The following is a 60,031-nucleotide window of genomic DNA, read 5'->3' as shown; positions in this document are numbered from 1 at the left end:
GAAAGCCAAATTGCATACCTTAATTTAAAAATACTTTATTGCTGACAAATGCTAACAGTCATCTGAGGCTTCCGCAGGTTGTAATCGTTTTGCTGGTGGAGAGTCTTGCCTCAATGTTGATGGCTCCTGACTCATCAGGGTGGTGGTTGCTGAAGGTTAGGGTGGCAATTTCTTAAAATAAGATGACTCTTCCTTCTACAAAAGATTTAGCTGTACGTGACATGCTGTTTGATAGCATTTTATCCAGTTCTTTCAAAACTGGTGTCAATCATTTTAAACCCTGCCAAGCTTTATCAACTAAGTTGATGTAATATTATAAATCCTTTTGTTGTCATTGCCACAATGTTCATAGCTTCTTCATCAGGAGTAGATTCCATCTTAAGGAACCACTGTTTTTGCTCATCCATAATAACCAACTCCTCATCCATTCAAATTCTCTAAGATTGCAGCATTTCAGTCACTTCTTCAGCCTCCACTTATAATTCTAGTTCTATTGCTATTTCCACCCCACATCTCTGGTTACTTCCACTTACGTCTTGAATCCCTCAAAGTCATCTATGGAGGCTGGAATCAACTTCTTCTAAGCTACAGTTAACATCGATATTTTCTTTCTCCCATGAGTCATGAATGTTCTTAACGGCATCTAGAATGGTAAATTTTTTTCAGCAGGTTTTCAATTTCATTTTCCCAGATCTGTCAGGGGAATCACTGTCTATCTCTATCAGCTATAGACTTACAAAATATATTTGTTAATTAATGAGAACTAAAAGTTGAAATTATTTCCAGATCCATGAGCTACAGGATGGATGTTGTGTTAATAGACATGAAAACATTAATCTACTTGTATGTCTCCATCAGAGATCTTGGGTGACCAAGTATATTGTCAATGTGCAGTAATATTTTGAAAAGTATTTTCTTTCTGAATAGTAGGTCTTAACAGTGAGTTTCAAATATTCATTAAACCATACTCTACACAGATGTGCTGTCATTTATAGTACTCCACTTACAGAGCACACATAGAGTATGTTTAACATAATTTTGAGGGGTCCTGGGATTTTCAAAATACTAAATGAACATTGGATCCAACCAAATTTACCAACTGCATTAACTCCTAACAAGAGAGGCAGCCTGTCCTTTGAAGCTTTGAAGCCAGGCATTGCCTTCTCCTCTCAAACCTATGAAAGTCCTAGATGGCATCTTTCTCCAACACAAGGCTGTTTCATCTACATTGAAAATATTTTGCATCAATGATCTTAGTTAGATCTTCTGGATAACTAGCTGCAGCTTCTATATCAGCACTTGCTGCTTCATCGTGCACTTATATCTTATGAAGACAGCTTCTTTCCTTAAACCTCATAAACCAAATTCTGCAGCTTCCTCACCTTTCTCAGCCTTCATAGAATAGAAGAAAGCTATGGGCTTGCTCTGGATTACAGTTGGGCTTCAGGGAATGTTGTGGCTGCTTTGATCTATCACTAAACTTTCCACTGTTACTAAAGCTGTCTCCACTGAAATGTTAGTAATAAAAGACTGCTAAAACTTTCTTTTTTTATTGCATTTTAGGTTTTGGGGTACATGTGAAAAACATGCAAGATAGTTGCATAGGTACACACTTGGCAGTGTGTTCTGCTGCCTTCCTCCCCTTCACCCATATTTGGCATTTCTCCCCAGGCTATCCTTCCCCAGCTTCCCCCCCGCTGTCCCTCCCCTATTCCCCTCAATAGACCCCAATGTGTAGTACTCCCCTCCCTGTGTCCATGTGTTCTCAATTTTCATCACCTGCCTATGAGTGAGAATATGCGATATTTCATTTTCTGCTCTTGTGTCAGTTTGCTGAGAATGATGTTCTCCAGATTCATCCATGTCCCTACAAAGGACATGAACTCATCGTTTTTGATTGCTGCATAATATTCCATGATGTATATGTGCCACATTTTCTAAGATCAGTCTATCATCGATGGGCATTTGGGTTGGTTCCAGGTCTTTGCTAGTAAACAGTGCTGCAATGAACATTCGTGTGCATGTGTCCTTATAGTAGAATGATTTATAGTCCTTTGGATATATGTCCAGTAATGAGATTGCTGGGTCAAATGGAATTTCTATTTCTAAGGCCTTGAGGAATCGCCACACTGTGTTCCACAATGGTTGAACTAATTTACACTCTCACCAGCAGTGTAAAAGTGTTCCTATTTCTCCACATCCTCCCCAGCATCGGTTGTCTCCAGATTTTTTAATGATCACCATTCTAACTGGCGTGAGATGGTATTTCAGTGTGGTTTTGATTTGCATCTCTCTGATGACCAGTGATGATGAGCATTTTTTCATGTTTGTTGGACTCATGTATGTCTTCTTTTGAAAAGTGTCTGTTCATATCCTTTGCCCATTTTTGAATGGGCTTGTTTGTCTTTTTCCTGTAAATCTGTTTGAGTTCTTTGTAAATTCTGGATATCAGCCCTTTGTCAGATGGGTAAACTGCAAAAATTTTTTCCCATTCTGTTGGTTGCTGATTCACTCTAGTGACTGTTTCTTTTGCTGTGCAGAAGCTGTGGAGTTTGATTAGGTCCCATTTGTCTATTTTGGCTTTTGTTGCCAATGCTTTTGGTGTTTTGTTCATGAAGTCCTTGCCTACTCCTATGTCCTGAATGGTTTTGCCTAGATTTTCCTCTAGGGTTTTTATGGTGCCAGGTCTTATATTTAAGTTTTTAATCCATCTGGAGTTAATTTTAGTGTATGTTGTCAGGAAGGGGTCCAGTTTCTGCTTTCTGCATATGGTTAGCCAGTTATCCCAACACCATTTATTAAACAGGAAGTCCTTTCCCCATTGCTTGTTTTTGTCAGGTTTATCAAATATTGTATGGTTGTAGATATGCTGTGTTGCCTCCGATGCCTCTGTTCTGTTCCATTGGTCTATATCTCTGTTTTGGTACCAGTACCATGCTGTTTTGATTACTGTAGCCTTGTAGTATAGTTTAAAGTCTGGTACTGTGATGCCTCCCGCTGTGTTCTTTTTGCTTAGAATTGACTTGGCTATGCGGGCTCTCTTTTGGTTCCATATGAAGTTCATGGTGGATTTTTCCAGTTCTGTGAAGAAAGTCAATGGTAGCTTGATGGGGATAGCGTTGAATCTGTAAATTACTTTGGGCAGTATAGCCATTTTCATGATATTGATTCTTCCTAACCATGAACATGGAATGTTTCTCCATCTGTTTGTGTCCTCTCTTATTTCGTTGAGCAGTGGTTTGTAGTTTTCCTTGAAGAGGTCTCTTACGTTCCTTGTAAGTTGTATTCCTAGGTATTTTATTCTTTTTGTAGGAATTGTGAATGGCAGTTCATTCTTGATTTGGATCTCTGTCAGTCTGTTATTGGTGTATAGGAATGCTTGTGATTTTTGCACATTGATTTTGTATCCTGAGACTTTGCTGAAGTTGCTTATCAGTTTCAGGAGTTTTGGGACTGAGATGATGGGGTCTTCTAGGTATACTATCATGTCGTTTGCAAATAGAGACAATTTGGCTTCCACCTTTCTTAATTAAATACTCTTTATTTCTTTTTCTTGCCTGATTGCTCTGGCTAGAACTTCCAGCACTATATTGAATAGGAGTGGTGAAAGAGGGCATCTTGTCTAGTGCCAGATTTCAAAGGGAATGCTTCCACTTTTTGCCCATTCAGTATGATATTGGCTGTTGGTTTGTCATAAATAGCTTTTATTACTTTGAGATATGTTCCATCAATACCGAGGTTATTGAGGGTTTTTAGCATAAAGGGCTGTTGAATTTTCTCAAATGCCTTCTCTGCGTCAATTGAGATAATTATGTGGTTTTTGTTTTTGGTTCTGTTTATGTGGGGAATTATGTTTATAGACTTGCGTGTGTTGAACCAGCCTTGCATCCCTGGGATGAATCCTACTTGATCATGATGGATAAGTTTTTTGATGTGCTGTTGCAATCGGTTTGTCAGTATTTTATTGAAGATTTTTGCATCTATGTTCATCATGGATATTGGCCTGAAGTTTTCTTTTCTTGTTGAGTCTCTGCTGGGCTTTGGTATCAGGATGATGTTGGTCTCATAAAATGATTTGGGAAGGATTCCCTCTTTTTGGATTATTTGGAATAGTTTCAGAAGCAATGGTACCAGCTCCTCTTTGTGTGTCTGGTAGAATTCGGCTGTGAACCCATCTGGCTTTTTGTGTGTGGTAGGCTCTTAATTGCTGCCTCGACTTCAGACCTTGTTATTGGTCTATTCATAGTTTCAGCTTCCTCCTGGTTTAGGCTTGGGAGGACACAAGTGTCCAGGAATTTATCCATTTCTTCCAGTTTTACTAGTTTATGTGCATAGAGTTGTTTGTAATATTCTCTGATGATGGTTTGAATTTCTGTGGTATCTGTGGTGATTTCCCTTTTATCATTTTTTATTGCATCGATTTGGTTGTTCTCTCTTTTCTTTGTTATCCGTCTGGCTAGTGGTCTATTTTGTTGATCTTTTCAAAAAACCAGCTCTTGGATTTATTGATTTTTTTGAAGGGTTTTTCATCTCTGTCTCCTTCAGTTCTGCTCTGATCTTAGTTATTGATTGTCTTCTGCTAGGTTTTGAGTTTTTTTGATCTTGCTCCTCTAGCTCTTTCAATTTTGATTATAGGGTGTCAATTTTGGATATCTCCATTCTTCTCATATGGGCACTTATTGCTATATATTTTCCTCTGGAGACTGTTTTAAATGAGTCCCAGAGATTCTGGTATGTTGTGTCTTCATTCTCGTTGGTTTTGAAGAACTTCTTTATTTCTGCCTTCATTTCATTGTTTATCCAGTCAACATTCAAGAGCCAGTTGTTCAGTTTCCATGAAGCTGTGCGGTTCTGAATTAGTTTCTCAATTCTTAGTTCTAACTTGATTGCACTATGGTCTGAGAGACTGTTATTATGTCAGTTGCTTTGCATTTGCTAAGGAGTGCTTTTCTTCCAATTATGTGGTCAATTTTAAAGTAGGTGTGATGTGGTGCTGAGAAGAATGTATATTCTGTGGATTTGGGGTGGAGAGTTCTGTAAATGTCTATCAGGTTTGCTTGTTCCAGGTCTGAGTTCAAGTCCTGGATTTCCTTGTTAATTTTCTGTCTGGTTGATCTGTCTAATATTGACAGTGGAGTGTTAAAGTCTCCCATTATTATTGTATGGGAGTCTAAGTCTCTTTGTAGATCATTAAGAACTTGCCTTATATATCTGGGTGCTCCTGTATTGGGTCCATATATATTTAGGATCGTTAGCTCTTATTGTTGTATCGATCCTTGGACCATTATGTAATGACCTTATTTGTCTCTTTTGATTTTTGTTGCTTTAAAGTCTATTTTATCAGAGACGAGAATTGCAACTCCTGCTTTTTTTTGCTGTTCATTTGCTTGGTAAATCTTCCTCCATCCCTTTATTTTGAGCCTTTGTGTATCGTTGCATGTGAGATGGGTTTCCTGGATACAGCACACTGATGGGTTTTGGCTTTTTATCCAATTTGCCAGTCTGTGTCTTTTGATTGGTGCATTTAGCCCATTTACATTTAGGGTTAATATTGTTATGTGTTATTTTGATACTGCCATTTTGATGCTAGCTGGCTGTTTTGCCTGTTAGTTGGTGCTGATTATTCTTTTTTTTTTTTTTTTGATGCTCTTTAGCATTTGGTATGTTTTTGGAATGGCTGGTACTGGGTGTTCCTTTCTATGTGTAGTGCCTCTTTCAGGAGCTCTTGTAAAGCAGGCCTGGTGGTGACAAAATCTCTGAGTACTTGCTTGTTTGCAAAGGATTTTATTTTCCCTTCACTTATGAAGCTCAGTTTGGCTGAATATAAAATGATGGGTTGAAAGTTCTTTTCTTTAAGGATGTTGAATATTGGCCCCCACTCTATCCTGGCTTGTAGAGTTTCTGCCGAGAGATCTGCTGTGAGTCTGATGGGCTCCCCTTTGTGGGTGACCCAACCCTTTTCTCTGGCTGCCCTTAGTAGTTTCTCCTTCATTTCAACCCTGTTGAATCTGATGATTATGTGCCTTGGGGTTGCTCTTCTTGCGGAATATCTTTGTGGTGTTCTCTGTATTTCCTGGACTTGAGTATTGGCCTGGATTGCTAGGTTGGGGAAATTTTCCTGGATAATATCCTAAAGAGTATTTTCCAGCTTGAATTCATTCTCTTCATCACATTCTGGTACACCTATCAAACGTAGGTTAGATCTCTTCACATAATTCCACATTTCTTGGAGACTTTGTTCAATCCTTTTTGTGCTTTTTTCTCTAATCTTGGTTTCTTGTTTTATTTCATTGAGTTGATCTTCGACTTCTGATGTTCTTTCTTCTGCTTGGTAAATTTGGCTGTTGAAGCTTGTGCATGCTTCGCGAAGTTCTCGTGTTGTGGTTTTCAGCTCCTTCAATTCGTTTATCCTCCTCTCTAAGTTGTCCAATCTTGTTATCATTTCCTCGAAACTTTTTTCAAGGTTCTTAATTTCTTTGCATCGATTTAGAACATGTTCTTTTAGCTCATGGAAGTTTCTCATTATCCACCTTCTGAAGTCTGATTCTGTCATTTCATCACCCTCATTCTCTGTCCAGCTTTGTTCCCTTGCTGGTGAGGAGTTTTGTTCCTTTGTAGGAGGTGAGGTGTTTTGGTTTCGGGTGTTTTCCTCCTTTTTGCGCTGGTTTCTTCCCATCTTTGTGGGTTTATCCTCCTGTGGTCTGAGTAGCTGCTGACTTTTTGGTTGGTTCTCTGAGTGGACACCCAGATTGTTGATGGTGAAGTATTTCTGTTGCTTAGTTTTCCTTCTAACAGTCTAACCCATCTGCTGTAGGACTGCTGAGGTCCACTCCAGGCCCTGCTTGTTTGGGGTACACCTGTAGCAGCTGCGGAACAGTGAGGGATGCCACCAGTTTCTTCTTCTGCTATGTTTGTCCCAGAATGATGCCCACCAAATGTCAGTCTGATCAGTCCTTTTTGAGGTGACTCTTTGAATATACGGGGGTCAGGGAGCTGCTTGAGGAGATGGTCTGTACTTTATAGGAGCTTGAGTGCTGAGCTGTGAGCTCTGTTCATTGAGGACTGTTTGGCAGATACTTTTAAGTCTGCTGCAGCAGAACTCATAAAACCCTTTTTTTTCCTCAGATGCTCTGTCTTGGGGTGTTAGGGCTTTCTTTATCAGTATCCGTTGCTCTTTTCTTCCCAGCTAGGGGGCAGTCTTGTCACTATTTGCCTGCCGAGGCTCCTCCCTGTTGGCATTGGCTCCGCCCTACTGTGGCGGGCTCTGCTCTGTTTCCTTGGGCTTCGCCCTGTTGCCGAGGGCTCCGCCCTGCTGCCGTGTGCTCCACTCTGTTGCCTCTGTATTGGTGGAGTCTCTCTGTTATGGTGGGTTGCCTCGGCAATGTCAGGCTGCTACAGCAATGGGAGTATACTTCCAAAGGGGCGGATTGCCTCGGCAATGGGGGATGCCCCTCCCCCACCGAGCTGTGCCGTCCCGGGCTCAGTTGCGTCCACAGTGAAACTCTCAACCCCGGGTGTATGGAATCGCTGCCCTGCTTGTCCCTGTGGTGTGGGACCTGCCGAGCCTGGTCACCTGGCTCGCCGCCTCAGAGCCCCTCTTTTTTTCTTTCCTATGTTGAAAGGTTGACTCTCTCCCAGGTATTTCAGTCACCCGCTGATTGGGGACTGGGATACGTGCGATTTCCCGTGCAGCGACCCACTGCGCAGGCTCAAATGTTGCCTCCCGGGAATCTCCTGGTCTGGATCACTGTCCAAGTCCTGTTCAATCAGATGGATATGCTAATCTGCCCTCCCAAATCTCAGATTGCTGGTTTAACAGGGCATCCAGACCAGTGAGCCTTGTGCGGAGTGCCGCTGCGCTGCTACCTCGGCCAGAGGATGCCGGCCAAAAGAGCCGAAGTGGCGATCCGTGTCTCTCCTCCACCTGGGAATCCCTCCGTTCTGTGGGCAACAAAGATCCCTCTGAAAATGCAGCTTGAACTCACCCTCTGAGCCTTCACTGAGAGCTGCAACCCCGAGCTGCTCCTACCCCGCCATCTTGAAGATTCCCACATCAATACATTTCTATAAATTCTACATTGTTATCCACAAATCACTTTGCACAGGGAAAATTCAGTCACATATTACCAAATAAATTACCAAATCTTACCACCAGATGGCAATGCCTGTAAGCTCTTATCTTTTCGGTATACACGTGTGATAAACGCATGGTATTTGTGCTGTTCCCTAATCTATGCTGGAGAAGAACAGGCCAAGTCTAGAAAATGCAAGCAGAAATATCCCTGCAAAGTCTGCATTTATAGCCTTCATCATTGCCCACCCACTAGCTTTAGTCATCATGACATACATTTATATGTTAGGCTTCCTTGTTCACTCAAAGTGGCCGGCAGCTATGGGCAGGTGTCCTACTAGCCAAACCAGGTTCTTCTTCATTACCACTGATTATGTTACATCACCACCACCTTTTTCTCTCTGGCTTGTCTAGGAGGAGCTATGGGTAGTGCTATGTTTTGGGAGATAGACAATTAGTTGAGCAGACATGTCAATGCATTGCCCAGGAACCCAGATAGAAATTGACTTCTTGACTACAGCTTGACATACTTCTTGAATTCTGGTTTTGTTCTTGTGCCAGCTTGCTGAGACTGATGGTTTCCAGCTTCATCCATGTCCCTGCAAAGGACATGAACTCATCCTTTTTTATGGCTGCATAGATACACCTGATAATTCTTGAGTTCTGAGGGACATATACAAGGTGATTAACATTGTTTTCATATATGCTAACACAGCATCCATTCTGTAGCCCATAGATGAAGGAATAATTTCAACTTACAATTATTATTATTTAAGAAATACATTTTGTAAATCTATAATTGCCATAGATAATGATTCATCTGACAGATCTGGGCAAAGTTAATTGAAAATCTTCTGAAAAAAACATTACTATTCTAAATGTCATTAAGAACATTCATGATTCATGGGAGGATGTCAAAAATACCAACATTAACTGGAATTGGGAAAAAGTTGATTCCAGCCCCCATAGATGACTTTAAGGGACTCAAGACATCAACAGAGGAAGTAACTAGAGATGTGGTGGCAATAGCAAGATAACTAGCATTGGAAGCGGAGCCTGAAGATGGGATTGAATTGCTGTTATCTCGTAAAACAACTTGAATGGATGAGGAATTGCTTCATAGGGATGAGCAAAGAAATGGTTCCTTGAGATGGAATCTACTCCTGGTGAAGATGTTGTGAACATTGTTGAAATGACAACAAAAGATTTAGAATATTTATCAACTTAATTGATAAAGCAGTGACAGGATTTGAGAGGACTAACTCCAATTTTGAAAGAACTGGGTAAAATGAGATCAAATAGCATCTCATGGTACAGATGAATCTTTTGTGAAAGGAAGAGTCAATCAATGCATCAAACTTCACTGTCATCTTATGCTACGAAATTGCCAACAGACACCCTAACCTTCAGTGACTATCAACCTGATCAGTCAGCAGCCATTGACGTTGAGGCAAAACTCTACACCAGCACAAAGATTACAACTTGCCGAAGGCTCAGATGATCATTAGTATTATTCAGCAATAAAATATTTTAAAATTAAGGCATGTAATTTTACTTTTAGACATAATGCTCTTGCACACTTACTAGACTTAGACTACAGAATGGTGTAAGCGTAAGTTCTACATGTACTGGGAAACCAAAACTTTGTGTGACTTACTTTATTGCAACATTTACTTTATTGCAGTGGTCTGCAACCAAATCTGCAATATCTTTGAAGTATACCTGTATGTGTTTGTGTGTGAAGTTATTTAAAATATCAAAAGCTATTCATTAACAAAAGAACCTAAGAATCCCCACTAAGAGAAAAGTGCTTAAAATATTCTTGGTTCCTAAAGCTTTGCTTACGTTTCTAATGTGGGTTTTCTACTTTTCTGGTGTGCCAAGGAAACGAGAGCTAACTGGGAGAGGTATCAAGAAAGCCCATGGAGCCTTCCAGGATGAGGAGGACAAAAGAAAGCTGGCAGGACGGTGGTTGCAAAGGTGTGAGTGTGCAGCCTCTGTGGCTTTTTCTGACCGCTTCTCACCCCTGCCCCCAACATTCATTCTTCAAATTCTGGTCAGATGATTCAGACAGGCCTCTGCTAATTCCTACCAGCTGCATGAATTGCTTTCACTTTCAATTTCGGTTTTACTGCCCCATTCCATTTATGGAAATGACTAACTTCTTCAGCTCTTTTTTCCCTTTATAAAGGAAGGACACAAAAGAAAGTAGAAGGAAGAAAGAGAGCAAGGAGATTGTGAGAGGCAACTGAAAACTGAAAACTTGGACCTGTGGTGCTGTAGAGCAGGTATGTTTGCTTTCGTTTACATGCAACTTAGTCCAACTCAAGCATCCAGGCACGCTGCATTTCCCTGGATGTACTGCTCCCTGAACATCAACTCAGGACAGCAGTGAATGGCCTGGAAAGAGCCCTGGTGGGCGTCTGTCTGGCTATATCTATCAGGCCCTGTGGCCGCCCCGAAATGCAGAAAACAAGGAGCTTCCAGGCAATTATAATCTGAAGGGAGAGTTTCTTTTCTACTTAATGGTCACACTTAGGAAAGGTTCAGAGTAAGCTCTATAACTCTCTATGTAGAAATAAAATTTAGTCCCTACATAGCTGGTCTTTATTACTTAAAAATAATTACATAGTCCAAACTCGTGTGTGTGTGTGTGTGTGTGTGTGTGCGCGCGCGCGCGCGCACGCGTACTGTTTGCTCAACATTGGAAAATCAGAGTCACTGGTAGCTCTTGCTAAACAGATAGATACTTAGGCCTGGGAATCTGGGTTCGAACAATCCCCTCAGGTGATTCTTAACGTACATCAGAGTTTGAAAAACAGTCTTGAATAGAATTGAACAGCTGTATTTCATTTAGTAGAATTTAAAAGTTACTCTGGTTTCCTCACAGCTAAGAAATCATAGAGCTGGTTTATATAAAGTCGTTTATAGCCACATCTTCCTATAGCTTCCTGTATTGTTCACTTTAAAGAAGGGACTGTACAGTTGCAATCACTACAACGTGATGAACACATCACACATCACATTACAATGCATTTCCTTGTAGAAGTCAGGGCCTCGGGCTTGATCTCTGTTTTCTTTACTCCCCTCCGTGAAGAATCAGACAAGAGCGGGTTGTACAGCAACAGCGTGCTTGAACTTTACAGTTTTGCTCTGGTGAAAAATTTATTTGTAGTTTTTGTTTCTTGGTAATTTACAGTTTGCATATTTTGTTGAGCTGTATAATCTAATAAACCAATTGTTATTGTTATTATGTAGCTTAACCTCCATTTAATTCAACTTTTCCTGAAATCCTATATTGTGCTGCATACCATGTTAAGACATAAGCTTGTAATGTCTCATTTTATTATCAAAACACCCTCTGGGTTGGATGTATAATTTAACTCACAGACCCCTTTAATTAGCAAGCTCAGCTAGATGATACTCCTTGGTCAAGGCCACATACATAGTGAATGATAGAACTGGCATTAGATGGCATTAGATGGCATCTTGAATATTTGACATGTAAATACAAAAGTGTATGACATATAAATACAAAAATGATAGAACTGGTATTTTTGATGGCCTTAGATGCATCTTGAATATTTGACATATAAATACAAAAGTGAGTATTTGAGACATTTGAAGACAATATTATGTTTACATATTCTGATTACAAAAAAAAAATCATAGAAAACAATTTTATTTAATGGCAATAAAAAGTGTGCCAGGAGATCTACAGAACAATCATACTTTCAATACTAGATTTATGGAATTAAACTTCACCTTAAAAAAAATTACAATAAAATCCCATATGCCTTTCACCTTGATTCACCCAACAGTGACAGTGACATTATCTTTTAAAAGGAAATCTCTCTAACTTATCTGTATATAGTCTAGAGAGATAAATCTCTCTCTTGATATATCTCTAATTCATCTCTCTATATAATATGCAGTGTTATATGTATTGTTATTCTAATTCTATTTTTATTCTCATTGGTGGGAGTAACTCTCACTGAGAACCTGACCCTTCTAGGCTAAGTCCTTCAGCCTGTACTTTAATTCTTTAGATTCTAGACATTCTTTTACTTCCCTTTTGAAAAAGATAGCCTGTGTTCTCTAAAAGTTTCTCATCCCACGTGGCTTCTTCCCTGTCTCGCTCCAATTTCCATCACTTTTCTAAACCTGTAGATAAAAAAACGAGCACATAAAGTCCCATTGATAAATAAGAGCATGTTATAGTGTATGATAATCATTAAAAAGTTACTACTGCAGGTTACTGATCAAAAAACTTACAGGAAAACCACTGTCTTTGATTGTCAGTTTATCAAGGCTTTCCTATTTACATTTTTGTTTTGTGGTGAAATATGCATAATGAAATTTATTATTTTAACAATTTTAAGAGTATACTTCAGTGATATTAGTATGTTTGCATTGGTGTGCAACCATCTCCATAATCTACTCAATATTGTAAACCGAATCTCTCTACCTTTAAACAATGATTCTTTCTTCCCTCTTCCCTCAGCCCATGGTAAGTAATTACACTTCTACTTTCCATCTCAATGTATTTGACTATTCTAGTATGTCATACAAGTGGAACCATTTAACATTTGTTCTTTTGTGTCTGGCTTATTTCACTTGGCATAATGTCTTCAAGATTGGTCTATGTTGTAGCATGTGTCATAATTTCAGACATTTTTATGATTGAATAATATTCCATTGTAGGTGTTTACTACATTTTGTTGATACTATCTCTTGATGGACATAAGGGTTGTTTTCATCTTTTGGCTATTATAATGCTTCCATAAACATTGGTGTTCAGATATCTGTTTGAGTCCCTGCCTTCAGCTTATTTTTTTTGGTGTATATACACAAAAATGAAATATTTTGATGTTAATTCTGTGTTTCATTTTTTTTTAGGAACCACCATACTTTTATTCACAGTGGCAATACCATTCATATTTCTACTAGCGATACACAAAGGTTCCAATGTTTCCACATCCCAGCTAATACTTGTTTTCTGCCTTATTTATTTTTTGAAAATAATAGTTATCTTAATGAGTGGGTGTGGAGTAGTACATCACTGTAGTTTTGATTTGCATTTCCCCAGTGATAACTGATGTTGCACATGTTTTCAGGTGCATATTAAGGCCATTTATAGGTCCTCTTCGGAAAAACGTTCATCCCAGTGCATTTTCAATTGAAATTTTGTCACTGTGAGTTGTAGGAATTCTTTATGTAGTCTATCAGATATGTGATTTGCAAATATTTTCTCCCATTCTGTGGATTGCCTTTTTACTATGTTGACTATGCTCTTTGATGCAAAAAAGTTTTTAATTTTGATTAAGTGTGGTGTACCTATTTTTTTCAGTCTTCTGTGGTTTCGGTATCATACACGAGAAATTATTGATACTAGAAATCCAAGTTAGGCAGAACATATATCAGAAAAGATAGCCCCTGGTCAGAATATCAGGTTATAAATAAAGTCTGTTCTACTCCCTCCAATTCAGGGAAGGGAAGTGGAAAGTAGACTGCCAACCTCCTCCAGATCAAGACCATGTTTTTGAGGCAAATGAGTAGGGAAAGGGCAAGCACAACACTATGGAATCTCCTACCATTTGAATGTGCCTTTTTTTTTTCTACTGGATATTTTCTTGGTTGCTATAGACCTTTGACTATTTTCTAGAGCTTCTATAAGATAATTTTAGCCAGTTTTTCCATTTTTTAATGTCTCCTAAGAGAAAAGAAGGACTTAGAACTTCATAGTTGCCTTGCTCAATTGTCTAGATTTGTAATCCTGGTTCTATGACTTATGCACTCAGCCTTTGTGAGACTCATTTATCTCATTTATATACATATGGGTACTATAATCTCTAACTTGCAGGTTCGTGTAAGTGTCAATGAGATCAGATATTTAAGGCAGGCATCACAGGTCTTAGAATATTGTAGGCCCCCTATTATGATAACAATTTCTTGAATTTTATTTTTACTATTGGAGAAAAATTATGGAGATGATAAGATACTATGCTTCATCACTAACATGATTACAGATTTGGGGGAATGATGGAGGAAGCCTTTTCTAGTTCGCTATTGCTAGGTTACATGTTGTCTCATAGAAACGCCAAAGTCTCGTCAGTCCTAAATTTATGGGTGCTTGGATAACTGAAGCAGGGAATGTAATCTTGTTTCTCCTAGGAGGCTCTTCTAGGTTGGCAGTTGCCATGGAATCTGGACCCAACATGTTGACTCCCATTTGCCTGGTGGAAAACATCAATGAACAGCTGTCAGTGAACCAGCAAGCTATACAGATTCTTGACCAGATTTCTCAGCCAGTGGTGGTGGTGGCCATTGTTGGACTGTACCGTACAGGCAAATCCTACTTGATGAACCGTTTGGCAGGAAAGAATAATGGTGAGTGGTATCCTGGGGCACAGGCCAGTTGCTTGATTCCAGCATTTTAATGCTCTAACCTAGGCATGTAAGGGGAAACCCAATTCCTTTCAATAAACGAAACTTCTCATTCTAATTCTCACCACCAGGTCACTACCTTACTGTATGTAGCCTGTCCCCATATTCTTTCCTTTAAGGAAAATATTCTCCACTAGTAATCAGAATCCTACCATGTCTTGTGTAATCAAGTCCTGGGATCCTGTAATTTTGTCTCCTTTTTCTTATAACATATTTTGCTTTCTTTATGTAATATTCCCATCAACACACAAAGATGTTTGAACCTGTATCATCTTAAAAACCCTTCCTGAATTTCATATCCCATTGTGGCCAGCAAGTCCTGTTTTTTTTTTTTGTTTTTGTTTGAGTGTGTGTGTGTGTGTGTGTGTGTGTGTAATTTTTGTCTTTAATCACTTTTCAGTGCAAAAAGCATTCTCTCAATCTCCTTTTTTGAGTTTTTCCTTTCTTATGTCTTTCTTCAGCCCACTCCTCTCTGACTTTGAACCCCATTACTTTTTTTTATTGCACTTTAGGTTCTGAGGTACATGTGCAAAACATGCAGGATTGTTGCATGGGTACACAGATGGCAATGTGGTTTGCTGCCTCCATCCCCCCCTCACCTATATCTGGCATTTCTCCCCCTGTTATCCCTGCCCAACCTTATTACTCCCCGCTGTCCATTCCCTATTCCTCCTCAAACAGACCCCCAGAGTGTGATGCTCCCCTCCCTGTGTCTATGAGTTCTTGTTGTTCAACGCCTGCCTATGAGTGAGAATATGTAGTGTTTGTTTTTCTGTTCTTGTGTCAGTTTGCTGAGAATGATGGTTTCCAGATTCATCTATGTCTCTACAAAGGACATAAACTCATTGTTATTTATGGCTGCATAGTATTCCATGGTGTATATGTGCCACATTTTTCTTGTCCAGTCTATCATCAATGGGGATTTGGGTTGGTTCCAGGTCTTTGCTATTGTAAACAGTGCTGGGGTGAACATATGTGTGCATGTGTCTTTATAATAGAATGATTTATTATCCTTTGGATATATACCCAGTAATGGGATTGCTGGGTCAAATGGAATTTCTATTTCTAGGTCCTTGACGAATTGCCACACTGTCTTCCACAATGGTTGAACTAATTTACAATCCCACCAACAGTGTAAAAGTGTTCCTATTTCTCCATATCCTCTCCAGCATCTGTTGTCTCCAGATTTTTTAATCATCATTCTAACTGGCATGAGATGGTATCTCAGTGTGGTTTTTATTTGCATTTCTCTATTGACCAGTGATGATAAGCATTTTTTCATATGTTTGTTGGCCTCATAAATGTCTTTTTTTGAAAAGTGTCTGTTCATGTCATTCTCCCACTTTTGAATGGGTTTGTTCACTTTTTTTTTCTTGTAAATCTGTTTTAGTTCTTTGTAGATTCTTGATATTAGCCCTTTGTCTGATGAATAGATTGCAAATTTTTTTCTCATTCTGTTGGCTGCCAGTTCACTCTAATGATTGTTTCTTTTGCTGTACAGAATCTCTGGAGTTTAATGAGATCCCACTTGTCTATTTTGCCTTTTGTTGCCATTGCTTTTGATATTTTAGTCATGAAGTCCTTGCCTATGCCTATGTCCTGAATGGTTTTGCCTAGGTTTTCTTCTAGCGTTTTTATGGTGTTAGGCCTTATGTTTAAGTCTTTAATCTATCTGGAGTTAGTTTTAGTGTAAGGTATGAGGAAAGGGTCCAGCTTCAGCTTTCTGCACATGGTTAACCAGTTATCCCAACACCATTTGTTAAACAGGCAGTCCATTCCCCATTGCTTGTTTTTGTCAGGTTTGTCAAAGATCAGATGCTGTAGATGTGTGGCATTGCTTCTGAGGCCTCTGTTCTGTTCCCTTGGTGTATATCTCTGTTTTGGTAGCAGTACCATGCTGTTTTGATTACTGTTACCTTGCAGTATAGTTTGAAGTCAGGTAATGTGATGTCTCCAGCTTTGTTCCTTTGGCTTAGAATTATCTTGGCTATGCATGCTCTCTTTTGGTCCCATGAAGTTTAAGGTGGTTTTTTCCAGATCTGTGAAGAGGGTCATAGGTAGCTTGATGGGGATAGCATTGAATCTATAAATTACTTTATGCAGTATGGCCATTTTCACAATATTGATTCTTCCTTACCACGAGCATGGAATGTTTTTCCATCTGTTTGTGTCCTCTCTTACTTCCTTGAGCAGCGGTTTGTAGTTCTCCTTGAAGAGGTTCTTCACATCCTTTGTTGGTTGTATTCCTAGTATTTTATTCTCTTTGTAGTAATTGTGAATGACAGTTCATTCTTGATTTGGCTCTCTGTTTGTCTTTTATTGGTGTATAGGAATGCTTGTGATTTTTGTACATTGATTTTTGTATCCTGAGACTTTGCTGAAGTTGCTTATCCATTTCAGGAGATTTTGGGCTGAGATGATGGGATCTTCTAAATATACAATCATGTCATCTGCAAATAAAGACAATTTGATTTCCTCCTTTCTTAATTGAATACCCTTTATTGCTTTTTCTTGCCTGATTGCTCTGGCTAGAACTTCCAATACTATATTGGATAGGAGTGGTGAGAGAGGACGTCCTTGTCTAGTGCCATTTTTCAAAGGGAATGCTTCCAGTTTTGCCCATTCAGTATGACGTTGGCTGTGGGTTTGTCATAAATAGCTTTTATTAATTTGAGATACATTCTGTTGATACCTAGTTTATTGAGAGTTTTTAGCATAAAGGGCTGTTGAATTTTGTTGAAGGCCTTATCTGCATCTATTGAGATAATGATGTAGTTTTTGTCTTTGATTCTGTTTATGTGGTGGAATATGTTTATAGACTTGCGTATGTTGAACTAGCCTTGCATCTCCTGGTGAAGCCTACTTGATCATGATGGATAAGCTTTTTGATATGCTGTTGCAATCAGTTTGCCAGTATTTTATTAAAGATTTTTGCATCTATGTTTATCCTGAATATTGGCCTGAAGTTTTCTTTTTTGTTGAGTCTCTGCCAGATTTTGGTATCAGGATGATGTTGGTCTCATAAAATGATTTGGGGAGGATTCCATCTTTTTGGATTATTTGGAATAGTTTCAGAAGGAGTGGTACCAGTTCCTCTTTGTATGTCTGGTAGAATTCGGCTGTGAACCCATCTGGACCTGGGCTTTTTTTAGTTGGTTGGCTATTAATTGGTGCCTCAACTTCAGCCCTTGTTATTGGTTATTCAGTGTTTCAACTTCTTCCTGGTTTAGGCATGGGAGGGTGTGAGTTTCCAGGAATTTATCCATTTCTTCCAGTGGTTCATGTGCATAGAGTTATTTGTAGTAATCTCTGATGGCAGTTTGCATTTCTGTGGAATCAGTGGTGATCCCCTTTATCATTTTTTATTGCATCTATTTTGTTATTCTCTCTTTTCTTTTTTATTAATCAGGCTAGTGATCTGTCTATTTTGTTTATCTTTTCAAAAAACCAGCTCCTGGATTTACTGATTTTTTGAAGGTTTTTTTTGTGTGTCTGTATCTCCTTCAGTTCTGCTTTGATGTTTGTTATTTCTTGTCTTCTGCTAGCTCTTGAGTTTTTTTTTGATCTTGCTCCTCCAGCTCTTTCAATTTTGACAATAGGGGGTTGATTCTAGATCTTTCTTTGCTTCTCATATGGGCATTTATCACTATAAATTTCCCTCTAGAGACTGCTTTAAATGTGTCCCAGAGATTCTGGTACATTGTGCCTTTGTTCTCATTGGTTTTGAAGAACATCTTTATTTCTGCCTTCATTTCATTGTTTATCCAGTCAACATTCAAGAGCCAGTTGTTCAGTTTCCATGAAGTTGTGTGGTTCTGAGTTTGTTTCTCAATCCCGAGTTCTAATTTGATTGCACTGTGGTCTAAGAGACTGTTTGTTATGATTTCCATTCTATTGCATTTGCTGAGGAGTGATTTACTTCCAATTATGTGGTCAATTTTAGAGTAGGTGTGATGTGGTGCTGAGAAGAATGTATATTCTGTGAATTTGGGGTGGATGGTCCTGTACATGTGTATTAGGTTGCTTGGTCCAGGTCTGAGTTCAACTCCTGGATATCCTTGCTAATTTTCTGTCTCATTGTTCATACTGACAATGGAGTGTTAAAGTCTCCCACTATTATTGTGTGGGAGTCTAAGTCTCTTTGTAGGTCATTAAGAACTTGCTTTATCTATCTGGGTGCTCCAGTATTGGGTGCATATATGTTTTGGATCGTTAGCTCTTCTTGTTGCATTGATCCTTTTACCATTACGTAGTGCCTTTCTTCATCTCTTTTGATCTTTGTTGGTTTAAAGTCTATTTTATCAGAGACTAGGATTGCCACTCCTGCTTTTTTTTGCTCTCCATTTGTTTGGTAAATCTTCCTCCATCCCTTTATTTTGAGTCTATGTATATCCTTGCAGATGAGATGGGTTTCCTGGATACAGCACACTGATGGGTTTTTTACTTTTTATCCAATTTGCCAGTCTGTGTTGATTGGGACATTTAGCCCATTTACATTTAAGGTTATTATTTTTATGTGTGAATTTGATTCTGCCATTTTGATTCTAGCTGGTTGTTTTGCCAATTTGTTGACACAGTTTCTCCATTGTGTTGATGCTTTTTATCATTTGGTACATTTTTGGAGTGGCTGGTACTGGTTGTTCCTTTCCATGTTTAGTGCTTCTTTCAGGAGCTCTTGTACGATAGGTCTGGTGGTGACAAAATCTCTCAGCAATTGCTTGTTTGTACAGGATTTTATTTCTTCATTGCTTATGAAGGTCAGTTTTGCTGGATATGAAATTCTATGTTGAAAGTTCTTTTCTTTAAGGATGTTGACTATTGACCCTCACTCTCTTCTGGCTTGTAGGATTTCTGCTGAGAGATCCGCTGTGAGTATGATGGGCTTCCCTTTGTTGGTAACCCGACCTTTCTCTCTGGCTGCCCTTAGCACTTTTTCCTTCATTTGAACCGTGGTGAATCTGATTATTTTGGTCTTGTGGTTGCTCTTCTTGAGGAATATCTTTGGGGGTTGTCTGTATTTCCTGGAGTAGAATGTTGGCCTGCCTTGCTAGTTTGGGGAATTTCTCCTGGATAATGTCCTGAAGAGTGTTTTTCAGCTTGGATTCATTCTCTCCATCACATGGCATTCCCTGTATTTCCTGGACTTGAATATTGGCCTGCCTTGCTAGGTTGGGGAAATTCTCCTTGATATCCTGAAGAGTGTTTTCCAGCCTGGATTCATTCTCTCCATCATATTCAGGTACACCTATCAAATATAGATTAGGTCTTTTCACATAATCCCATATTTCTTGGGGGCTTTGTTCATTTCTTTTCACTCTTTTTTCTCTAATCTTGACTTCTCATTTTATTTCATTGAGTTCATCTTCAATCTCTGATCTCCTTTCTTCTGCTTGGTCAATTCAGCTATTGAAACTTGTGTGTGCTTTGCAAAGTTCTCATGTTGTGTTTTTCAGCTACATCAATTCATTTATATTCCTTTCTATGCTGTTTATTCTCATTAGCATTTCATCAAACACCTTTTCAAGGGTCTTAGTTTCTTAGCCTTGGGGTAGAACATGTTTTTTTAGCTCAGAGAAGTTTGTTATTGCCCACCTTCTGAAGCCTGTTTCTGTCAATTCATCAGACTCATTCTCCATCCAGCTATTTTCTATTGCTGGTGATGAGTTGTGATCCCTTGGAGGAGGAGAGGCATTCGGCTTTTGAGTGTTTTCATCCCTTTTGCACTGGTTTCTTCCCATCTTTGTGGATTTATCTACCTGTGGTTTTTGTAGTTCTTGACTTTCAGATGGGGTCCCTGAGTGGACATCCTTGTTGTTGATGATGAAGTTCTTTCTTTCTTTTTTTTAGTTTTCCTTCTAGCTGTCAGGCCTCTCTGCTGTAGGACTGTTGGAGGTCCACTCCAGACCCTGCTTGCCTGGGGGTCACCTGCTGCAGCTGCAGAACAATAGGGGTTGCTACCAGTTTCTTTTTCTGTTATGTTCGTCCCAGAAGGATACCTACCAGATGTCAGCCTGAGCTCTCCTTTATGAGTTGACTCTTTGGATATACAGTGGTTGGGGAGCTGCTTGAGGAGTCAGTCTGTCCCTTATGAGAGCTCAAGTGCTGAGCTGTGAGCTCCATTGTTCTGTTCAGAGCTGCTGGGCAGGTACATTTAAGTCTGCTGCAGCAGAACTCATAACCGCCTTTTCCCCCAGGTGCTTTGTTCTGGGAAGGTGGGGTTTTATTTATAAGTACCTGACGTGCTGCTGCCTTTTTTCAGAGCCACCCTGACTAACAAGGAAGTAGCCTAGTCAAAGAGTGCCCACCGAGGTGTTACTGAGCTGTCGTGGGCTCTGCCTAGCTGCTATGTGAACTTCCTTGTAGTTTTGTTTATAGAGGTATAGTTAGAACTGCCTCAGTAATGGTGGACTGCCTTGGTAGTGGCCGACTGTCTCAGTAATGGCAGATGCCCTTCCCCCAACAGAGCTGGAACATTCCAGGTCCAGCTGCACTTGCTGCAAAACTCTCAATCCAGAGTGATTCAGATTACTGGTCTTTGTGGGGGTGGGACCTACCAAGCCAGATCACCTGTCTCCCTATTTAGCCCCCTTTTTTTTCAGTTGAATGGGCAGCTCTGTCTCTCAGGTGTTCTAGGTGCCAGTTGAAACGGCCACCCAGATTTGTGTGAGTTTTTGTGTGAAGACCTGCTGCAATGGCTGAAACAGCCGTGCTGAAAACTCATGTCACTTTTCAGCCCAGGAATCTCCTGGTCTGTTGGCAGTAATAACTCATTTGGAAATGCAGTGTTCACTCACCCTTTGTGTTGTTCTTGCTAAGAACTGCACTCCAGAGCTGTTCCTATTCGGCCATCTCAGATCCGCTTCCAAACTATATCCAAACCTCACCACTTTTTAAGATGTTCTTTTTATCAGTGACCTCTATTTTGTCTGATTCATGGATTCTTCTTCATCTCCATTTTGAGTCCTTGCTTGGCATCATTATCCCATTTAATGTCTCTTGCTTTTTGAAATATATGACTCACAGAAAGAGCCATTCTTGAGGAAATACAGAAAGTACCATTTTGTATACTGGGATAGTTACAATCCACCAGTCTGATGCTGCGACCTCAGGGCTGCTCAGCTGCTCTGCTGTCTCTGTGCTTAGCTTCCTCCTCTTCCCTGCAGGCTTTCCTCTGGGCTCCACGGTGCAGTCTGAAACCAAGGGCATCTGGATGTGGTGTGTGCCCCACCCCTTCAAGCCAAACCACACCCTGGTCCTTCTGGATACCGAGGGTCTGGGTGATGTGGAAAAGGTAAGAAAAATAGTCACAGACACATTCTTTTCTTTCTGGATTTTCTCCTAAACTTTTCTTGAACCTTGTAGTTTAACTGCTGTGATCTATTTGTGAAACCTAGAAATCCAACTATAGTGAGTGAGGCAAACTTTGGCCTGTTTGAATCAGACTTTTCTATAAGATTAGATGTCATGGTATTGTTGCAGGAAATCAGGAAACTGGATGAGGTTACAGGAAGATTTATTTAAGGTATACACCAGCTCAGTGGATTCACATCCAAAGGACTCAGCCCTGGACAAACAAAGTGAGGGCTTTTTATGCGTCTTAGGGTGCAAAAAGAAGCCAGTTTACAGAAGCAAGAAAAAAAACAGTTAATCAATACAGCAACAGGCTTACTCGTGACTCTTGGTATGTGGGCTCGGTGGCTTTATCTCGAATCCAGGCTGGTATAGACCAGTCCTGCAGGGCTCTGCATTAACCTCCTTCTTTGATGTTTGCAGCTCTATCCTTTTTGGACATTTCTCATGGCCGTCACTGTGTTATTTAGATACAAAACAGGCAAGCAATACAAGGGAAACCAATTTCTATAAATTCTTAGGTTTACTCATACTACAAGGGCAAGGATTAGGAAGAAAATTTATGTTTTCCTCCAGACAGTGATGAAGGTGTTGGGATAGTTCTCAGGGCACATTCTCTTGAGCTCTGGCTTCTGAGATACTTTATCAAGGTTCCTCCCAGAGCCTGAGCCAGTTGACTGTCTCTAATCCAACACAGAGAGCCTATCTCTCTCCTTTGTATGATTTTATTTTTTTTCTTTAATTTCTGCCTCAGTATATTAGCTAAAACATTCTTTTATTTCTTGGCACCATGGTGAATGATTTGATTCAATTTTATAAAAACTTGTTAAGCAGCTCAGTTCCAGGCTGCTGGACTGAGTAGCATAGATATTGGGGAAGAAAGTAAAGGCTCTCAGTATCATAGAGGAGACCAGATATATGCACTCAGATTTAATGTTGTGTGACTGGGAAAGAAGCAAGTTGTCGAGATGGAGGAGTTTGAACTGCAATGCAATCCCTGTCCTCTGTCAATTCCACAAGGAGCTCTGTAGCTGGAATGGCTTCTTTGAGTTTTCCTGTTTTGGAACAAGGGTGTCAGGCCTTCATCCCTTATGCTGATTATTCATTGGAAGTCTCCCCTGTGTGGCTTTCCCATTAAGAGCTGACACCTGTGATTCTGGCGGCACATCACAGCTTTCACCATGTGCAGTTGCTTATAAGAGTGCCTTGATAGGAAAGAGGAGAAGTATTGACCCAATCCCAGGTGATAAGAAGGGGCATCTCATCTACTTTCTGAGCTACCACGTGAAGGATGCATTTGAGATGCAAACATTTTAAGATGAATATTTGGTATTTAGCTTCCTATTAATATATAAAATGAACAATGTATATATTTTTTGTCTTAGTTTGAAACTTATTTGAAACTAGTTTCTAAATTACTCTAGTCTTTGTTTGTGTCCAAACAGGAGTTAGAAATTCTGTTTATTTTTCAGGTTTATGAGGTAAAATTGACAAATAAAATTGTATATACTTAATGTATGCAGCTTGATATATGCAGTTTTAATATGTGTATACATTGTGAAATGATCACCACAATTAAGCCAATAATATAGCCATTACCTCACATTGGTGTGGTTTTTGTTTTTTCCATTCTCTTTTTTTTAGAGGTGGGGGTGAGAACACTGAAGATATATCCTCTTAGCAAAATTCAAGGTCACAATTAATATAATATTGCTAACTATAGTCACCCTGCTGTACAGTAGATCTCCAGAGCTTACCTTGCATAACTCAATTTTTGTACTCTTTAACCAACATCTCTGCATTTCCTCCACCTCCAGGCACTGGTAATCACACTATTCTACTCTCTGATTCATGATTTGTGCATCTTTTTATATACCTGCTTCTCATTTGTAGGTTTTTTGCTAAGAAATATATATTCAGGTCTTTGCTCATTTTCAATGAGGTTTTTTTTTTTTTTGTTATTGAGTTGGCATGAGTTCTTTATATATTATTGCTATTAACCTTTATGAAATTTATTGTTTACAAATATTTTCCTCCCATTCTGTAGGTAGCATTTTCACTATATTGATTATTTCCTTTGCTCTGCTAAAACTTTTTAGTTTGATGAAATCCTGCTTGCCTAATTTTGCTTTTCATCCCTGTGCTTTTGGTGTCGTATCAAAAACATCACTTCCCAAACCAATGCCAAGAAGCTTTTTCTCTATATTTTCTTGGTAGTTTTATATCTTTTCCCCAACTACTATCTAACTAAAATTTTGTATATTTGACCAGCATCTCCCAGCCTTCTCTTTCCTCTCCCCACTATTCCCTCGCAACCACCATTCAACTTTCTACTACTATGAGCTCAATTTTTCAGATTCCACATATAAGTGAGGTCATGTAGTATTTGTCTTTCAGGGTCTGGCTTATTTCACTTAGCTTAATGGCCTCCAAGTTCATCCAAGTTATTGCAAATGATAGGCTTTCCTTCTTTTTAAAGACTAAATAATTTTGTTATGTTTACATACCACATTTTAAAAAATTTATTCATGTGTAGATGGAAACTTAAGTTAACTCCATGCCTTGGCTATTGTGAGTAACACTGCAATAAATATGGAAGTGTAGATGTCTCAACATCCTCATTTCATTTTCCTTGGATAGGTACACAGTATTGGGATTTCTGGATCCAGTTTCTGGTTTTACATTTAAGTTGCTAATCCATTTTCAGTTGTTTTTATATATGATGTGCAATAGGATCAAATTTCACTCTTTTGCATGCATGTAGATATGCAGTGTTCCCAGTACCATTTGTTGAAGAGACACTCTTTTCCCATTGTGTGTCCTTGGTACCCTTATCAAAGATCAATTGACTATTAATACAGAAGTTTATTTCTAGATTCTCCATTGGTCTGTACACCTGTTTTTATCCAAGTACCATACTATGTTGGTTACTGTAGCTTTGCAATATGTTTTGAAATCAGGAAGTGTGATACCTTTTTCAAGACTGCTTTGATTGTTCAGGATATTTTGTGGTTCCATGTTAATTTTAGGATTGTTTTTTATATTTCTTAAAGAATGTCACTGAGGCCTGGACATGGTGGTTTATGCCTGTAATCCTAGTGCTTTGGGAGTTTGAGGCAGGGAGATCACTTGAGGCCAGAAGTTCAAGACCAACTTGGGCAACATAGTGAAACTCCATTTCTATAAATAAATAAATAAAATATCATTGCAATTTTTATAATTACTGTAAAGCCATATATCAGTGATATACTTCTGTCTAAATAGTTTATTGTTTGTCACGAGTTCCACATCCAAGAAGAATGCTGATTACTTTTTAAAAATTAGAGTTTGGAAGAAATAAGGAAATGAATAGTGTTTTCTACCTCTAGACTCCCATAGAATCTTCTGGAACCATGTAAAAATTTCTACATCTCAGTTTTTACATTTGCTCTAGGAACCAGCTGTATACACTGTTCGGAGTAGAAATAACTTCTGGATTATTCTATAATTTAGAACACTATAAAATTTATATAAACAAATTAACCTTGCCGTGCCCTTCATCAACTATGTACCTGAGCTCACTGTCCAATCTTCAGTACTTATCCTTTGCTCAGTCAAACTCTATTCTTATTGCAAAGACCCCTGCAGTCTATAATTTCTAGTTTTGTTTCTCTGAGTCGTTCTACATGCAGATCACTTTCATTTCTTCAAATCCACATTCTACCAATTCATACTCAGCTCGTGACTTCCAGGAAACTTTCATGTCACACACACTTTTTCCAACTTTAATTGCACTAATCTTCCTTGATAGCATAAATTCCACTCATGTACATTACTAAGATGTAATCTTTTTATAAATATTGTTATTTTTATTGAATTTATTGTTTTGAATGTTTTTCATTGCTTTGAAACAGCCATCTTGAGAGTAACAAGTGTGATTATTAAATTTGTTTTTCTAAACATAGGAACAGTGGGAAACATTTGCAGTGCCTATAAATATTTGTTGAATTTAGTTAGATATAATTAGAATCCCAGCTATGTCTACTATGGTATATTTTGTATGGCTCATGGCCCACAAATATGTGCAGACTGAAGAAGTGCTGATACCCATCGTGAATAGCCAAGTTAGAAACAGATGCAATACTAGTTTTTCTGTACGTACAATTTCATGCCATTGAGGAAAAAGAAAACCCTATAATGATTAGAACCCTTTTACATATAAAGAAATTGTGATTAGAATACATATTATAATTATCAAAGCTATTATTTGCATTTATGTCTGTCTTATTTGTACAGCATGAACATTAGCTGAAATCATAAAAGAAAGACTAATAAACTAAATGTCTCCGTGAATTTCTAAAGACTGCACTCCTAAGTCTTTACTCTAATGTGCTTTTAGGGTGACCCTAAGAATGACTCCTGGATTTTTGCCCTGGCTGTTCTCCTGTGTAGCACTTTTGTGTATAATAGCATGAGCACCATCAATCACCAGGCCCTGGAGCAGCTGCAGTATCCTTCCAGGAAATGAACCACTATGTTTTGTTTGACTTTATGGGAATAAAGATCAAGTCATTTCCTCCTTTCCTTTCATTTAGTTACCATTGGTGCAGTATAGGAGGTACAGAAGAAAAGAAAGTGTTTATAACATTTTTATAAAGGAAATGTGGCAATTGTGGACAGGGGGTTTCTTTTCCTTAACCAAGTCCTAGTTATGTGACAGAACTCACAGAACTAATTAAGTCGAAGTCATCCCCAAGTTCAGATGAAGCAGATGATTCCACAGAGTTTGTGAGTTTCTTTCCAGACTTTATTTGGACTGTACGGGATTTCACCCTGGAGCTAAAGTTGAACGGTTGCACTATCACAGCAGATCAGTACCTGGAGAATGCCTTAAAGCTGATTCAAGGTATCAGTGCATGATCTGGGTTGTGGGTAGTCCAGTTGGGTATGGGGTCTGCTAAACTTTGTCAATCATCTCTAGGGTTGCCTTTGTGTTTTAGATTGAGGTCTGTAAAAATTGGCAGTGAGGGGTATGTTGAAAAGCTCTTGGGACTAGAGCTGAGTTTAGTTAAGAAAAGTAGAGCCTCAAGTAGAGAGAGATTATTCAAGACAAATGTGTTCTTTATATAATTTGTTCTTTAGCATTCAAATTATAAATGGTCCACAGTGGGTGCTAAGACTTTCTAAAGAGCAGATACTTGTGATCCTTATTTTGCCCTCTGCTTTTATGTGTTTAGGAAAACAATTGACTAGATGATTGTTAGCCATGAAATTACAATGAAATGCCTGCAGATAAAAATGTATGTATGTGTATGTTAGTTCGTTTTACAATGCTGTAAAGGAATACCTGAGACTGGGTGTTTTTAAAGCAAAGATGTTCATTTGGCTTACAGTTCTGCAGGCTGTACAATCATGGCACTAGCATCTGCTTCTGGTCAGGACCTCAGGAAGCTTTTACAAATGGTGGAAGGAGAAAGGGTTCCAGGAATGTCACATGGCAAGAGAGGGAGTCAGAGAGAGAGAGAGAGAGAGAGAGAGAGAGAGAGACAGACAGAGAGAGAGAGAGAGACAGAGAGACAGAGAGAGAGAGAGAGATTAGGTCTCAGACTCTTCTCTCTCTCTCTTTTTTCTTACCAATTGTATTTTATATTCAGAGACTATATGTACAAGTTATTACCTGAGTAAATTGCATGTTGTGGAGTATGGTGTATAGATTATTTCATCATACAAGTAATGAGCAGAGAACCTGATGAACCTGATAGGTAGTTTTTCAATCCTTACCCTTCTTCTACCCTCCACCCTCACATTGTCCCCAATGTCTATCTTTCCTCTCTTTGTGACCATGTACACTCAATGTTTAGCTCACACTTTATAAGTGAGAACATGCTGTGTTTGGTTTTCTGTTTCTGTATTAATTCTCTGAGAAGAATTGCCTCCAGCTTCACCTATGTTGAAGAGAAGGACATGATTTCATTCATTTTTTATGGCTATGTAGTATTACATGGTGTATATGTACCAAATTTCCTTCATCCAGTCCACCGTTGATGGACATTTAGGTTGATTTCATGTGTTTCCTATTGTGAATAGTGCTGCTGTGAACCTACATGTGCATGTGTCTTTACAGTAGAATGATTTCTGTTCTTTAGTGTATACACCCAATAATGGGATTGCTTGGTTGAATGTTAGTTCTGTTTTAAGTTCTTTGAAAAATTGCCAACTTGCTTTCCACAGTGGCTTAAATAATTTACATTCTCACCAGCGATGTATAAGTATTCCCTTTTCACTGCAATCTTGCCAGCAACTGTTATTTTTTTAACTTCTTAGGAATAGCTATTCAGACTGGTGTGAGATGGCATCTCATTGTGGTTTTGATCTGCATTTTTCTAATCATTAGTGATGTTCAGCATTTTTTTTGTACGCTTGTGGGGTGCATGTATGTCTACTTTGGTAAAGTGTCTGTTTATGTCCTTTGTCCACTTTTTAATGAGCTTGTTCATTTTTTGCTTGTTAATTCATTTAAGATCCTTATAAATTCTGGATATTAGATCTTTGACAGATGCATGCTTTACAAATATTATCTTCCATTCTGTGGCTTGTCTGTTTACTTTGTGGTAGTTCTGTTGCTGGGCAGATGCTCTTTAGTTTAATTACATTCCATTTGTCAATTTTTGTTTTTGTTGCAATTCCTCTTGGTCATTTTCCTTGTAAAACCTTTGTAGGGCCTATGTCCAGAATTTCTGAAATGGTATTTAGGATTTCTATGGTTTTAGGTTGTACATTTAAGCCTTTAATATATCTTGACTTAACTTTGGATATGGTATAAGATAGGGATCCAGTTTCACTTTTCTGCATATGGCTAGCCATTTATCCCAGAACCATTTGCTTAACAGGGGATTCCTTTCCTCATTGCTTGCTTGTGGTAGACTTTGTCAAAGATCAGATAGTTGTAATTATGTGGCTTTATTTTTGGGTTCTCTCACCTGTTCGGTTGGTCACTGTGTCTATTTTTTGTACTAGTACCATGGTGTTTTGCTTACTGTAGCCTTGTAACCAAAGCAGTATAATTTGAAGTCTTCCGAATTGTCTTACCAAAGTTATAGCAATGTTACGAGTTTGATGTGCAAAGAAGTATTGAACATTTATGTTAAAGGAGTTCTATAAATGTAGATGACTATAGAGATACAACAAACTCTGTCAAAAACATCTTTAGGTCTCTTCTACCAAGACTGTTTTCACTATATTCTCTGTTTTTCTTATCCCTAAGGTAGGAATCCCAGAGTCCAAATGTCCAATTTGCCCAGGGAATGCATCAGGCATTTCTTTCCAAGACGGAAGTGTTTTGTCTTTGACCGGCCAACAAATGACAAAGACCTTCTAGCCAATATCGAGAAGGTGTCAGAAAAGCAACTGGATCCTAAATTCCAGGAGCAAACAAACATTTTCTGTTCTTATGTCTTCACACATGCAAGGACCAAGACCCTCAAAGAGGGAATCATAATCACTGGGAATCGTGAGTCTCCTTTTTACATTTTAGTGGGGCCTAATGTGTTGAATATGTTGCATAATGTGTCTTTCAGCATTTTTGTTAGATTCTATCTAGTACTATGTGTATACAGGTATTCATACTTCATGAAGAAACGTGTATATTTTATCTGACTCATTGCAATTTCCAAACCCCTCTCTGACATTGCAAATTTTGTTACTGATATCTGTGGATTCCACATATCTAAAATATTCCTCCACTGATAATAAAATAACTAACTGGGTATAAAACAGATATATACTTTTTTTCTTTGGGGAAGTCCTAGGTGTTTAGTATTCTTTGCAAAGAGAATATGAAAGATATTTTGGAAGTTTAAAAAAGTCTGGGAATAAATATTAGCCCATATGTCCATGAAGATCCATTGGTAGCTTCAGATTTAGGAATAAATATAATAAGATTTACCCTGCCTTATCATTTACCTGTGTAAAAATCTTCCTTGTAATTTCTAAATGAGAAATTATATTTCCAATGTCCTCTAGTATGTTAGATGAAAGTAGATATTTAAATTTTTTAGCAATGTGGTCTGAAGAACTATAATAATGAAAAACCAATAAGAAACTGAAAGTGATAATAGCAGAAGCAGGTAGGAGTGTGTGTGTATGTGTGTGGGGTAAGAGATGGGACATGTGCACGTGTGTGTGTGTGTGTGTGTGTGTGTGCTTAGAAATGTTGTCTCAGAGTCCTGGACCCCATTGAGCTTCAACTCCATAAGTATCCTCTGAATTTCCTGGTTTATTCAGGGCTAGGGACTTTGGTGGTGACCTATGTAGACACCATCAACAGTGGAGCAGTGCCCTGTTTGGAGAACGCAGTGACAACTCTGGCCCAGCGGGAGAACTCAGCTGCTGTGCAGAAGGCAGCTGACTACTACAAGCAGCAGATGACCCAGCAAGTGAAGTTCCCCACAGACACACTCCAGGAGCTGCTGGATGTGCACGCTGCCTGTGAGAGGGAAGCCATTGCAATCTTCATGGAGCACTCCTTCAAGGATGAAAACCAGGAATTCCAGAAGATGCTTGTGGTAATCTGTCTTAGTCATTGCTGTTCATGATCTTTCCCTTTGAAGAATGTCGCTTATAGTTGACTTTATTGATCTCAAGCCTCATTTCTTACTGAGAAATAACTTACTTTGGATTCTTATGAAGAATAGAGTTTCAAAAGACTATGTATCCCTCTTTTATCTCCTCAAGACTTGGGCACTTATCCCAAAAACTTTCTGATAACTGAGGTAAAATCAGTACAAACTCCTAAGTTCCTCCTTGAGTGAACACTTCTAAGGATTCTAAAGCTGCCCTAAACACCCACAAGTCACCCCTGAGTGGTGCACTTTTTCTGAACACAGTCTACCTTTCCCAGGAACCAACACTTATCTTACCAGACCCTCATTCTAGGGCATTGTTCAAATTATAGTTCTCCTTATTATATCATTGTACTACTAATGACAAGGAGCACAAGATGCTACAGCTGTAAAAAACCAGAGATTATAGAATTCAGTCCCATCATGTCACAGATAAGAAACCTGAGAAGAAACCCATAAACTTCCAGAGAGTTTTCATGGTGGTAAATATTTCAAGTTTTGTGTTTCTGATTCAGTCCACATCTACTCCACTAGAATGTTTTTCTCCTGTAGACCTCAGTTAGATTGCCATCTCTATAAGATTTTGTAGAATTTTGTTTCCTCTTTTTATTTTTCCTGGTGACATCTCTCTACATTTCCCTTGCAGAAAAGCATAGCGAGTAAGAAGGAGGATTTCTTGCTGCAGAATGAAGAGTCATCTGTTCAATACTGCCAGGCTAAACTCAATGAGCTCTCAAAGGCCCTAATGGAAAGTATTTCAGCAGGAAGTTTCTCTGTTCCTGGAGGTCACAAGCTCTATACGGACGAAAAGGAAAAGATTGAACAGAACTATTGGCAAGTGCCCAGGAAAGGAGTAAAGGTGAGGAATAAGGAGAGCATGGGGAAGCTTATAGGATGGAGTAAATGGAGTCTTCAGCACCAGCCATAATAAGAGAGCAGTGGGATAGCATAACATCTTAGTTTTTGATGTCCACTCCTTATTATTTATTGGAATAGAAATATTTATTCCCACAAAAATATTTTTTTTAAAAAAGAAATGTTTATTCCCAAAGAAAGAATAACATTCCTAGAAATCCAGGAGAGCTAGAAATAAAATTATTTGTGTGGAAAGGGCTGGCTATTTACAAGGTTAAATCAGAGTCTTTGTGCTCCAATCTGATCAAAATAAGAGGTGAAATAGACAATTGCATACACAGTAATAACACTTATAGACCTATGAAAATGCGATACACAGGTGGTTGTAACAAACATAATAGGAGTAATAATACCATTAACTTATATTCATCTGTTGAAAGAAATAGACAATTGCATAGAGAGCAATAATGCTTATGAACCTGTGAAAATGGGATGCATAGGTGGTGATAAGAAGCGTAGTATTAGTAATAATACAATTAACTTATTTTCAATTGTTGTAACCTCAGGCATACTGTTAAACGATTTTCTTAGACCTTTTAATGTAATCTTCCAAATGACTTTAAGAAGCATCCTTAATTTGGAAATTTTATAGGCTGGAACTTAGTGCCCAAAGACAATTAAATAACTTGCCTAAAGTTCCAGTTAGCAAGTAACAGGAAAAAGCAACAGCACATATCAGCAGCATTTCACACTGGAAGGCAAGCATATAAAAGCATTAGAGATTGTGGGATTGTAGAACTGTGCCTAGTTATGAGTGGCTGTAACCAAGAACAGCTACAGGGAGGTAGCACTGGAAGAGGAACTGGAGGGAGAAGGAAGCAGGAGATGAGGAGGGCCTCCGGTCACACTAAGGAGCTTGCATACTTTATAGGGAGCCAATGTAGAATTTGAAACATAAAGAAAAAATTATATGGACATACTTGTTTATGTAACACTAATCTTCAGAACCTAGATTTTCAAGAACATAGACTTTTAAAGAAATCTAAGTTTTCGACTTTTTCTTTGTTCCACAGGCAAGAGAGGTCTTCCAGATATTTTTGCAGTCTCAGGCGGCAATAGAGACATCCATCCTGCAGGCAGATAAAGCCCTTACTGATCGGGAAAAGGCAGTAGCAGGTATGGGGCAGGTCTCAGCTTATAGCAAGATGGATAGATTCCTGCAATGCTTTCCGACAGATCCAGCAAGAAGATTTTCCCAAAATAAGGAGTTTCTTCTTCTGTGGAACACACACTCTGCTTAATCTTCCAGGGTAGCTGTGGTTATGGTTGTACATCAGCCAGCCAGGCAGGGCCTTTCCCATCACATTCTGAAATGTGTTCTTAATAATGTGAACCTGAGTGAATTCTGTGATTTCCTGTCCCCCCAATTTTCAAAGTTTGTTTGATCTCTAAGCTCAGAAGGGTAGAGATGAGTCTTCATCTATTATTTTCTTCTCTTTCTAAAACCTTCATGGGGTAGCGGAGCAGGCCAAGAAGGAGGTAGCTGAGAAGGAACAGGAGCTTTTAAAACAGCAATTACAGGAGCAGAAGCAACAGATGGAGGCTCAAGAGAAGACTCTTAAGGAAAATATAGCCCAGCTGAAAGAGAAGCTGGAGAAAGAAAGAGAAGAAATACTGAAAGAGCAGAATATGATGTTGGAGCACAAGTTGCAGGTAAGTCTGCCCATGGCCTCAGCAGGCCAGGCGGTCCTTGCCCAGATACCTCAGGAAGGGCTGGTGAAGGTTACAGCAACATTGTGGAAAGAAGCACAACACCATTTGTTGCTTGGGAGTTATTAAAAGCCCTGAATCCTTTTAAATTTTTTTTAAGATGGCTTTGATTTCTGCCCTATACTTAGATCCTGAAGAATGCAGGTTGACTGTGGCCCCTACAAGTCCTTGGAGAATATAAATAGAGTTCAAGTTACCATTTTGGGAGATATTTAAAATAATCTCGGGAGGCCTTGTTAAACAGATAGTCCACTCGTGTATTCGATATGAGCAGAAACTGGTTTACTTTATCAGTAACACATATTATCAGCTCTACTACCCCCAAACACCCTGAGGTAGATCCATTTTAATATACAACTCTCTGAAATTTCCAGACTTAAATAGACATGGAAGGAACAATTTCTAAACATGCTACAGTTGTTTCCCTGTATAGGTAACTTGCTCATGTTAGCACACAGTGTAGGGGAAATTCTTGCATTTTCCATCTGAAAGTTCTCTCATAAGAGATTTTAGATCGGCTTATAAATTCCTGTTATTTTTGATATGGGTGACCATGCCACCCAAGTAAGACTGTGAATTTATGCGATCAGACCAATGATTACCTCTCAAATGGCATTTTTGGGGCAGGAATATATAGCATTTGCCCTCATACTTGGGTTAGGACCATAACAAAATCATAATAGTAGATGAGTATTAATAAAGTTGTAAACTATGCTTCCTCAGAGTGTCTAGATCCAAATTCTCCTCTGATAGTTGAGAAATAGTTTTTAGGAGTAAAATTAAGACTGTTCAACAAAATTTTTAAATACAAAATGCAATTCCTAAAAAAATAGGGATTTTAAAAATTTTACTTTCCTCCTTACGTGTTTTTAGACCCAAAAGAATTTGCTTGAAGAAGGATTTAAGAAGAAATCTGAGGAGATGAATGCAGAGATAAATCAATTAAAAAACAAGATTGATACAGCAAAAACTGATAATAGATCCTGGATTGCACGAACCTTGGACAGCCTTGGCAGTGCGATAATTTCTGCAGTAGTCCCTGCTGATGGTAAAATATTTGATCTGGTTGTCAAAGGCGTAGTTTCACTATTTAAAAATAAATCTAAATAAAATATTGTAGATTGTGGATACATACTTTGACATACTTTTGGTCTATATGTTTTCCATTTTCATTCAGCAATATTTTAAATATAAAAAGTACTTACTGAAGGATATTAGTGCCTGGCCCACATGAGATAGAATGGATGCATGCACACTTTGAATAACCATGTTCACTTTTAGGAAATATAAATTTGCAAAACCATTTACAAATAGTGGGTACACTAAGGCATTGCTTTTAATGGCAAAATATTGGAAAGTATGTGAATGTCCTTCATGTAAGATTGGAAATATAAATTTGTTTGTACATATGCTGGGATATTATATAACCAGTATAAAAATTGTCAGTGGAGTTCTATTTTGACTACTACAGAATAGTCTTGAAGTTACATTATAAAGTGAAAAAGGAAACAAGATGCAAAGCAGTGTGGATTATCTTATCACTAAGGTAAAATGCAATTATTATATGCAAACATGCAAATATACACATAAAATATCTCTAGAAGGATTACTGAAAATCTGCTATTATTGGCACCTTTTGGGACAAATCAGATGGAATTAGGGATTGAAGGGACACATACTTATCATTGTATTCCAGCTTTTGAATTTTGTAAGGCAAGCTTATTTTTCAATAATATTTTACCTGTACAACATTATCTTGTAAAATAAGAAAATTAAAAAAATAAATACATGTATCATTTTATTTTATTTTTCCATAAGTTATTGGGGTTCAGATGGTATTTGGTTGCATGAGTAAGTTCTTTAGTGGAGATTTGTGAGATATTGGTACACCCATTATCTGAGCAGCATACACTGCACCGTATTTGTAGTCTTTTATCCATTGCCCTCCTCTCACTCTTTCCCCCAAGTCCCCAAAGTCCATTATATCATTCTTATGCCTTTGCATCTTCATAGCTTAGCTCCCACATATCAGTGAGAACATGCAATGTTTGGTTTTCTATTCCTGAGTTACTTCACTTAAAATAACAATCCTATCAAAAATTGGGCTAAGGATATGAATAGACAGTTCTCAAAAGAAGATATACAAATAACCAACAATCATATGAAATGATGCTCAACATCACTAAAGATCAGGGAAATGCAAATTGAAACCTTACTCCTGCAAGAATGGCCATAATCAAAAAATCGAAAACAGTAGATGGTGTGGATACCATGATCAGGGAACACTTCTACACTGCTGGTGGAAATGGAAACTATTACAGCCACTATGGAAAACTGTTTGGAGATTCCTTAAAGAACCAAAAGCAGAACTACCATTTAATCCAACAATCCCACTACTGGATATCTATTCCAGAGGAAAAGAAGTCATTATTTGAAAAACATACTTGCACACGGATGTTTAAAGCAGCACCATTCACAATTGCAAAATCATGGAGCCAACCCAAATGCCCATCAATCAATCAATGAGTAGATAAAGAAACTGTGGTGTATATATATACAATGGAATATTACTCAGTCACAAAAAGGAGTGAACTACCAGCATTTGCAGTGACCTGGATGAGATTAGAGACTATTATTCTAAGTGAAGAAAGCTTATTTTATCTATTCAGAAATAAAAAAGAAAATGTAAGGTAAAATATCAATAGTGATAATAATTAAAGGAATATGAATTTGGCTATCAGATAATGAAATTGCTCATTGATTCTAGGAATTACATCATCCAGCTCAATGAGGAGTCTAAGATCTGAGTACTAGAGTGCATAAAATTTACATCCTATGCTTTCTTTCATTTTGGCATTATTTTTCGGTCCCTTAAATTTGTTTTGAGACAAATGCATGCACTTTTCTGTGATCTTTAAACTCTCAACAAGAGTAGCTTCTACTACCTATCTCTGAATTACAGTTATAAGGTGTTAGAAGCACAAATTAACAAACATTAAGATTAAGCACTGATGAGAGGGATTGTGCCATCCTTGTACATTCAATGGTGGTATCTTTGTGGTAGGCTCAGATAAAAAGGACAATGTGCCTTTCCAGAACTCAACACTCTGATAGGGGTTGATAGACCCAGACACATAGAGGCCTGATGTTGGCCCTTAATCATTAGAATCTAAGTAGATTCAGTTATAGTAAACAGTGGTAGACAGCTAGGCCTGACCAGAGAGAATTCTGAAGATGATTGCTAGGATGGGGCATCCATAGGGTAAAACGAAATTGAGAGAAAACAAGTGAAATCAGTGCTGTTTAACAAGAGGTTAAGAGGTAGCCCTCATAACAAATCACATCCATAGCCTTGATCTGAGCTAATTTCAGACCCTGAACTTATCAGCTGGAGTGGAGGGCAGGACCACAGGAAAAGAATACTGCAATTCCAGGACATGAATAAATGATAATTATTTCCCCAGTTCTACTCCTAGGAAATATCTGTGGCCATTTACTAGCTACCTGTGTACTAGGGAAATAAGAATGCTTAAAATGTTTAAGGACTCTTAGAATCCAAATTACTCATGGTACTGAAGTTTATCATAAAGTACATGTTAAAATAGAGAGAAAAGGCATACCAGTAATAAACAGAGTTGTGGCCCAGGTGCAACCGACTGGAATATTGTATTTGTTTTAAAGGGTAAAGTTAATTTACAAACAGTGTATTAGTCTGTTCTCATGCTGCTATAAAGAACTGCAAGGGACTGGGTAATTTATGTAGGGAAGAGATTTAATTAACTCGCAGTTCTGTGTGACTCAGAAAGCATCCAGAAACTTACAATCATGGCAGAAGGGGAAGCAAGTATGTTCTTCCTCACATGGCAGCAGGAGAAAGAAGTGCCGAGCAAAGGGAGAAAAGTCCCTTATAAAACCATCAGATCTTATGAGAACTCACTACTACAAGAACAGCCTCATAGGGGTAACTGCCCCCATGATTCAATTACCTCCTACTGGGTCCCTCCCATGACACATGGAGATGATAGTAACTACAATTCAAAGTGAGATTTGGGTGGGGACACAGACAAAATATGTCATTCCACCCCTGATTTCTCCCAAATATAATGTCCTCACATTTCAGAACACAGTCATGCCTTTCTAACAGTCCCCCAAAGTCTTAACTCATTCCAGCATTAACCCAAAAGTCCAAGTCTAAGGTATCTGAGACAATGTAAGTCCTTTCCATCTATGAGCCTGCAAAATCAAAAGCAAGTTAGTTACCTCACAGGTACAATGGGGATACAAGCATTGAGAAAACACACCCATTCTAAAAGGGAGAAATTGGCCAAAATGAAGGGGCTATAGGACCTACACAAGTGTGAAATTCAACAGGGCAGTTACCAAATCTTAAAGTTTCAAAATGATGTCCTTTGACACCATGTATTACATTCAGGTCATGCTGATGCAAGAGGTGGGCACCCACAGCCTTTGGCAGCTCTGCCTCTGTGGCTTTGCAGGATGCAGCCACCCTCCTGGCTGCTTTTACAACCTGGCATTGAGTGTCTGCAGCCTTTCCAGGTGCATGGTGCAAGCTGTTGGTAGATCTACATTCTGGGGTCTGAAGGTCAGTGGCCATCCTTTCACAGCTCCACTAGGCAGTGCCCCAGCAGGGACTCTGTGTGGGGACTCCAATCCTGTATCTACCTTCCTCACTGCCCTAGCAGAGGTTCTTCATGAGGACTCAACACCTACAGCAAACTTCAGCCTGGACATCCAGCTGTTTCCATATATTCTTTGAAATTTAGGCAGAGGTTCCCAAACTTCAATTCTTGACTTTTTTGCACCCCCAGGCTCAACACTTCATGTAAGCCCCACCAAGGCTTGGGGTTTGTACCTTGTGAAATAATAGCCTGAGCTGTACCTTGGCCCCTTTTAATTATGACTGAAGCTGAAGCAGCTGAGACTCAGGGCACCATGTCCCATGGTTGCACAGACCAGGGGGGCCCTGGGCCCAGCACATGAAACCATATTTCCCTCCTAGGCCTCTGAACCTGTGATGAGAGGGCTGCTGTGAAGGTCTCTGACATGTACTGAAGACATTTTCCCCATTGTCTTGGTGATTAACATTTGGCTTCTCATTACTTATACATACTTCTATAGCCAGTTTGAATTTCTCCCCAGAAAATAGGTTTTTCTTTTCTATCACATCACCAGGCTGCAAACTTTCTAAACTCTTATGCTCTGATTACTCTTGAATGTTTTGCCACTTAGAAATTTATTCCACCAGATATCTTAAATTATCTCTCTCAAGTTCGAAAGTTCCACAAATTTCTAGGGCAGAGGCAAAATGTCATCAGTCTGTTTGCTAAACCAAAGCAAAAATCACCATTATTCCAGTTCCCAAGTTTTTCATCTCTATCTATATTAGTCCATTTTCATGCTGCTGATAAATACATACCTGAGACCGGGTAATTTATAAATAAAAAGAAGTTTAATGAATTCACAGTTCCATGTGGCTGGGGAGGACTCACAATCATGGTGGAAGGCAAAAGGCACATCTTATATGGTGGCAGACAAGAAAGAAGTGAGAGCCAAGTGAAAGGAGCTTTTCCTTATAAAACCATCAGATCTCATGAGACTTATTTACTATTATGAGAACAGTATGGGGGAAACCAGCCCCATGATTCAATTATCTTTGACTTGGTCCCTCCCACAACACATAGGAATTATGGGAGTCATAATTCAAGATAAGATTTGGGCAGGGACAGAGCCAACCCATATCACCATCTGAGACCATTCATCCTGGACTTCATTACTGATATCACTATCAACATTTTGGTCAAAGCCGCTCAGTGAATCTCTAGGAAGTCCCAACCTTTCCCTTATCTTCTTTTCTTCTGAGTCCTGCAAGTCTCTAGAAAGTTACAAACTTTCCCACATCTTCCTTTCTTCTCCTGAGCCCTCCAAACTATTTCAATCTCTGCCTGTTACCCAGTTACAATGTCACTTCCATATTTTCAGGCATCTTTACAACAACACTCCACTCTCTGCAGTACTAGTTTACTTTAGCAGCCCATTCCTGCACTGCTATAAAGAACTGCCCATGACTGGGTAATTTATAAAGAAAAGAGATTTAATTGACTCATAGTTCCACATGGCTGGAGAGGCCTCAGGAAACTCACAATCATGGCAGAAGGGGAAACAGCACATCCTTCCTCACATGACAACAGGAGAGAAAGTGCCAAGCAAAGGGGGAAAAGCCCCTTATAAAACCATAAAATCTCATGAAAACTCACTTTCATAAGAACAGAAGCATAGGAGTAATCACCCCAATGAATCAATTTCCTCCTGCCCGGTCGCTCCTATGACACACGAGGATTATAGGAACTACAATACAAGGTAAGATTTGGGTGGGGACACAGCCAAACCATATAAAAGAGATACCATTACTTTTATTTCTGTACATTCTTTTTTTCTGGCTAAATTTAGGCTTATTTTATTTTACATTTCTTTTTTTTATTTTACTTTATGTTCTGTGATACATGTGCATATCATGCAGGGTTGTTGCATAGGTACATACATGACAAGGTGGTTTGCTGCCTCCATTCCCCATCATCTATATTTGGCATTTCTCCCCATGTTATCCCTCTTCACCCTCCCCACCCCTCACTGTCCCTCCCCTTGCTCCCACCAACTGCCCACAAGGTGTGATGCTCCCCTTCCTGTGTCCACATGTTCTCATTGCTCAACACCCAACTATGAGTGAGAACATGTGGTGTTTGATTTTCTGTTCTTGTGTTAGTTTGCTGAGAATGATGGTTTCCAGATTAATCCAAGTCCCCAGAAAGGACATGAACGCATCGTTTTTTATGGCTGCATAGTATTTTATGGTGTTTATGTGCCACATTTTCTTTGTCCAGTCTATCATTGATGGGCATTTGGGTTGGTTCCAGGTCTTTGCTATTGTAAACAGTGCCATGATGAACATATGTGTGTGTCTGTCTTTATAGTAGAACAATTTATAATCCTTTGGGTATATACCCAGTAACAGGATTGCTGGGTCAAATGGATTTTATATTTCTAGATCCTTAAGGAATTGCCATGCTGTCTTCCACAATGACTGAACTAATTTACACTCCCTCCAGCTGTGTAAAATTGTTCCTGTTTCCCCACATCCTCTCCAGCCTCTGTTGTTTCCAGATTTTTTTTAAAGAAAATATTTTTAATGTATAACAGCTCATACCCAGCCACCTTGCTGAATGATGTACTCTGTTGAATAGTCTTCCAAATATGTCACGCCAAACTTCAGCAGTGCACTCAAAGATTCTTGACCACGCCTTGTCAACTCCAAAAGCATTTGTCGCAGCAAAACCAGAGGCACCAAAATCTTATTCCAGCCACTGGTATGAACTGCGGTCTTCAGTGTACATTCCCGAAATGCCTGATATGTCACTGGCTTGCTCAGGAGCATGTGTAATGCTTTATGGAGAGGCTCTTTCAGTTCCTGGGACACTTTTTCTTCAAGGTGGGCTAGGCAGTCTTCCATTGAGCTTTCTGGATTGGCAGGGCTGAACACTGGAGAAGTGTGATGGTCAAAGCCCGTGCTGGTGAAGGCTTCAGAAATTTCTTTGTCCAGAGATTTTAGCTCTTCTTCAATTTCAGTTTTAACTTTTAATAAAATTTCTTCATCCAGAGACTATAAAGCTATATCTAGTTGAATCCCTTGGGGTGAGAAAAGATGCTCTTGCAGCTTCTTCTGAGAGAGGAGTCCCAAGTAGCTGAGAACAACATACTTTGTTTCATAGTGAAATCCCAGAGGCACAGTAGAAGAGGACGCCATTGAATTGGCTGGTGGAACTCCAAAAAGGTCTACATATGGATGTATAAAACCTGGCCCTGGCCCCTGCCCCAGAAGAGGTGAAAGAGGCGGCAGTGGCGGTTGCTTCTGACAGGGTCTCCCAGCGGCAGCGGCTGCTCCAACCTGCGGCCCTAATCTACTGCCGCCGCCATGTTGAAGGGTGAGGTCACTTCCAGATTTTTTAATGACTTGCAATTCTAACTAGTGTGAGATGAGATCTTAATGTAGTTTTGATTTGCATTTCTCTAATGACCAGTGATGATGAGCATTTTTTCAAATGTTTGCTGGCCTCATATATGTCTTCTTTTGAGAAGTGTCTGTTCATATTCTTTGCCCACTTTTGGATGGGTTTGATTTTATTCTTGTAAATCTGTTTTAGTTATTTGTAGATTCTGGATATTGGCCCTTTGTCAGATGGGTAGGTTGCAAAAATTTTTTCCCATTCTGTTAGTTGCCAGTTCACTCTAATGATTGTTTCTTTTGCTGTACAGAAGTGCTTAAGTTTAATTAGATCCCATTTGTCTATTTTGGCTTTCATTGCCAATGCTTTTGGTGTTTTACTCATGAAGTCCTTTCCTATGCTTATGTCCTGGTTGGTTTTGCATAGGTTTTCTTTGAGAGTTTTTATGGTGTTAGGTCTTATGCTTAAATCCTTAATCCATCTGGAGTTAATTTGAGTGCAAGGTGACAGGAAGGGGTCCAGTTTCTGCTTTCTGCACGTTGCTAGCCGGCTTTTCAAACACCATTTGTTAAACAGGGACTCCTTTCCCCATTGCTGGTTTTTGTCTGGTTTGTCAAAGATGAGATGGTTGTAGGTGTGTGGTGTTGCTTCTGAGGCCTCTGTTCTGTTCCATTGGTCTGTCTCTGTTTTGGTACCAGTACCATGCTATTTTGATTACTGTAGCCTTGTAGTATAGTTTGAAGTCCAGCAACATAATACCTCCAGCTTTGTTCTTTTTGCTTAGGAGTGTCTTTGCTATGTGAGCTCTTTTTTGGTTCCATATGAAGTTTAAAATGGTTTTTTCCAGTCTGCAAAGAAGGTCATTCATAGTTTGATAGGGATGGCATTGAGTCTGTAAATTATTTTGGGAAGTATGGCCATTTTCATGATATTTATTCTTCCTAACCATGAGCATGGAATGTTTTTCCATCCATTTGTGTCTTCTTTTATTTCCATGAGCAGTGGTTTGTAGTTCTCCTTGAAGAGGTCCTTTATGTCCTTTGTTAGTTGTATTCCTAGGTATTTTATTCTCCTTGTAGCAGTTGTGAATGGGAGTCCACTCTTGATTTGGCTCTCTGTCTGTTATTGCCATATAGGACTGATTGCAATTTTTGCACATTGAGTTTGTATCCTGAGACTTTGCTGAAGTTGCTTATCAGCTTAAGGAGATTTTGGGTTGAGACAATGGGGTCTTTTAAATATATAATCATGTCATCTGCAAATAGGGACAATTTGACTTCCCCCTTTCCTAATTGAATATCCTTTATTTCTTTTTCTTGCCTGATTGCTCTGGCTAAAACTTCCAATATTATTTTGAATAAGAGTGGTGAGAGGGGACATCCTTGTCTAGTGCCAGATTTCAAAGGAATACTTTCAGTTTTTGCATATTCAGTATGATATTGGCAGTGGGTTTGTTTTAATAGCTTTTATTATTTTGTGATATATTCCACTGATACCAGGTTTATTCAGTTTTTTCCATAAAGGGCTTTGAATTTTGTGTAAAGCCATCTCTGCATCTATTGAGATAATCATGTGGTTTTTGTCTTTGGTTTTATTTATGTGATGGATTACGGTTATAGACATGTGTACACTGAACCAGCCTTGCATCCCTGGGATGAAGCCTACTTGATCATGACGGATAAGCTTTCTGATGTCCTGTTGCAATTTCTGATGTCCTGGTTTGCCAGTATTATATTGAAGCATTTTGCATCTATGTTCATCATGGAGATTGGCCAGAAATTTTCTTTTTTTGTTGAATCTCTGCTGGGTTTTGGTATGAGGATGATGTTGGTCTCATAAAATGATTTGGGAAGGATTCCCTCTTTTTTTTGATTCTTTGGAATGGTTTCAGAAGGAATGGTACTAGCTCTTCTTTGTATGTCTGGTAGAATTTGGCTGTGAACCCATCTGAACCTGGAGCTTTTTGGTTGGTAGCTATTAATTGGTGCCTCAAATTCAGCCCTTGTTATTGGTCTATTCAAGGTTTCAACTTCTTCCTGGTTTGGTCTTGGGAGGGTGCAAGTGTCCAGGAATTTATCCATTTATTCTGGGTGTAGTGGTTCATGAGCATAGAGTTCTTTGTAGTAATCTCTGATTGTAGTTTGTATTGCTATGGAATTGGTGGTGATATCCCTTTTATCATTTTTTATTGATCTATTTATTCTTCTCTCTTTTCTTTTTTATTAATCTGGCTAGTGGTCTATTTTGTTGATCTTTTTGAAACACCAGCGCCTGGACTTACTGATTTTTTGAAGGGGTTTTCTGTCTCTAACTCTTTCATTTATGATCTAATCTCAGTTATTTCTTGTCTACTGCTAGATTTTGAGTTTTTTTGATTTTACTCCTATAGCTCTTTCAATTTTGATGATAGGGTGTCAATTTTAGATCTTTCATCACTTCTCATTCGGGCATTTATTGTTACAAATTTCTCCCTAGACACTGCTTTGAATGTGACCCAGAGATTCTGGTACATTGTGTCCTCATTCTCATTGGTTTTAAAGAACATCTTTATTTCTGCCTTCATTTCATTGTTTATCCAGTCAACATTCAGGAGCCAGTTGTTCAGCTTCCATGAAGTTGTGTGTTTTTGAATTAGTTTCTTAATCCTCAGATCTAATTTGACTTCACTGTGGCCTAAGAGACTGTTTGTTATTATTTCCATTCTTCTGCATTTGCTGAGGATTGATTTATTTCCAATCACGTGGTCAATTTTAAAATAAGTTCAATGTGGTGCTGAGAAGAATGTATATTCTGTGGCTTTGGGGTGGAGAGCTCTGTAGAGGTCTATTAGGTCCTCTTGTTCTAGTACTGCATTCAAGTCCTGGATATCCTTGTTGATTTTCTGTCTTGTTGATCTAATATTGACAGTGGAGTGTTAAAGTATCCCACTATTATTGTGCAGGAGTCTAAGTCTCTTTGTAGGTCATTAAGAACTTGCTTTATGTATCTGGGTGTTCCTGTATTGGGTTTTTAGATATTTAGAATAGTAAGTCTTCTTGTATTGATCCTTTTCACCATTATGTAATGCCATTCTTTGTCTCTTTTGATCTTTGTTGGTTTAAAGTTTGTTTTATCAGAGACTAGGATTGCAACCCCTGCTTTTTTTGCGCTCCATTTGCTGGGTAGATCTTCTTCTATCCCTTCATTTTGAGTCTCTGTGTGTCCTTGAATGTGAGATGGGTCTCCTGAATACAGCATAGTGATTGGTCTTGACTTTTTACCCAGTTTGCCAGTCTGTGTCTTTTGATTGGGGCATTTAGGTCATTTACATTTAAGGTTAATATTGTTATGTGTGAATTTGATCCTGCCATTTTGTTACTGGTTGTTTGTTTTGCCCATTTGTCAATGCAGTTTCCTCATTGCATCTTTGGTCTTTACCATTTGGTTAATTTTTGCAGTGACTGGTACTGGATTTTTTTCCCATGTTTAGTGCTTCCTTCAGAAGCTCTTGTAAGGCAGGCCTGGTGGTGATGAAATCTCTCAGTAATTGTTTGTCCATAAAGGATTTTATTTCTTCTTCACTTATGAAGCTTAGTTTGGCTAGATATGAAATTCTGGGTTGAAAGTTCTTTTCTTTAAGGATGTTGAATATTGGCCCCCACTCTCTTCTGGCTTATAGGTTTCTGCCGAGAGATCGACTGTGAGTCTGCTGGGCTTTCTTTTGTGGGTGACCTGACCTTTCTCTCTGGCTGCCCCTAGCATTTATTCATTCATTTCAACCTGTGAATTTGACAATTATGTTCCTTGGGGTTGCTCTTCCTGATGAATATCTCTGTGGTTTTCTTTGTATTTCATGTATTTGAATGTAGGCCTGCTTTGCTATGTTGGGGAAGTTCTCCTGGATAATATCCTAAAGAGCATTTCCAGCTTGAATTCATTTTCTCTGTCCTCTTTAGGTACACTGATCAAGCATTGATTAGGTCTTTTCACATAATCCCGTATTGTTTGGAGGCTTTGTTCATTTCTTTTCACTTTTTTTTCTCTTTCCTTGCCTTTTTTTTTTGATTTCATTGAGTTGATCTTCAATCTCTGATATCCTTTCTTCTGTTTGATCAATTCAGCTATTGAAACTTGTGTATGCTTCACAAAGTTCTCGTGCTGAGTTTTTCAGTTTCATCAAGTCATTTATGTTGTTCTCTAGGCTGGTTATTCTAATTAACATTTCCTCTAATCTTTTTTCAAGGTTCTTAGTTTTTTTCCATTGGATTAGAACATGTTCTTTGAGCTCATAGCAGTTTGTTATTACCCATCTTCTAAAGCCTGCTTCTGTCAGCTCGTCAAAATCATTCTCTGACCTGTTTTGTTCCCTTGCTGGTGAGGTGTTGTGATCTCTCTGAGGAGGAGAGGCATTCTGGACTTTGATGTTTTCATCCTTTTTGTGCTGGTTTCTTCCCCTCTTTGTGGATTTATCTGTCTCTGATCTTTGAAGTTGGTAATTTCAGGTGAGATCTCTGAGTGGAAGTTCTTTCTGTTAATGTTGGGGTTATTTCTCTCATATGAAGCTCTTTTTTTTTTAATGCAGGTGTCAGTGTGCCACTTGAGACAGTCTGTCTGTTGTCTGCCTGTGGAGGCACTGCTGGGCTGCCTCAGTCTTCTCAGCCAGGCTGCGGTTTATTATTCACCTGGTTTCCTCTTATGCCAGTGGGATTAGCTCTGCCTTCCCAATGGTAGACTTCTTTTCCTTTGCAGAGCCCACTCTTCCCAGATGGAGCTCCGTCTGATGTGTTAACTGTGAAACTCTCCTGGGGGGATTCTGCTTGCTGGATCTTGTTAAGGGGTAGGACCTGTCTGGCCATATCCCCCTCCCCGCTTTTCAAATCTCCCTTCTTTTGTGGAAGGGACAGTTCCTTCTCACAAGCCTTCTCAGTGTTAGTCCAAGTCTCCACCCTGCTCTGCATTGACAAGGCCCCAGTCTGGCCAGGGCTGCTGGCCTGGGCTGTTGCCTGGGTCTGCAGCTAGGGGTGGTTCTCAGCCAGGTGGTGTTTTCCTGGGCTGTGTGCTGCCAAAGTCACTATATCTGAATCAGAGTACCAAGGAGGTGAAGTCCTCCCCACCCCACCGATCCTCCATGCCAGATACACTTCCCAAGTGAAGCAGTGCCCTGCCTTGCCTTGGCTGACTCCCTTTGGGCTGCTTTCACCACCTTTTTTGGGGGGGGTTAATCCCACCTGTTCAACCAGTCCCTTTGGAATGAACCCAATACCTCATTCGGAGATGCAGATTTCGCTCTGGTTCTGTGTCTCACTCACTGGGAGCTGCACTCTGGAGAGGCTCCCTTTTGGCCATCTTGGTCTCCCTCCTTGTAATGTCTTTATCCTCCAATTTGTTATATTATAAAATGTATGTTGTTACTATTTAAATTGATTTTCTTTGAAGAATAGTTGATTGCAATTAAAAAACATTTTTGATACAGCTTTTTGTTCTGACTTGTTTTTATGTCTGTATATACACTTTTTCTGTCCCTCAGCAAAATTTCAATATGAAAATAAAAAGAGCATCTAATGTGGGATATCAGTACCTGGCAAACAAGAGATAGAATAGATGTTGGCTGGATTCATTAATTTAAAGTGAAATGTAAACAACTGTTTAGAATACAGAAGAGACGGGAAAAAAATTTGCATTATTCTGAAAAACATTAAAGTAAACTTATGGGATATGCTTCTAAAAGTTATAGAAGAATAATTTTACAAATGATAGTAAATAAGTAGCTGCTTTGCTAGAGAGGGGGCTGAATGGCCTGTATGGGATGCTCCCTCCTTTCCCTTAGCTAAATATGGTCCTCAATTTGAAGATGTTCCAGCTGATAATATGGCTTAATTAATGGATAGATTCATAAAACTCAAAACTGGTGGAGTCCACTTAGCCACTGTGGCCATATGCCCCAAGGATGACCATGTTTTGACAAATCAGAAAACAATACATGACCTGTGGGCCAAGCTCTACATGATAATAATAACTGTGTAGGGAATCCAACAGCAACTCCTTCCTACATATTTACATATGGTCCAGTAACTGGCAGATTAATTATTGGATCATTAAACACTTCTCAGTGAAGACTGGGAATGTAGCAGCAGCTTGTGGACTGAAGAGATACCTATTCATCACTGTGTTGATGCCTATGACAAAGGACCATTCAAAAGGGAACATGGATGGCACTCATGAGCTGACCCAGCATGAGCTCAGTAAATTGCCACCATTGCTCATTGGGTTCACCATAGCATGTGGCCCAGAAGCCCAGTTCAGATGCCAGAATGGGCCAGATAATAAGGACTTGCCCAAGGAAAAAAATAAAAGCCAAAGATACAACACAGCAATGTGATTTCTGTCCATAAGCCCAGGCTGCGTAATGTGGTAAACTAGGCTGCATTAACCAAGGTGTAGGACCCACATGAATATGACAAATTGACCATATCAAACCACTAATTTCCAGTCACTGATTCTGGTGGTGTTTCGCCATCATGGACACATGTTCTGAGTATGGAACCACCATTCCAGTGTGACATGTACACAAGAGAACAACTGCTGTAGCTTTATAAAAACACCTTAGCATATTTTGAGCAAAATTTCAATCTGATGAAAGCACTGTATTCAGTGCTCAAGTTATAGATCAATGGTCATGTTCGCATGGCATAAGATGGGCCTTGCCCCTTTTAGGAGCACCTCAGGATTGCAGCTCCCAGTGAAAGCACAGAGGGTGAGTGGATGCCGCATTTCCAGATGGATCTTTATTGCCCACGGACCAGGAGATTCCTAGGCAGAGGAGGCCTACTGGTCACCAGCACAGCTGTTTTGGCTAACATGGCTGTTTTAGCCAGTGTGGTGGCTCTCCATACAAAATACACTGGTCTAGTTCCCCTTTGAAGCTGGCCAGGAGATTCCTGGGCAGCACGGTTGTTTCAGCCAGTGCAGTGGGTCACCACACAAGAAATCACACAGATCCTGGCACCCTTTCAGCGGGTGACTGGAACACGTAGGAGAGAGTCAACCATTCAACCTAAAAAAAAAAAAAAGGCTCTGAGGCAGGGAGCCAGGTGATCAGGCTCGGTGGGTCCCACCCCCACAAAAACAAACAATAAAACCAGCAATTGGAAATGCTTGGGGTTGAGAGTTTCACAGCAAGCACAGCTGAACCCCAGGAGGTGCAGCATGGTGGGGGAGGGGTTTCCGCCATTACTGAGGCACTCCACCCCTATGGAGGTAGTCCGCCATTGCTGAGGCAGCTTGCCATTGCCGAGGCAACCTGCCATAACAGAGAGAGCCCGCCATTACAGAGGTGGGCCAACATTGCTGAGGCAGTTCCAACCATACCCATATAAACAGGACTACAGGGAAGCTCAATGACAGCAGGGTGGAGACTACAGCAGCTCAGTAAAGCCTCTGCAGGCAGACAGTGACTAGGCTGCCTCCTTGCTGGGCAGGGCAGCCCTGAAAAAAAAAAGGCAGCAGCACAACAGATACTCATAAATAAAGCCCTAACTCTCCGGGACAGAGCACCTGGGAAAAAAAAGGTGGTTTATGAGTTCTGCTGTAGCAGACTTAAACGTACCTGCCTAGCAGCTATGAAAGAACAATTGGAGCTCACAGCTCAACACTTGAGCTCCTATAAAGAACAGACTGTCTCCTCAAGCAGCTCCCTGACCCCCATATATTCAAAGTCACCTCACAAAGGACTGATCAGACTGACATTTGGCGGACATCATTCTGGGACAAAGATAGCAGAACAAGAAACTGGTAGCAACCCTTACTGTTCTGCAGTGGCTGCAGGTGATCCCCAGGCAAGCAGGGCCTGGAGTGAACCTCAGCAGTCCTACAGCAGAGAGGCCAGACTGTTGGAAGGAAAACTAAAGAACAGAAATAACTTCATCATCAATAACCTGGACATCCACTCAGAGACCCAATCTGAAAATCAGCAACTACATACATGACAGGTGGATAAATCCACAAAGATGGGAAGAAACCAGCGCAAAAAGGAGGAACACACCCGAAACCAGAACACCTCGCCTCCTACAAGGGATCACAACTCCTAACCAGCAAGGAAACAAAGCTGGATGGAGAATGAGTATGATGAAATGACAGATATGAATTCAGAAGGTGGGTAATGAGAAACTTCTGTGAGCTAAAAAAACATGTTCTAACTCAATGCAAAAAAACTAAGAACCTTGAAAAAAGATTTGAGGAAATGATAACAAGAATGGACAACTTAGAGGGGAATATGAGTGAATTAATGGAGCTGAAAAACACAACACGAGAACATCGTGAAGCATGCACAAGCTTCAACAGCCAAATTGACCAAGCAGAAGAAAGGATATCAGAGGACGAAGATCAACTCAATGAAATAAAACAAGGAGGAAAGATTAGAGAAAAAAGCAAAAAAGGAATGAAAAAAGTCTCCAAGAAATGTGGGACTATGTGGAGAGGCCTAATCTACGTTTGATAGGTGTACCTGAATGTGACAAAGAGAATGAATCCAAGCTGGAAAATTATCTGGATAATATCTTCAGGATATTATCCAGGAAAACTTCCCCAACCTAGCAAGGCAGGCCAATATTCAAATCCAGGAAATACAGAGAACACCACAAAGATATTCCTCAAGAAGAGCAACCCCAAGGCACATAATCATCAGATTCACCAGGGTTGAAATGAAGGAGAAAATGCTAAGGGCAGCCAGAGAGAAATGTCGGGTTACCCACAAAGGGAAGCACATCAGACTCACAGCAGATCTCTTGGCAGAAACCCTACAAGCCAGAAGAGAGTGGGGCCAATATTCAACATCCTTAAAGAAAAGAACTTTCAACACAGAATTTCATATCCAGCCAAACTGAGCTTCATAAGTGAAGGAAAAATAAAATACTTTGCAAACAAGCAAGTACTCAGAGATTTTGTCACCATCAGGACTGCTTTACAAGAGCTCCTGAAAGAGGCACTACACATAGAGAGGAACAACCAGTACCAGCCACTCCAAAAACATACCAAATGCTAAAGAGCATCAACAAAATGAAGAATCTACATCAACTAATGGGCAAAACAGCCAGCTAGCATCAAAATGGCAGTATCAAATTCAAACATAACAATATTAACCCTAAATGTAAATGGGCTAAATGCCCCAATCAAAAGACACAGACTGGCAAATTGGATAAAAAGCCAAAACCCATCAGTGTGCTGTACCCAGGAAACCCATCTGACATGCAAGGGTACAAAAAGTCTCAAAATAAATGGATGGAGGAAGATTTACCAAGCATTAAATGTGTCCCATAGATACTGGTATGTTGTTTCTTCGTTTTCATTGGTTTTGAAGAACTTCTTTATTTCTGCCTTCATTTCATTGTTTATCCAGTCAACATTTGCTAAAATGGAAAGCAAAAAGAAGCAGGAGTTGCAATTCTCATCTCTGATAAAATAAACATTAAAGCCACAAAGATCAAAAGAGACAAAGAAGGTCATTACATAATGGTAAGAGGATCGATACAACAAGAAGAACTAATTTTCCTAAATATATACAGACCCAATACAGGAGCACCCAGATACATAAGGTGAGTACTTAATGACTTACAAAGAGACTTAGACTCTCACACAATAATGGTAGGAGAGTTTAACACTCCACTGTCCATATTAGACAGATCAACCAGACAGAAAATTAGCAAGGATATCCAGGACTTGAACTCAGACCTGGAACAAGCAAACCTCATAGACATTTACAGAACTCTCCACCCCAAATCCACAGAATATACATTCTTCTCAGCACCACATCAAACCTACTCTAAAATTGACCACATAATTGGAAGTAAATCACTCCTCAGCAAATGCAAAAAATGGAAATCATAACAAACAGTCTCAGACCACAGTGCAATAAAGTTAGAACTCAGAATTCAGAAACTAACTCAGAATCGCACAGCTTCATGGAAACTGAACAACTGGCTCTTGAATGTTGACTGGATAAACAATGAAATGAAGGCAGAAATAAAGAAGTTCTTCAAAACCAACGAAAATGAAAACACAACATACCAGAATCTCTGGGACACATTTAAAGCAGTCTCTAGAGAAAAATATATAGCTAGAAGTGCCCACATGAGAAGAGTGGAGAGTTCCAAAATTGACACCCTATCATAAAAATTGAAAGAGCTAGAGGAGCAAGATTAAAAAAACTCAAAACCTAGCAGAAGACAAGAAATAACTAAGATCAGAGCAGAACTGAAAGAGATAGAGACATGAAAAACTCCAAAAAATCAATAAATCCAGGAGCTGGTTTTCTTGAAAAGATCAACAAAATAGACAGACCACTAGCCAGATTAATTAAGAAATAAAAGAGAGAGAATAACCAAATAGATGGAATAAAAAACGATAAAGGGGAAATCACCACAGATTCCACAGAAATTCAAACCATCATCAGAGAATGTTACAAACAATTCTATGCACATAAACTAGTAAACCTGGAAGAAATGGATAAATTTTTGGACACTTGTGTCCTCCCAAGCCTAAACCAGGAAGAAGTCAAAACGATGAATAGACCAATAACAAGATTTGAAGTTGAGGCTGCAATTAAGAGCCTACCACACACAAAAAAGCCCAGGTCCAGATGGGTTCGCAGCCGAATTCTACCAGACACACAAAGAGGAACTGTTACCATAGCTTCTGAAACTATTCCAAATAATCCAAAAGGGGGAATCCTTCCCAAATCATTTTATGAGACCAACATCATTCTGATACCAAAACCCAGCAGAGACTCAACAAGAAAAGAAAACTTCAGGCCAATATCCATGATGCACATAGATGCAAAAATCTTCAATAAAATACTGGCAAGCCGATTTCAACAGCACATCAAAAAGTTTATCCATCATGATAAAGTGGGATTCATCCTGGGGATGCAAGGCTGGTTCAACATACAGAAGTCTATAAACGTAATTTACCATATGAACAGAGCCAAAAACAACAACCACATGATTATCTCAATTGACACAGAGAAGGCCTTTATGCTAAAAACCCTCAATAAACTCAGTATTGATGGAACATATCTCAAAATAATAAAAGCTATTTATGACAAACCAACAGCCAATATCATACTGAATGGGCAAAAACTGGAAGCATTCCCTTTGAAATCTGGCACTAGACAAGGATGCCCTCTCTCACCACTCCTATTCAATATAGTACTGGAAGATCTAGCCAGAGCAATCAGGCAAGAAAAAGAAATAAATGGTATTCAAATAGGAAAGGAGGAAGCCAAATTGTCTCTATTTGCAGACAATATGATAGTATATATAGAAGACCCCATTGTCTCAGCCCAAAAACTTCTGAAACTGATAAGCAACTTCAGAAAAGTCTCAGGATACAAAAATCAATGTGCAAAAATCACAAGCATTCCTATACACCAATAACAGACTTAAAGGGAGCCAAATCAAGAATGAACTGCCATTCACAAATGCTTCAAAGAGAATAAAATACCTAGGAATACAACTAACAAGGAATGTAAAGGACCTCTTCAAGGAGAACTACAAACCACTGCTCAACGAAATAAGAGAGGACATAAACAGATGGAGAAACATTCCATGTTTATGGCTAGGAAGAATCAATATCGTGAAAATGGCCATACTGCCCAACATAATGTACAGATTCAAAGCTATCCCCATCAAGTTACCAATGACCTTCTTCACAGAACTGGAAAAAACTACCTTAAACCTCATATGGAACCAAAAGAGAGCCCACATAGCAGAGTCAATGCTAAGTAAAAAGAACACCATGGGAGGCATCACACTACCAGAATTCAAACTATACTACAAGGCTACAGTAATCAAAACAGCATGGTACTGGTACCAAAACAGAGATATAGACCAATGGAACAGAACAGAGGCATTGGAGGCAACACAACATGTCTACAACCATACAATCTTTGATGAACCTGACAAAAACAAGCAATGGGGAATGGATTCCCTGTTTAATAAATGGTGTTGGAAAAACTGGCTAGCTATGTGCAGAAGGCAGAAGCTGGACCACTTCCTGACACCTTTTACTAAAATTAACTCCAGATGGATTAAAGACTTCAACATAAGACATAATACCATAAAAATCCTAGAAGAATATCTAGGCACAACCATTCAGGACATAGGCGTAGGCAAGGAATTCATGACCAAAACATCAAAAGCATTGGCAACAAACGCCAAAATAGACAAATGGAACCTAATCAAACTCCACAGCTTCTGCACGGCAAAAGAAACAGTCATTAGAGTGAATTGGCAACCAACAGAATGGGAAAAAATTTTTGCAGTTTACCCATCTGACAAAGGGCTGATATCCAAAATTTACAAAGAACTCAAACAAATTTACATGAAAAAAACAAACAAGCCCATTCAAAAGTGGACAAAGGATATGAACAGACACTTTACAAAAGAAGACATACATGAGGCCAACAAACATATGAAACAATGCTCATCATCACTGGTCATTAGAGAGATGCAAATCAAAACTACATTGAGATACCATCTCACCCCAATTAGAATGGTGATCATTAAAAAATCTGGAGACAACAGATGCTGGAGAGGATGTGGAGAAATAGGAACACTTTTACACTGCTGGTGGGAGTGTAAATTAGTTCAACCATTGTGGAAGACAGTGTGGCAATTCCTCAAGGACCTAGAAATAGAAATTCCATTTGACCCAGCAATTCCATTACTGGGTATATATCCAAAGGACTGTAAGGACACAAGCACACGAATGTTCATTGCAGCACTGTTTACAATAACAAAGACCTGGAATCAACCCAAATGCCCATCGACAGGGAAATTGTGGCACATGTACACCATGGAATATTATGCAGCAATAAAAAATAATGAGTTCGTGTCCTTTGTAGGGACATGGATGAACCTGGAGAACATCATTCTCAGCAAACTGACACAAGAACAGAAAATGAAATGCCACATGTTCTCACTTATAGGCAGGTGTTGAATAATGAGAACACATGGACACAGAGAGGGGAGCACTACACACCGGGGTCTGTTGGGGGGAATAGGGGAGGGACAGTGAGGGGTGGGGAGTTGGGGAGAGATAGCATGGGGAGAAATGCCAGATATAGGTTAAGGGGAGGAAGGCAGCAAATCACATTGCCATGTGTGTACCTATGCAACTATCTTGCATGTTCTTCACATGTACCCCAAATCCTTAAATGCAATAAAAAAAAGAAAGAAAAAATGAATCCCATATTATAACCACACACACACACACAAAAGAAAGATGGGCCTTGCATTTTTCCTATTTCAGCCAGGGAAGTGGGGAAATAAAATGGTAAAATGAGTGACCCAAGCAGTAACTAGACAAAGATCATCAGGAAGTAGTACAGGATAGTACTTCTGTCTAACTGAAACGGTTTGGTTCTGTGTCCCTACTCCAATCTCACCTTGACTGATAATAATCCCCAGGTGTTGTGGGAGGAAACTGGTGGGAGGTAATTTAATTATGTGGGCAGGTTTTTCCCATTCTGGTCTTATGATAGCAAATTCGTCTCATGAAACCTGATGGTTTCATAAAGGGGAGTTTCTCTGCACATGCTCCCTTGCCTGCCACCATATAAGATGTGCCTTTGCTTCTCCTTTGCCTTTACCATGATTTTGAGGCTTCCCCAGCCATGTGGAACTGTGAGTTTATCAAACTTCTTTCCTTTATAAATTACCCAGTCTCAGGTATGTCTATATTAGCAACATGAGAACAGACTAATACACTAACAAAAGCCATTTGGACATTAAATGTGGCACTGAAATTTATTCTAGGAAATACTGAGCTTGGAGGAGGTGGGGACAAGGTAGTTTCTTGATTGGGCTGCACCTGCAAAATCCCAATCTCAGTATATCCAGTCATTCATTCTTTATCTTGTTTTCTTCACAGGAACATACTCCCCAAAGGTGGTTTGTGATCTGGGCTACATTTTCACCATAATAGGGCCTCCCAATTCAAACCTGGAGGCAATGCTACCTTCTGGTGCCTCTCAATGTGGATGGAGAAAGGAGCAACAGAATGTTGAGGAACCAGCATTCCACTGATCACACCTGGGACTCCTGGCCCCTGAATACATGTGGGTGATATTATAGAATATAACAAATGTGTTCAAAATGTGATGTCTTTTCCTGAATTGGACAACCAAGGCCAAAAGATTTGCGTGAAGCAATAAGGGCAGCATGTCCCTGCAGAAGTTGTAACCTTAGGACTCAAACAGACAGCTTGAGTGCTATCCCAGGCAATCCTCACCCAGTTCATTGGATAAGAATATCTGCAGCCTTTCAAGGTTTGTGGATCAACAGGAGAGTGAGGAAGCACTAATCTTTCCTCCTCTCATTTCTGCAGAAGCCTCTGCCCTGCCTGGCATAAGAACACCCTGAAGAGAATCAGTACAGCTATGGAGAGAGGAAATAAAATAATAAACTAACAACTTGTCATCTCAGACTGAAGATCCTCTTGTCCTTCAATCTTGTTGTAAGGGAATGATTTGTACACAACAACTTGGACATCCTTCATGCTTCAAGACCAGTAAGTCTCACTGAACTCATTAGCCACCATAGTGATAGGTAACAGAATAGCCTTCAATTTTGTGCTGGCCAAACAGGTGAGTGTTGCCAACACCTGTTGCTCTTAATAATTTAGGGAATGTAGAATCTGAGTTGGAAAAGGTGGGATGCTCAAGTGGAATGGTTATTAGCTGTACACCTGCATTCTCCCTCTGAACTCATCTTTTTTTTACCTCTTTAGTTGGCTTAATGTAAGCACTTAGGTTGCTGGTTGAGGACCATTTTCCAGGAAGGCCTGATTATCCTCCTGGGTCTGGTTCTTCCAGCAACCCTGGTGAAGTGCTGTCTCAAAATGACAAAGAGGGTCTGAAAGCAAACTGCATCCATACAGTTTTTTCAGGAATCACAGTGGACTCAAAACCAGCTCCATCTTTAAATTTGAGGCAGACAATGGTCTTTTCAGATTAAATAGGTTTTTAAAATTACACTTTAAGTTCTGGAGTACATGTACAGATCATGCAGGATTGTTACATAGGTATACACATGCCATGGTGGTTTGCTCCATCCATCTCCTGTCATCTACATTAGATATTTCTCCTAATGTTATCCCTCTCTAATCCCCCATCCCCTGGTATCCCTCCCCTAGTTCTCACAACCCCCAACAGGCCCTGGTATTTGATGTTCCCCTCCCTGTGTCCGTATGTTGTCATTTTTCAACAATCACTTATGATTGAGAACATGTGGTGTTTGGTTTTCTGTTCTTGTGTCAGTTTGATGAGAATGATGGTTTCCAGATTCATCCATGTCCCTGCAAAGGACATGAATTCATCCTTTTTTATGGCTGCATAGTATTCCATGGTGTGTATGTGCCACATTTTCTTTATCCATTCTATCATTGATGAGCATTTGGGTTGGTTCCAAGCAAAAGCAATGGCAACAAAAACCAAAATAGACAGACAGGATCTAATTAAACTTAAGAGCTTCTGCATAGCAAAAGAAACTATCATTAGAGTGAACCACCAACCAATGGAATGGGAAAAACTTTTGCAGTCTACCCACCTGACAAAGAGCTAATATCCAGAATCTACAAAGAAGTTAAACAAATTTACAAGAAAAAAACAACCCCATCAAAAAGTGGCCAAAGGATATGAACAGACACTTTTCAAAAGAAGACATTTATATAGCCAACAAACATATGAAAAAATGCTCATCATCACTGGTCATTAGAGAAATGCAAATCAAAACCACATTGAGATACCATCCCACACCAGTTAGAATGGTGATCATTAAAAATATCAGGAGACAGCAGATGCTGGAGAGGATGTGGAGAAATAGGAACACTCTTAAAATGCTGGTGGGAGTGTAAATTAGTTCAACCATGGTGGAAGACAGTGTGGTGATTCCTCAAGGATCTAGAAATAGAAATTCCATTTGTCCCTGTAATCCCATTACTGGGTATATACCCAAAGAATTAGAAATTGTTCTATTATAAAGACACATGCACATGTATGTTCATTGTGGCACTGTTTATGACAGCAAAGACTTAATAGGTTTTTATCTGTCATTTCAGTGTCCCAGCAGAGGTCAGGTGAGGGGTGGACTATCAAGAAAAGTGGTCTTATGTGCACAGTCTTTCAACCCCTGCATGACCACATAAGAGTGGCTTTGGGCCTGGGAAACTTCCTTACAGAGTGGTAAGGAGCCCTAATGCTTTTTTGATGGGCATGTCACCATGTTTGGGGGTGTCTCTCTATATTCTGGTCTTGATGGATGCTCCTTTGGTCTACTTAAAGTGTACATGCCATATAACACCTGGCCACGCTCACTGCTACATCTATTCCCAATAGGGACAGAATGGGGTGCTTTACCTGTAGCACAAGAGGACTGTGTGCAGACCCTATCTCCCTGTATTGGCTGTGGAACAAACCCACTGCCCATAGGCACTATTAAAGCTGATCCTGCTCTATTTCTATGTGAGTAAAGAGTTGTTCCATCTAATACCTATGTGAGTCGTGTGTCTCTTGGCAAACCATGCAGTAGGTAGATATCTGGGGACTGCTGCTCCTGGTGGTGGGCACTGTTACGCTCTTTTCTATCTTTCACTTAGTGGGACCCCTCCCCTCGAGGTGGTAACGGGTGTCATTTTCTTGACATTAATTTTATGTGTCAATTTGGCTAGCCTAATGTGCCCATTTCTTTGGTAAAACACCATCTAGATTTCACTATATAATTAGTTTTTAGATGTAATTAATATTTAAACTCAAAGCAGATATTGAGTAAGGCAAGTTACCCTTGATAATGTGAGTGGGACTCAATTCATCAGTTAATGATCTTTAAAAAGACAAAAGTTTTCTAAAGAAAAAGGTGTTATTTTCAAGACTGCAACATAAAAATCCTGCCTGAGTTTCTAGCCCACTGCTTTGTGAATTTTGAACTGAAGGCTGCAACATCAACTCTTACCTGAATGTGCAGCCTGCAGGCCTGCCCTCTGGATGTCAGACTTGCCAGCTCCACAGCTGATCCAATTCCTTAAAACAAAACTCTGTCTCTGTCTTCTTCTCTTTTTTTCTTTTTTTTTCTGTCAGTACCTCCTCACTCACACACACTCTCGCACACACATACACACATGCCTGCACACACACATATGCCTCTGGAGAGCACTGACTAATATACTGTAATTATCAAAGAATTTGGGCAACTGTGTCATGGAAAAGGCAAGGATTTTGAGCATTCTCTATGCTGATGAAAATAAAAGATAAACCTGAAATATCTCCAGGAATTAGTTGGAAATCTGTAATCTGGAAACTTGAGGGAAGGCAATTCTTATTGTAAAGTGATAGAGGCTGGGCATGGGGTTTATGCCTGTAATCCCAGCACTTTGGGAGGCTGAGGAGGGAGGATAGCTTGATGTCAGGAGTTTGAAAACAGCCTGGGCAACATAGTCCCCCCATTTCAAATAAAAATAAAAACTTTAACAAACAAATAAACAAAAGTGGTAGAGAACTTGGCCAAATTGTGTTCTAGTGTTTTGTGGAAATTAGAGCTTGTGATGAACTTGGATATTTAGCTGAGGAAATTTCTAAGCAACGTGTTGAAGGTAAAGCCAGTTTCTCCTTGCTATTGTGGTAAAATGAAAGGAGACAGATAAACAGAAGAAGAAACAACGAAGCAAATTTAAAAAAAGTAGCACTTAATTATTTGATGATTCTCAACCTATCCAGGTAGCATGCTGTTGATACAGTGAAGAGGGGGTGGCTGGACAACCATTTGCTGAAGATATTAAGCATATGACTCATGAATCTAATCAACCATTCTCAGTAGAAGTTAGGAATAGAGTTGTAGTTATTCAGAGATAATCCATAGAAGACTTTCTCAGACGGTGCGAACCCCTGTAAATTGCACTGGAGGTCAACAAGATTTTTGATAATTTTATCCAAGAAGAAACACTGCTAGTCTTTAGGCTAGTTGAGAAAAAGAGACAGAGTCAGGATGAAATGAAGAAAGAATAACTTTGCAGAGCCATGAATGTAGAGGCCAGCTAGGCAGCAACTGCCAACATGGGCCCAAAGAACACAGGCCCAGGGGTAGAGCTATCTTCTCCTCTTATCCTTGGCTCCAGAAAGTGGAGGTACCACTCAGGCCTGAGGAGGTGGGGCTGCTGCCTGGGTGGGCCTGTAGGATAAGTCCACCACCCCAGTGGGCCCAGAGAACAGAGCATGGTGCCAGAGAGGATAATTCTCAAGCTTCAAAATCTAATGGAATTTGTCATGCTATGTTTCTGATTAGCTTGGAACACAAGATCCCCTTCTTCCTTCTAATTTCTCTCTTCTGGAATGAGAATGTCTATCCTTTACCTGTCACCATTCTATTTTGAAAGGAGATAACTTGTCTGGTTTCCCAGGTTTACAGCTGGAGAGGAACATCTCCCCAACATGATTCATACCTGTAGTCCTACCCATTCCTGATTTAGGGGAGATTTGGATTTCAAGTTGATGCCAGAATGGGTTAATGCTTTTGAGGATGTTGGGTTGAGATGAATGCATTTCTTATATGAGAAGCACATGAACTTTGAGGGGCCTGAGGAAGGAATGTGGTATTTACTTATGGCAACCCTGGAAAACAATGGGCAAGGATGTTTTATCAATTTTTCGTTGTTTTATAAGTTTGAATGTAATCTAGTTCAAAATGCTGCTAGAATCAGAAGTCTCTTGTAATTATTTTTATTTTCTATTCAGAATAATAATAAGCAAATAAGTGATTTTAGAATAAAATCCAGCACCATTGCTAAAATTATAAAACAAGTCCACGTGAAACCCCTAAGCTTACTGCCTCTTTATACAACACATTTATCTTATAGAGACAAGGATTTCTTTCAAGAACCATCAAAGTGAAACCTAA

General features: G+C 39.4%; 1 protein-coding gene and 1 pseudogene across 1 annotated transcript; one reads left to right on the top strand and one right to left on the bottom strand.

Annotated features, from left to right (window-relative positions):
• The first annotated feature begins 10,282 nt into the window (after nucleotides 1-10,282).
• LOC100406244 (guanylate-binding protein 6) lies at nucleotides 10,283-34,894 on the top strand. Its single transcript, XM_002751073.7, has 11 exons — nucleotides 10,283-10,359; nucleotides 14,246-14,461; nucleotides 21,682-21,809; nucleotides 26,247-26,356; nucleotides 26,557-26,753; nucleotides 29,112-29,357; nucleotides 30,131-30,411; nucleotides 31,115-31,327; nucleotides 32,397-32,499; nucleotides 32,843-33,036; nucleotides 33,967-34,894. The coding sequence occupies exons 2-11, from the start codon at nucleotides 14,272-14,274 to the stop codon at nucleotides 34,201-34,203; spliced, it is 1,899 nt and encodes a 632-aa protein (XP_002751119.5). The 5' UTR covers nucleotides 10,283-10,359; nucleotides 14,246-14,271; the 3' UTR covers nucleotides 34,204-34,894.
• A 5,415-nt stretch (nucleotides 34,895-40,309) lies between these two features.
• On the bottom strand, nucleotides 40,310-41,000 carry LOC100395847 (bcl-2-like protein 13 pseudogene; annotated as a pseudogene).
• Nucleotides 41,001-60,031: the final 19,031 nt, after the last annotated feature.

Source organism: Callithrix jacchus, chromosome 7 (genome assembly GCF_049354715.1).
Source record: "Callithrix jacchus isolate 240 chromosome 7, calJac240_pri, whole genome shotgun sequence".
In the NCBI taxonomy this organism is placed as follows: Eukaryota; Metazoa; Chordata; class Mammalia; order Primates; family Cebidae; genus Callithrix; species Callithrix jacchus.
Note: the sequence above shows the minus strand (reverse complement) of the source record. Positions and strands in the feature narration are given on the sequence as shown.

Bases quoted from the DNA above. Each gene is read 5' to 3' on its own strand.
- LOC100406244 (XM_002751073.7), top strand. From the start codon at position 14,272: ATGGAATCTGGACCCAACATGTTGACTCCCATTTGCCTGGTGGAAAAC. The intron at 26,754-29,111 runs GTATCAGTGCAT...CTTATCCCTAAG, and splicing joins TGCCTTAAAGCTGATTCAAG to GTAGGAATCCCAGAGTCCAA. The intron at 32,500-32,842 runs GTATGGGGCAGG...TTCATGGGGTAG, and splicing joins TCGGGAAAAGGCAGTAGCAG to CGGAGCAGGCCAAGAAGGAG.